This window comes from Equus caballus, chromosome 17 (assembly GCF_041296265.1).
Source record: "Equus caballus isolate H_3958 breed thoroughbred chromosome 17, TB-T2T, whole genome shotgun sequence".
In the NCBI taxonomy this organism is placed as follows: domain Eukaryota; kingdom Metazoa; phylum Chordata; class Mammalia; order Perissodactyla; family Equidae; genus Equus; species Equus caballus.
This window is the reverse complement of record NC_091700.1, coordinates 58,632,823-58,704,911: the sequence shown is the minus strand read 5'-3', so window position 1 is coordinate 58,704,911 and position 72,089 is coordinate 58,632,823.

The window sequence follows — 72,089 nt, the reverse complement described above, 5'->3', positions numbered from 1 at the left end:
GAGTCTACACAGCCTATCTCTCCCTCTGACTTCTTCTAAGTCTGGACAGAACAAAAAGCTACTCCCTGAGGGCTCTGACAACTAAAGAATAATAGGCAGATGGGAAGAGAAATCAAAATTGAATTTCTTTTTTTCCTTCTTCTCCCTCTGCCCCCACTTTATCTTCTGAGTTTCACAAGTGAATGGACCAAATCCTGGAATTGGCCAGTGAATGCAGATAGCACAAAATCAGAGAAAAACTACACTTCTCAGTTAGAAGAATCAGAAAAAGAGTCTATGCATGTAGGAGAGTGTGGAAGAGAAATCTTTCTCTCCCTTTTTCTCAGACTAGAGTCAAAGCCAGGCCTATGAGCAAAGCCACCATTATGTGGCATTAATTAAGACTCAGAGATGGTAAGGGTACAAACTTGCAACTGCCAAATAAATAAGTTTTGGAGATCTAAAGCGCAGCATAGTGACTATAGTCAACAGTACTGCATTATATACTTCAAAATTGCCAGCAAACTAGATCTTAAATGTTCTCACTTCAAGAAATGATAACTATGTGACATGATAGAGGTGTGAGCTGAAGCCGCAGTGGTCATCATGCTACAATATATAAGTGTATCAAATCAACACATTGCACACGTTAAATTTACACAATGCTAGGTGTCAATGATATCTCAATTAAGGAAAATAGACTAGGAGCCCATCTTTCTGGGCAAGAGGCCCCTATGGTCTAAAGAATGTGGGGGGAAATCCTTGTCATTTTTTCTCTCTGTTTCCTCATACCACCTCTCCACAGGTCTCCCCCAGTTACCTGGAACTGCAAAATAGCAGGAAAGGGTGGGGATGGTTAAAATTCTGACAGAATGCTAGCTCTCTAGCCAGGGGACCAGGACAAGGGCCCACGGGAGCCAAAGAGAAAGAGAGAATACCTAGAGTGGAGACATAAACTCAAGACAAAAAACACCCAGTGACATCATAACCAAACTGCCAAAACAGAGCACCAATTACTCAGAATTATATGAATAGCTATTATATTCATAAGAAATAAAGATGACATAAAGACCTTTTCAGATTAAGGAAAACTATGAGAATGTGTAGCCAGCTGACCTTCTCCAAAAGAAATGCAAAAGAAAGATTTTTCAGATTGAAGGCAAATTACACCAGATAAAAATTTGAACTTCAGGATAAAAGAAAAGCAGCAAATTGGAAAATATCTGGATAAATATAATAGACTAGATTAAGAAGCAAAAATTATATCATTGTCTGAAGAATTGTAATGTATGCAGATATAGTACATGAAGCAACAATAACATAAAGAGAGAAGGTAAAGGGTCCTGTGTGGTTGCAAGGCTTCTAAGTTTTAGTTGAACAGGTAAAATATTACCTCTAAATAGGCTGTGAAGAATTAGGCATGCAAGTTTTAATCTCTAAGTAAAACTAATAATAAAAATAGAGATATCCAAATAGCAAATAAATTTAAATTAGAATTTTAAAATAATCTAAATTGCCAAGCACACCAATTACAAAACAGAGGTTATGAGATCAGACAAAAATATAAGACGTAATTATATGCTGCCTACAGGAAACCAAATTTAATGGTAAAGGTGTCAATAGATTAAAAGTAAAAGATGGAAAAGTATATACCTTGCAAATACTAATCGAAACAAAGCTGGAGTGGATATGTTAATATCATATAAAATATACTTCGGAACTAAAAAGCTACCAGGGATGAAGAGTAACATTACATAAATATCAACAATTTGCTTAAAAAAGTTCAAAAGTATGGATGCTGTTTTAATGAGACATCCATATATGAAATACGAACCTCAATTTATGCATAATTCAACCTTGTACAAAAACTGAATCACAGCACTAAAAGTAACAGATAAAAATATAGAAAATTTAGGGATCAACTCCGTGGTCAAGTGGTTAAGTTCATGCGCTCCACTGCGGTGGCCCAGGGTTCGGATCCTGGGCACGGACATGGCACTGCTCATCAGGCCACGTTGAGGCGGCATCCCACATCCCACAACTAGAAGGACCTGCAACTAAGATATACAACTATGTACAGGCGGGGGAGGGGGGCATTGAGAAATAAAGCAGAAAAAAAAAGAAGATTGGCAACAGTTGTTAGCCCAGGTGCCAATCATTAAAAAAAAAAAAAGAAATTTTAGAAGAAAACATAGGGAAATACATTTGAGGATTTGACTTACTAATGAGTTCTTAGATATAACACCAAAATCAAGCTCCACAAAACGAAAAAAATTTGACACATTGCATTTCATCAACCATTAAACTTTTTGCTCTGAAAAATACAATGCTGAGAGAATAAAAAGACAAGCTAACAAATGGGATTAAATGTTTTCAAATGACCTAGTGACAAAGGATATATATCCAGACTATAAAAAGAAAACTCACAATGCAACAATAAGAAAACAACCAGCCAAATAAAAATGAAGAAAAAATTGAACAGACACTACATCAAAGAAGACATAAGAATAGCAAATATGTCCATGAAAAGATGTTCAGCATCATTAGTTATTCAGGAAGGCAGAGTAACACCACAATGAGACATCACTAGACAGCTATCAGAAAAGATAAAAAACTGATAATGTCAATTACTGGTGAGGATACAGAGTAATAGGAACACATATATTGCTAGTGGGAATACAAAATGGTATATCAAATTTGGAAAATGTTTTGTATAAACATTACCATATGACCCAGAAATTCCACTTCTAGATATTTTATTTTCAAGTGAAATAAAAGCCTATGTTCACAGACACACACATACACACACACAATTATTGAATTTTTATAGCTGCTTTATTCATAATTGCCTGAAACTGAAAACAACTGAAATGTCCATAAACAAGGGAATAGATAAATAAACTGTGGTATATCAATTCTTCTCAGTAATAAAAAGGAAGAAACTATTGACAAACACAACAATATGGATGAGCTTAAATGAATTTTGCTAAATGATAAAAGATTCATAAGTCTACAAACTGTATGACTCCAATTTTATCACATATCGGAAGACCCAAAACTCTAATGATGAATAAAAGATCAGTGGTTGCCAGTGGTTAAGAGTGGAAGAGATTTGGATTACAAAGGTGAAAGCATGAAGGAGTCATTGTTGTGGTGATTATTAGATTGTTCTCTATCTTGATAGTGATGATGGTTACGTTTATCAAAACTCATAGAATTGTAAACCGAGTGAATTTTACTATATGTAATTAAAAAATAAACAATTATATATATGTATTAGTTTATATATGCTGTACATATAATATATATTATTATACATGCATATATGAATATATATGATACCCCTAGAAAACTGCTATGAAAAAATACAAAGAGACATAGCCAAATAAGCTAACACCTAAATTGAAGTGGAACACTACAAATATTCAAATAATCCCAAATAAAGGCAGGAAAAGGGAAACAGAAGATCAAAAACAGAGAAGACAAATGCAAAACAACAACAAAAATAGTATACCTAAATCCCACCACATTCATAAATACATTAATGAAAATAAATTACACACAAGTTAAAAGACTGGGATTTTCAGTGGGGATTAAGAAAATATGACACAATTATATGATATTAAGAAATATTTTAAGAATGAAAATAATATTGATTAAATAAAAGAACTGAAAGTGATAGACTATACAAATATAATCAAAGAAAGCTAGAGTGGCTCCATTAATATTAACAATGTAGTCATTAGAATGAGAAAAATTACCATCAATAAAAATATTGAAAGTGATAAGAGTCAATTTACCAAGAAGATAAAACAATTTTAAACATCTATGGACCTAAAAACAGAGTTTCAAAAGATATGAAGCAAAAACTACTAGAACTTTGAAAGGAAAAACAGACAAATCCACCAGATAAGCATCTCTTAGTAAATAATAGAACAAGTAGGTGGAAAATCAAGAAGGATGTCTAAGACCTGAACAACTCCATCAAGCAACTTGATCTAATCGACATGTATAGAGCATTCCTGCCAGCAACAGCACTTTCTTTCCTTTATCCGTTGGAGGTTATAATAGAGTCCCCCATATGCGAGATATGAAAAAGAGGCTGAAGAAACCCCGATGCAATCTGGTCTTGAGGACTAATGGTTATAGCTCCGTTAGACAAGAGGACAAATTGTGCAGAGATGCACGTCATATCAATATCTGAAAGAAAGTCACTTTGTTTAATCCAAATTCTGAGGTCAGTGATTAGAGCTTTTCCTAGTCCTATTTGTAAATACACACTGTCGACCAGCTGTGGTCCTCTGCTGTACTGACGAGTTGACTAAGTGGTTAGCTTCTTAGAAAGAGAAGATGGTTAAAAGCAAAAGAATGAAAACAAATGAGGAAGAGACTTAACCCAATTGTGCATAATTTAAAAATGGCCTTTAGTGTATTTTAGAAGCTCTTTCTCTAATGGTAGAGCAAAACAAATTCAAAATTTTAAATAAAATGAGAAGGAATCAATATGAGATTCTAAGAATATATTTCAGGAACATTTCAAATAATGTTTTGGGGTACAATCAGCGGCAAAAACAAAGAGAGCTTTGCTTTTTATTTTATTTTTTAAATTGGACTCATACCTGAAACAGAGAACTTAGAAAAAATAAATTAGAATAGGACAAAACCAATTTAAAAATATTGTTTGTAGTTGAGTGTTTTTAAGAAGCCTTAGAAGATAAACAAGCTTGAAGTTAAGTACAAAACCAAAATATCCTCTGTGCTCTAAGAATAGGGACTTGAAGATAAGGACAGCTGTCTATATTACAAGTGCACCCCATTGCAAGAACTCATATTTGTTAAGGACAAAAAGAACAAATGTACAAAATGCATCCAATAATATTTCTTGAAGGAAATCATAGGACCAACATCGATGTATAGTTTATAAACACATTTGGACAATGATAGGGCTTTCTTGTTGACATAGACGCCACTACCACTACCATGAAAAACCATACCCTTTGGAATACAAAAACTACTCAACTAATGGGAATTTTTAACAGTCCTATGCTTTTGTCCATGTTACAACTGTTACTTTTGGTCATTTTTAAAGAAATCTTTTTTCTTCTGTGAGAGCATTGTCATTGGCAGGAATCTATACTGTAAAGGGAACTGCCGGATAAAATCTAATGCAAAACGAGTATTTTTGCAAGTGCTGGAAAATTTTCATTAGCATCACACCGGTGACACCATCCCCAGCCCTGTCTCTGAGCTTAAAACTCATTTCCATAAGAATTCTTTAGGTCTGTAATGAAGAGATTCAGCTACAAATTAATAATCCTTTTTTTTGACACTGCTCTGAGTTAATGACTCACTGCTGTTTCGGAGGTTTCTACTTATTTCTGAAAACACAAAACAAACAAACACAAAACTTACTTTGATTCCGTTGTTCTCTGCTTTGTCGTATTATTTCTCTTGATATAATGTCCAACATTCCTCCCTCATGCAGTTCATTATTACACTTGAAGACAACGTTACTTCCAAAATTAAAGTCTGACCTCTGAAACTTTATTACTGTAACTGGAATCCTGATTCTGGGTTCTTGCTTCCTTGGTCACATTAGGCTACTATCCCCATTGCTATATGCAACACATTGACTTTTTGATTGTTCTCGCTATGATTATTTCATATATTGTTTTATTATACGGTTTCAAGTTTGGTTCTGCCTTCTGCTTTCTGATTATGACTTCTTTTATATTAAGCAATTTGGCCCAGATTTACCTCAATTCCAAAATTCAAATTTTACATTCTTCCAATTTTTGTTACCTCAGCATAGTTATGTGCTGTATGCTATAAATTTGAAAAAATGTCTATAAGCATCCCAAAGCTTAAAAGGCTAATGTCATGTAGACGTCTTTAATTCTAGAAATACCACAACTAAGAAATGTATTTTAAAAATTTTAAACATGTTTAGAATTTAGAATAAAGACAGATACCTACAATTCCAAAGGCAAAATAAAATTTTAACATCTATTTCCAGGAAGAGTGAATATTTTTCTTCTTTAGGAGAGCTAACTTACAGAAGTCTGTAGATGTGTTAAATAAACAACATCGCCATGGTTCCCTACTTCTGGTGTTATTATTGTTGCATCTCTTATTTTGAGTGACTGTCACATATCATAAAGCTGTCTATGACATGTTTCAGTTTTAAGCGAGTAGAATTCTGAATATAAAGATCCTTCAGAATCCGCTTCAATGGATTAGAAAGATGAATAATGCATTATTTCTTTGTTATTCATTGAAAGTTTGGGTAGAATCATAGATATTCAGACTCACTAGCCAAACATTTAATAAAGAGAGGGACAAAATGGCAACACCTATGTCATGTTTTCTCTTTTTTCCTCATGTTAAAGGCAGCAAGGCAAGAAATGACTCATTACATTTAGATGTAGTTTAGATAATAAGCAAAAAAAGTATGTTTTCATTTTTTAACAATTCAAGAGATCTTCCTCTTATGCTACTACTTCTTGACTGAAGCATATACTTTCATGAGTTTCGAATAAAATTTAGATTAAATGCACTTTTGATATGTGAATTGTGAAATTGAAAGGGAGTTTATATCCTCTTATTTTAGGAGAGAAATTTATAAATTTGAGTTTAAGACCACCTGAGAAAGGATCTTGGAATCACCGTTACTCTTTTTGACTATTGCAATTTACTAAACCTTGACAAATTTCCATCTATTAGTCTGCAAGAAGTGACTATTAATAATATAATTCATCATATAATTGTTTTGAGGATTATATCAGCTAATAGAATTAAGTTGCTTAATAAAATGCATGGAACTACATATGAAACAATATGTATGTGTGTGTTTGTGTGTGTAGATATGCATCATATACTGTTTAAGATGCATCTGATTCAAAGTAAGAGAAAGCCTCATTCAAAATGTCTTTCATAATAATGAAGAAATTATTATCTTATATGACAGGTACACCCTAAATCTAATAACTCTTTAAGACTGCTACATTGCCAAAAAACACCAAATCTGTCCTGAAATAGCCTATGACTTTTCAACTTCATGGTTATCTCTAGGCCACTAGAGTCTCATAAAGAGAAAGTGGGATCCTAAAGACAGACAGCCCCTGATAAGGCTGCTTCCCAATGGGAAAATCCTGTATGGCTATGGGGAACTTTGGATAAGGAAACCTCAGGGACAACAGCCAGGGTTCACAGAGACAGAGGACAAACCTGGTCAACAGATTTAACCCTGGAGCAAAGAATGAAGTCACCTTCGTCTGAGTCACATTGAGTAGGGCAGGAGACCTGAAAGAGGTCCTACTAACAAGTCAGGAGAGGGAGAAATGTATGTTGAGCAGATGAATACTAGTGTTTTCTATATTAAATAAACAGTATTTTCCATGTATTTTTTTATTTGATCAAACTTCATTTCTAATTTGAATTGCAGAAATACATCTTGATTTCTAATTTAAGTTCTTATATCTGTACTTGTTTTACTATATTTTGTCTTAGTGGTGTGATCTACCCCAAATGTGCTTCTTCTTGTAGCTATATTAGTACAACAATTGTTTACCTTCCCCTAATGTTCAGATCTTTCATAGAATTAGTGCTCTAAAGTGGTAGATTAAGAAGAATTTCAGAGGGAAAAAAGGAAGAACATTATGTCCTTTAAGCTTCATAAATACAAGATAAATCTTCCCAGTTGTTCATGAGTTATGAAAAGTTGACGGTTATTCTTTGGTCAAAAGCCTGATGTTAACAAAGCCCCCATAGAAGGAATGAATAGAAACACTTAGAGCAAATGGAAAAGTAGAGATTGTTTGGCAAGTGGTAATTTGCATATATTTTTAGAAACAAATTTGATTTAAAGAATCTCTACATATTAATTAATAAAGAGCTATCAACACAATATAACATTTAATTTAGAAATATATTAACTTTTAAATGATAAATTGTGATAAATAAATGTTAACATTAATTTTCCTATACAGAGAACTCAGTTCTCCCAAGAAACAACTTAAGGAAAATAAATAAGAAATATCTGTGTAATTCTCAAATATGTTGCTTGACATGCTTTATAACTTTACATACAATTTTTCCAAATGAGTTAGAAATACATTACTAATTATTTGTGAATGTGAACTAATGTATGGTTTAAATTAAATGAAATCTAAACATTGTAATACGGATACCGTGATATGGAGACTAGTTAGTGGAAATCAAATAAAATTTAAGAAAAGTTTTATTATAAAAATTATCAAAAAAATCTTTTCATAGTCCGTTGCACCCCTATGTTCATTGCAGCATTATTTACAATAGCCAAGACGTGGAACCAGCCTACATGCCCAGAAACTAATGATTGGATAAAGAAGATGTGGTATATATACACAATGGAATACTACTCAGCCATAAAAAAAGACGAAATTGGCCCATTCACAACAATGTGGATGGACCTCGAGGGTATTATGTTAAGCGAAATAAGTCAGTCAGAGAAAGACGAACTCTATATGACTCCACTCATAGGTGGAAATTAGTATATTGAGAAGGAGATCTGATTGGTGGTTACCAGGGAAAAGGGGGGGTGGGGGGAGGGTACGGAGGGGGAAGTGGTGTACCCACAACATGACTAACAAAAATGTACAACTGAAATCTCACAAGGTTGTAATCTATCATAACATTAATAAAAAAAAAAAATAAAAAAAAAAAATAAAAAAAATAAAAAAAAAAATCTTTTCATACTACTCCCTCCCACACATTGGCTTTTGTTGTTCCCAGAATATTATAAAGCAAATTTCAAGCATTATGTCATTTCACTCATAAATTTTTCAGTGGAGAGCTCTATTTGATAAGGACTTCCTAAACTTCAATACCCTAATCACACCTGGTATTGTTCTTACTGAACTTTACATGCAAGTAATACCCCAGTTTATATACACATCTTCCTCATTTTCTCTAATATATCTTTTTACACCTTTTTTTTCTCTTTTTTCTAATCAGGGCCATGCTTTGGGTTTGGCATTCAGGTCACTTATTACTGTATTCTATACAGTCCTACCTCCTCAGTGCCACATCGGAGTAGTCATGCCATTGCTTGTTAAGAAAATGGATCCGCTCACTATAGAATAGCATGGCTGAATAATTATTCTGGGTGTCTTAAAAATTATTCCTCTATGCCCCACGTTTTGTGTAATTTGATAATGAAATACAGAGTTTGACTGAATTAGGGTTTAAGTATTAATGCAAAAATACTTCTCGGATTGCGCTGTGTATTTCTTAGCACACCATGTTAGGAGTTAATAACATCTCCCTTTAGCGATGATAAGATCTTAGTTGCTAGTGACATTAGCATAACTAATGTAAATACCTTTTCGCTTTAACTTATGTCTACAATAAATTAAAAATAAAAATACCAATATTACTATATTCATAATAAGGCCAAATCTAGTTTCATATTTCTTACTGTTTTTTTCTTAACAATGTGTTTTCTCTGCCCTCTATAAAAAATCATTTTTATCACGTTTTGGTCTTTCACTTCAGTGTTCATTTTTGAAACTATAAGCAGATACATTTATTGAATATAGCGATCACTCATATCATTATTAGTGTCTTTCCTCAGTCTTTTTTCACAGGTGCCGAGCCACATGGTAGGTGGAAGCCCTATTGTTAATTTAACCTGTCCTCTAAATATTTATGTCATCTGGGTCAGCCTTTACCCAATTCAAATAATACAACAAGTAATAACACTATTACTATTCATTGTTTATTTTCCCAGTGTATTTTTGAAATCTATTCCCAAGAATAGATCACATGTAAGTACATATGTAATTTTAATAGAAACTGAGTATGCTTTATTTTTCTTTGATCTAGCTCTTAATTTCTTTTGTTGAAAATCATAGTGAACATTGGATTTTTTCCCTCCTCAATTTGCTGAGTTTTTAGATACTAGGGAAATTAATCGTCTTTTATTATACAATGAGAAAATATTTATTTTAGAACGACATTTTTCTTTTAGAAATTTTGCAACACTCCAAAGTTGTAAAATAATTTACCCATGTTTTCTTTTAGAATTCACAGATACATACACATACACACGTGTGTATATGTATGTGTGTTTATATATATGTATGCATATGTATAATACCAATTTTGAATATATCCTCATATATGCATCATGATATAAAAAGATTTTTTCCAAGTGTCTATCTTGGAGTCTCATTTACTTTTATTAAAAATAACATTTTACATGTGAAACAAAGATGACAACTTTATCATATACTAATTTTCAAATTTATATTTTTTAATATTGGAGTCTTCTGTTCCAATTGTCTTTCTATTAGTGTAAAAATTATATTAATTATACTCTTTATAATATGTTTTAATATCTAGTAGCTCTAGACATCCCACAATTATTTCATTTTATAACAAGAAATTATAAAAAATTTTCATAAGCAGTCTGGCTTTGTGACTTTCAAGAGTGGTTTCTATTATTCCCTCTATGTATTTCTTGTTATGTTTACTGATTTGACAATTATAAATGAATTTTGCCTTCATTATATCTACACCTGGTTATTGTTTTTCCATATAAAGTCCTTTTTACTGTTTTTTAATGTTACAACTTGCTACTAAGTTCTCTTATTTTGTAGTAGCTATTTCTATTGATTCTTAACTATTTTCCATATATATGCTTATAACCCACAAAATAGGCAACATTTGACCTCTTCCATTCCATTACCTTTTCATTATGTCACTAATTTCTTTCTTTTGCCAAAGTTCTCAGGTAATATTGCCAATAAAAAATGGAATAGTGGTGGAAAAATTGGGCTTTTAACTTTTTTCCTGTATTTGAGGTAATACCTGCAGAAGGTAGTATCATATTAGAAAACTATACATTCCCAATTTATTGATTTTATTTTAAAGCATGAGTGGAACTTAAATTATTTTAGATAATATTTGACTACTGTAGAGATAACCATTTGATATCCTTCAATAGATCTCTTGTTATCATGAACTATATTAGTGGATTTCCTAATAGCAAGTAACTATTGTTTTCCTAGCATAAATCTCACTAAGTAAAAGTATATTTTTAAAATAATGTATTTTATACATTTTCAAATTTTATTAAATATTTTAGTATGACTAGTGATTTTAATTGGATTAATTCTAAAATCAGTTGCATGTTTAATAAGGAAAATTTTTAATAACTTTATATCCTTAATTTAACGCTTTAAGACTTCTAGCAACTTAAAGAGACAGTTCATTTCAAGTTCTTTAACTTTGACACTGTATGTGCTACAGGTACTGGTGTCTAAAATTTACTGATTACCTGGGAAGGTTTTTGTTTTTGTTTATGTATCGCTTTGTTTTGAGTATGTTTTCTTTATTTTAAGATTTTACCATTTTATTTATTTATTTAATTTATTTTTTATTTTTCCTTCTTCTCCCCAAAGCCGCCCAGTACATAGTTGTGTATTTTAGCTGTGACAAGTGTCAGGGAGGAGGACATTTCCTCTTCCCAAATTTGGGTTCATCTGGATGGAGAATGAATTAAATTCACATGAGACAGAATAGCAAGAGAAAATTAAACAAAGCTTTATGAGGAAACATGGCCCGGGGCCTCTCCTCCCGAAGGAAGAAACGGCAATGAAGAAGTGAGGTGCACAGAGTGGTTATATACCCCCAAACAGGGTGTTTCACATATGATTGAAAATGTCCCTTTTACAATAGGCACGAGGCTGCTCTGTCAGCACAGCTCTTGATGGAAACGGCAGATAGGTCTGCTGTCTCAGTGAACGCCGCGGGGTGGCAGGTGTGTTACCTCGGGCTGGGAGATCACAGATGAGCGCTGCTATCGGTTCCCAGCCTAAAGAAAGATGCTTAATCTTTAAGGAGATGCCAACATTGGAAGGGGGAGGGAAGTCAGTTACAGGAGGTTACCAGACAAGCACAATAAAATGCAGATTTAAGTCCTTGCCTTTGGTATTGATTAAGAGTTTCTAGAGAGAAGTTCATCTCCTTTCTTCTTCCTGGTACAGCGAGGGAGGCACCTTTACAGAAAGAGATTTACCTTACAAATGTAAATGTGTCCTAACAAAGGGCAAGTTCCATTCCTCAGAGCCTCCTTCCCTGTCCCAGTTTATCAAAAGCAACCAGCCTCAAATAATCCTGATGCCAAAGAGACATATCTTGGGGTGGCCAATTTCAGGTCCCTACACAAGTATCAAGGCATAGTCAGAGGACAAAATCAAGGCTACAAGAAAGAGAGCAAAAAAAGTGTTGTTCTAATATATAGAGTGAATCATTTGACTCTGGGCAGAAATCCTCTCTCCGAGGACACTTCATTCTTAACTTCAAAGAAAATATTATAAGATAACTTCGTCAGACTGTGTTTGGCTGTGGGTCTTTAATACAAAATTATTTTTTGTCAAAGTCTCCTAAAAAAATTATTTCTGGTCTTACTTTTGCTCTCCTGTGACTATAGATAAAAAGTGGAAATGAAATCAGTTCTATTGAATTAAAATATCTCCAGCGTCATGGTGTTCAGAATTTTGGGGAAAAGAAGTAGAAATTTTTGAGTCAGTAGATTATATTCCAGACCTTTTATCATTACATATTGTGGGGACCTGGATTTGGCCACCCCAAGATATGTCTCTTTGGCATGATGATTATTTGAGGCTAGTTACTTTGCAGACAGGAAAGCAACTGAAAAGTAGAATTTACTTACCCTTTGTAAGAGACATTTACATAGTAAAGGAAATCTCCATCTGTAAAGATATCTCCCACTCTACCAGGAAGAAGGGGAGATGACCTTATCTCTAGAAACTTAATCAATGGGGAAGGCAAGGACTTAAATCTGCATTTGTTTATTGTGCTTGTCTGGTAATCTCCTGTAACTGACTCCCCCCCCCCCACCCCCAACACCCTCCTTTGTCTTTAGCTGGATATGATATTTATTTAGATGGTGGTTTCAGCCATTTTGGTGAGTTGCTCAGCTTGCCTGAGCCTCTCCCATCTATACATTGACAAATAGAAATGGCAAGCAATAGGATATATTGGAGTACATGAGGAAGCCATTTGGTGTAAACCTAATTCGGCCTGACTTTGCTTTTTTCCAAAAGGGCCTGACTGTGGCCATTGAGCACACATTGTACATCTGCTTTAAAACATTTAGTATGGCAAGAACAAAGGCCCTTGAGATAAAGGTGCAACTTCCCTCCCCCTCCCAACATGGGCATTCCCTTAAGGATTAAGCATCTTTCCTTAGGCTAGGAACTGATTGCTGAGCTCACCTGTGACCACCCAACTCGAGACACTAGACTTGCCTCCTGCGACGCCCTCCAATATAGCAGACCCACTATCTGCTGTGTCCATCAAGTGCTGTGCTGACAGGGCAATCTTGTGACTATTGTGGGAGGGACATTTCAATCATATGTGAAACATCCTGTATACAACCACTCTGTTCACTCTATTTCTTCGGTGCCCTTTCTTCCTTTGGGAAGAAAGGCCCCAGGCCATGGTCCTCATAAAGCTTTTGTAGGGGAGGAAGACATTTCCTCTTCCCAAATGTGGGTTCGTCTGGATGGAGAACGAATTAAATTCACATGAGACAGAATAGCAAGAGAAAATTAAACAAAGCTTTATGAGGAAACATGGCCTGGGACCTTTCTTCCTGAAGGAAGAAAGGACACCTAAGAAGTGGGGTGTACAGAGTGGTTATATACCGCCAAACAGGGTGTTTCACATGTAATTGAAATGTCCCTCCAACAATAGTCACAAGATTGCCCTGTCAGCACAGTGCTTGATGGACACAGCAGGTAGTGGTCTGCTGTCTCAGAGGGCGTAGCTGGAGGCAAGTCTATTGTCTCAAGCTGGGTGGTCACAGGTGAGCTCAGCAATCAGTTCCTAGCCTAAGGCAAGATGCTTAATCCTTAAAGAAATGCCAAAATTGGGAGGGGGAGGGAAGTCAGCTACAGGAGGTTACCAGAAAAAGCACAATAAAATGCAGATTTAAGTCCTTGCCTTTGGTATTGATTAAGAGTTTCTAGAGAGAAGGTCATCTCCTTTCTTCTTCCTGGTACAGAGAGGGAGGCACCTTTTACAGATAGAGATTTACCTTACAAATGTAAATGTGTCCTAACAAAGGGCAAGTTCCATTCCTCAGAGCCTCCTTCCCTGTCCCAGGTTATCAAAAGCAATCAGCCTCAAATAATCCTGATGCCAAAGAGACATATCTTGGGGTGGCCAATTTCAGGTCCCTACACTTTGTTTAATTTTCTCTTGCTATTCTGTCTCATGTGAATTTAATTCGTTCTCCGGCCAGACGAACCCAGAGAAGATACAGGAAATGTTTTCCTCCCCTACAATATCATTTTATAAATATCATTTATCATTAAATATCATTTTACAATAGTATGGCTCTAACATTTTTCTGTCCTTAGAAATTATATTTAAAGTATCTTTTTAAATTCATGACATAATTTAACATGTGTGTTACAATAAGCTAAGGCTGTTATTTTTTTAAAATTAAATAGAAAGAAACCCAGCTATAAGAATTTTGTTTCAGGGGCTGGCCCGGTGGCACAATGGTTATTCGCCCACGTTCCTCTTTGGCAGCCCAGGGGTTCGCCAGTTTGGATCCCAAGTGTGGACATGGCACTGTTTGGCAAGCCATGCTGTGGTAGGCATCCCACGTATAAAGTAGAGGAAGATGGGCATGATGTTAGCTCAGAGCCAGTCTTCCTCAGAAAAAAGAGGATTGGCAGCAGTTAGCTCAGGGCTAATCTTCCTCAAAAAAGAAAAAGACAATTCTGTTTCTACAGAAGAATGTAGAAGTTTTTATTCAGAAATCCCATTCTTGGGCAATTAAGCTCCTTCTTATACTCAATTCATTTTATCATATAATTTTAGTCCGTTTGACAACTCCAGTAAATTCTTTCAATTGCATTTTAAAAGAATATGAAGCCTCAGAGTTAATGATGAACAATGAGAACAGAAACAAAGTGATATCCTTATGTCTTATGCTTTGCTTTGTTAGATAAGTAATATATATTTAAATTAAATTAAATTTATCTAAATTTGATTTAAACTTATCTATATTTAAATTAAATTTAAATCTATATTTTCTTTAATTCAAATTTACCTAAATTTAAAATTAAAATTTTATTTTATTGCAAATTGATCCATCAGACTCTTAGATAATGTATTTCTTTAAATGTAAGATCTATATTATTTATTTACTTTTTGCTAAGTAAGAGTCCCCTGAGCTAACAATTATTGCCTCTCTTCCTCTTTTTTTGCTTGAGAAAGATTAGTCCTGAGCTGACATCTGTGCCAATCTTCATCTATTTTGTATATGGGACACCTCCACAGCATGGCTGCCAACAAGTGGTATACATCTGCTCCTGGGAACCAAACCCAGGCCGCAGAAGCAGTGCGTGCAGAACTTAACCACTAGACCACAGGGCAGGCCCAAGATCCATATTTTTATAACACATTTTTATTTTATATGCCACAAAGAAATTTATTTTAAAGCTAACAAGTCATCTATATCTGATGCAACACTGAAATGGCATTTACTTTGAACTTCAGGATTTCAGACATTTTAAAATTTGAGAATTTTTTTGTCTCAGAATTGGTGAACTACTATATGTAACCCCTGATAAGTCATTTATATGCCTAAATGTACAAAATCTAAATACCACTGTTTGCAAATAAAAGATAAGTAATTGCTTTAACACATGGCATCATACATTTGGATTTCCATTAAGGAGAGAAATTAGTATGGATGAAAGTCTAAAGTCACAATCTCAGAATGTCTCACTGACTTTGTAGCATGAATACAACTTTACGACTTGTATAAATATTGAACTTTTAAGATTTACTGGCATTTATTATGCGTTTGTCTACATGTTGAGGTACATGTTATATGTACTGAAAATTAGATATTCATTCCATTAAAGAAATTCCCTCTGTACCCAGAAAATATGCATTATGCTATTTTATGTAATTTTAAGTGTAGTAACCAAGTAGGCATTAGTTCACAAAATTTCATATGTTTCTGATATAAATTTTAGGTATTTCTGACATAATCAATGCCTCTTTGTGTTTCCAAAATTGGTATTTCCTTTGTAATATGGTAATACAAACATGTACATAAAATTACGGCAAGATTTGAAAAACATTTAAAACATATTATTTGATTATAGTCTATATACAATAGAATGTATTAAAAGTTATTACTTTTAAACCTCAACCCTTTCACTTTGTTATTTATCATAGATTGCAAACACAGAGTGACTATAAGAGACACATCTAAGCCCTATTAGTTCTTGTAACATTTGTAAACACAGCTTACAAGAATGTTGCAAATCTCTTTGCAAGTCGCTGTTTTCAGTAATTATCCTCTTTATGCTTGTGCTGCATTTTCTGCAAGATTTTTTGAGTTATATATCTTTTCTCCTCTCTTTGTGATGCCTTCTTATTCATTTACGTTTACTTTCTTTGATAATGCCTCTTCTTTACACTTTTTATTTTGAGGATAACGCATTCTCCATGCACTTCGTTGTTTGCATGCTATTCTGCTGGATGTTTTTCTATCCTAACTACCTTGTTATGCTGATTCTTGTTTTTTATTTACATTTCAGATGAAAGGTTACTTATTGACGCTTGGTAAACTTGTTTTATAGATTAAGAGATTTAAAAAGGATTTTTTTCAGATTACAAACTACTCGGAATACCAGTCCCCGATGCAAAAAGATTTCCCTCTTCATGTGGTGCTTCCTATTTCTTCACTTCAGTCCTCTGCATCCCACCTTTAAACAGTCTTCCAAGACTGTCAGGGGTGAGGCAAAGGCTACTTCAGCATGTTCACTTTCTAAACCTGTATTACTATTAAAGGTAAGTTACACGATGTTAAACATAATTTAACAGCCTCCACATTTGGCGTATTTAAATATTAGTAAACCACAGTCAATATGAGAATCTAATAAATATTGGAGATAGATGTGGTTTATGTTCCCACGTACACGCATTTTCAAACGTTATGTTTTGTCTGGGTTGGCAAGTCTGTAATGTATAAAAATGGATGAGTCCAGCAAATCTATTTTCAGAGGTTATTTTTCCTACTATTAGAACTAATTTCTGCTGATGTGAAAGTATTATTTGCTTGACCTAGCAAGTGTGTTTAATGGACTTAGCTAAGCTAAGGCTGCGAACTGGTTATCTGAGTCCAAAACCTCAGAGCTTAGCTAATGCACTGATGGATTTAGCCAACTCATTTTACCATTTTAAACCCAAAGTACGTTATTAATAAATTGGAACTAATGACACTGGTGCTGTGTAATAGTCTAGGAAGAAATAACTAATCAATAGATGTTTCTTGATATTATACAATGCCATAAATTAGCACCCAAATTGCCCCATTCAGAGTCATAAAATTCAGTTAGTTATTTATTTCAGCATTCTAAATGTTGCAAAAAATGTGGAGGATTATTTGTTAAAAAGGAATCTTGCAGGAAGTGAAACAGGTGCTATGGTTAATGGTGCTTCACTACCGCAGGTTCCTGTCAGTTCCATCTCAATATATCAGCAGGACATTGAATTTCTGATTTGGAGAGTCCAATATAAAGCAAGGATTTCATACTAAGCTTTGGTATAAAGGCGACCCCATCTTCTCACAAACTATTTGGAGAGATGCTATTTTCAATCTCTTAAGCAAATAACAAGGCATGTTGCTTTCAATTTTAGTTGCGAATATAACATGTAAAATAATGTTTTTATAGGATTGGCAAGATTGACAAATTTCCCCTGTAAATAATTTCTAATACAAAGTAAAATGGAATTTAAAATTATACCCCAAAATTTTATAGTGTTAATATATTGCATGCAATGAATTTTAATCTAAAATTGCTTTAAAATTTAACTATTTAGAAAATGTCACAGACGTATGATATAGTATTTTTAAATTTAAAAAAATTAATTCTAAAAAAATACCCAAGGTAGTTTTACTTAAAATTAAAAAAAAGCAAAGTCTGTCTTTTTAAAACATTTACTTCCTTGAAATCATATAATTCCAAGAATAATTAATATCTGATGATTCTTTGTTAATGTTCCTTTTAACTGCAAAACAAATAGAAACACTAGTGAACATCTATCATAAATTTTCTACTGGAAGGGTATTGACTTACTGTAGTGAATAAATGAAGAGACATCTTACTGTTAATCCATCTAACATTTACACATACACACACACACAGAAATTCTTTTTTTTTGAGGAAGATTAGCCCTGAGCTAACTACTGCCAATCCTGCTCTTTTTGCTGAGGAAGACTGGCCCTGAGCTAACATCCATGCCCATCTTCCTCTACTTTATATGTGGGACACCTGCCACAGCATGGATTTGCTAAGCAGTGCCATGTCCGCTCCCAGGATCCAAAACGCAAACCCTGGACTGTTGAGAAGCGGAACATGTGAACTTAACCACTGTGCAACTGGGCCGGCCCCTCAGAAATTCTTTACTGCATCCTTTGTTACAGTTTTGCTGTTGAAGTGCCGAAATAATTCTTTTATAATGAAACTTGTACATAAAGAAGTCATATAGCAAATCCATAAAAGTGGGTACTCTAGGTGAATCTTATTTACCATAGCAATAAAAAATAAATTTACTATTAAAAAATAACCTTTTATCCTAACAAAATTGTTTCATTGTTTTATTCACTCTTTAACACGCTGTGCCGAACTTTTCACATATTTTGGAGATCATCTTATACAAATACTGAAATAAAAATATTAGAAATAAATAAAATTATATATTAGAAATAAACAAACAAAAATAAAAATATTGCCAAATTAAAAATTTGGATGCAAAACACATCTTTATATTATTATATCCCAAATTAACCTATTCTCTACATATAGTCCCACAGGTAATTTCTAATCTGCTAAGTACAGTGCTGCAATGAATATACTTGTTCACACATAATTTTTTATATTTCTGAGTGCATCTATAGGGATAAAATAATTGGAATTGGTATAGTTGGATCAAAATTGATGTGCATGAACATATGCCTTCATTATTTTATAGGTAAATCCCTGGGAGTGAAATAGTTGGATCACATATAGGTATATATTTAACTTTTTAAGAAATTGCCAAATCTTTTTCAAAATGTTCTTACCATTATACATTTCCATCTGACGTGTATACAAAGACCTATACATGAGCATTCATGGTAGTTTTGCAATAATTTGTAATAATAAAAAACGAGAAACAATCCAAATATTCTTCAAAAGATAAATGGATAAAGAACTTCTAATAACACATAAAATGGGACAGTATTCAGCCATAGAAGGAGACAAATATTCGACATACCCTAACAGAATTGTTGTACTGAATGTAATTACGCTGAGTGAAAGAAAGCAGATAAAAAATAAAGAAGTATACATACTGTATACTTTCACTTATACAAATTTCTCAGAAATGCAAGCTATTCAGAAAGCAGATTAATTGTTGGCTGGGGATGCAAGAGTGGGCGGGAAGTATAAGAAAGAAGCATTAAGAAAATTTGAGGGGTGATGGATATGTTCATAAGTTTGATTGTGATGGTGGTTTCACAAGTGTGAATGCATGTCAAATTTTATCAAATTGCATGCTATAAATTTGTGTAGCTTTTTATATATCAACTATATTTGAAAAAAGCTGGTAAAATGTATAAAAATATATTCCAGCACAAAGCAGAATGAAATAAGTTCTCTAGAGCACTGTTATTCAGAGTAGCAGGTCGGGGTACTCTTTGCTGTAGGTCTGCAATAAATTAAGGAGCATGCACTAGAATGCAGTGCAATGTCCTGTTCCCTACTTTGAGGAAGTCTTTCTACAAAAAAATACATGAGCAGAACTAAACAGTCAGTCAGACTGTCATGAGTTAGTCGCATGCTACATATCCTGTTAAAAACCTATATGAAAAAGTTCACAGCTCTATCTCTATGATTTTACTTCACAACTTAATTTTATTCTGTTGATTTGTCCTTCTCTTCGTGTTCCATCACTATACTTATCGCAAATATTGAAACAAATTTTACCATCAATCAAGGTTTGTGGCTCTTTATTATTATCTTTAAAAAAAAATTCACTAGCCATTCTTGTTGATTATTCTTTCAAATTAATACTAGAATGAGCATCTGTAATTCCAAATATAAAACATCCTCATAGTTTTATTGGAAACATATACAATATTACTTTAGAGAAAATTGATGGATTTTTTGATGTTGAAATTTCAGAACAGATTACTTTTATAAATTGATTTATTTTTTGCTCTCACAATAAGACTATTTTAAGTTTCCTTCATATGTATCTTTCATACATATCAGTAATACTTTTAGGTATTTAATTATATTCTTGGCATTAAAAGAGGCATCACCCATTATATATTTTCTGATATGTTGTGTATTAATTAATTATTTTATCAAAAAAATGTCTTTTGGATGGCTATTATGTTCTTGGGCCCATTCCAGGCATTGAGGATAAACCAGGGAACAAAGCAGATAAATATTTATTCACTCAGCCAACACTTGATCCAGCAGGGCAACAGACAATAAACAAAAGAAACATGTTTAGGGGTGCAGTTTTATATAGGGTGGCCTGAAAATGCTTGACTGAGAAGGGGAGTTCTGCAAAAACTGATTAAATGTGCAAGGTAGCCATTTAGTCATCAAGGGAATAAAGGAAGAATAAAGAGCGTGGGCCACAGCATCACTGGAAAGTCTTAGGAACATTAAGAAAACTCATGTGGCTGGAACCGAGGGAGCCAGAGGGTAATGTTGTGTTCTAAGAAGTAACAGGGGGTGGGAATCATGCAATGCCTTCCATCCAAGTAAAATCGGAAGCCAGTAGAGTGCTTTGAGCAGAGGAGTAGCAAGATCTAATTTATGTCTTAAGAATACCACAGGGCGTCTGCAAAGAGTGACAGTTTCACTTCTTTTCCATTGTGGATCCCTTTTATTTCTTTTCCTTGCCTGATTGCTCTGGCTAGGACTTCCAATACTATGTTAAATAAGAGTGGTGACAGTGGGCACCCTTGTCTGGTTCCTATTCTTAGAGGGATAGCTTTCAGTTTTTCTCCATTGAGAATGATATTTGCTGTGGGTTTGTCATATATGGCATTTATTATGTTAAGGTATTTTCCTTCTATACCCATTTTATTTAGAGTTTTTATCATAAATAGATGCTGTATCTTGTCAAATGCTTTCTCTGCATCTGTTGAGATGATCATGTGATTTTTATTCTTCACTTTGTTAATGTGGTGTATCACGCTGATAGATTTGCAGATGTTGAACCATCCCTGCATCCCCGGAATGAAACCCACTTGATCACGATGTATGATCTTTTTAATGTATTGTTGTATTCGATTTGCTAGTATTTTGTTGAGGATTTTCGCATTGATGTTCATCAGTGATATTGGCCTGTAATTTTCTTTTTTTGTGTTGTCCTTGTCTGGTTTTGGTATCAGGATAATGTTTGCTTTGTAGAAGGGGTTAGGAAGCCTCCTCTCCTCTTCAATTTTTTGGAAGAGTTTGAGAAGGATAGGTATTAAGTCTTCTTTGAATGTTTGGTAGAATTCACCAGGGAAGCCATCTGGTCCTGGACTTTTATTTTTTGGGAGGTTTTTAATTGAAAACCCTAAAAAGTCCACTAAAAAACTTTTAGAAATAATAAAGGAATACAGTCAAGTTGCGGGATACAAAATCAATGCACAAAAATCAGTTGAGTTTCTATACACTAACAACGAAGTAGCAGAAAGAGAAATTAAGACTACAATCCCATTTAGAATTGCAACAAAAAGAATAAAATACCTAGGAATAAATTTAACGAAAGAGGTGAAAGATCTGTACACCGAAAACTATAAAACATTGTTGAAAGAAATCGAAGAAGACACAAAGAAATGGAAAGATATTCCATGCTCTTGGATTGAAAGAATTAATGTCCATACTTCCTAAAGCAATCTATAGATTCAATGCAATCCTTATCAAAGTTCCAACAACACTTTTTACAGAAATAGAACAAAGAATCCTAAAATTTATATGGAACAACAAAAGACCCCGAATAGCCAAAGGATTCCTGAGAAAAAAAGAACAAAGCTGGAGGTATCACACTCCCCAATTTCAAATAATACTACAAAGCCATAGTAACCAAAACAGCATGGTACTGGCACAAAAACAGACACACAGATCAATGAAACAAAATTGAGAGCCCAGAAGTAAACCCACACGTTTATGGACAGCTAATATTTGACAAGGGAGCCAAGAGCATACGATGGAGAAAGGAGAGTCTCTTCAATAAATGGTATTGGGAAAACTGGACAGCCACATGCAAAAGAATGAAAGTAGACCATTCCCTTACACCATGCACAAAAATCAACTCAAAATGGATTAAAGACTTGAATGTAAGACCCAAAACCATGAGACTTCTAGAAGAAAACATAAGCAGTACACTCTATGACATTGGTCTGAGCAGCATATTTTCAAGTCCCATGTCTGACCGGGCAAGGGAAACAAAAGAAAAAATCAACAAATGGGACTACATCAGACTAAAAAGTTTCTGCACAGCAAAGGAAACCATCAACAAAACGAAAAGACAGCCTAACAATTGGGAGAAGATGTTTGCAAACCACATATCAGATAAGGGGTTAATATCCAAAATATACAAAACTCATACAGCTCAGCAACAAAAAAAACAACAATCCAATTAGAAAATGGGCAAAAGATCTGAACAGAGATTTCTCCAAAGAAGATATACGGATGGCCAACAGGCATATGAAAAGATGCTCAACATCATTAGCTATCAGGGAAATGCAAATCAAAGCTACAATGAGGTATCACCTGACTCCAGTCAGAATGGCTATAATTAACAAGACAGGAAACAACAAATGTTGGAGAGGGTGTGGAGAGAAGGGAACCCTTGTTCACTGCTGGTGGCAGTGCAAACTGGTGCAGTCACTATGGAAAGCAGTTTGGAGTATCCTCAGAAAATTAAGGATAGATCTCCCATATGATCTAGCTATTCCACTGCTGGGTATTTATCCAAAGAACTTGAAAACACAAATGCATAAAGATACCTGCACCCCTATGTTCACTGCAGCATTATACACAATAGACAAGACTTGGAAGCAACCTAGGTGCCCATCAAGGGACGAATGGATAAAGAAAATGTGGTATTTATACACGATGGACTACTACTCAGCCATAAGAAATGACGAAATCCAGCCATTTGTGACAAGATGGATGGACCTTGAGGGTATTATGCTGAGTGAAATAAGTCAGAGGGAGAAAGTCAAATACCATATGATCTCACTCATAAGTAGAAGATAAAAACAACAACAACAAAAAAACACATAGCATTGGAGATTGGACTGGTGGTTACCATTGGGGAAGGGGGGAGGGGGAAGGGCAAAAGGGGTGATTAGGGTCACACGTGAGGGGATGCACTATAATTAGTGTTCAGGTGGTGAACATGATGTAATGTATACAGAATTCGAAATATGATGTACATCCGAAAAAAAATAAAATTAAAAAAAAAGAATATCACATGGCTGTTACGTTGAGAAGAGATTTAAGACAGAGTAGAAACAAAGAGAACAGTCATAGGGGATTAAAATAGTCTTTATGGGGCCAGTCCCATGATCTAGTGGTTAAGTTCGTGCTCTTGGCTTTGGCCGTCCAGGGTTCCCAGACCTAGATGCTGGGCGTAGACCTAGCACTGCTTCTCAAGCCACACTGTGGCAGCATCCCACATGAAATAGAGGAAGGGTGGCACAGAAGATAGCTCAGTGACAATCTTCCTAATGCAAAAAGTAGAAGATTGGCAACAGCTGTTAGCTCAGGGCCAATCTTCCTCAGAAAAAAAATAATAATAAAATAAAGTAAAATAGTCTTTATAGGAGAAGGTGGTGGTTTAAGTAAGGGTAATAGCACGGCAGTTGGTAAGAATTGGCCATGTCCTAGATATGTTTTAAAGATGACTACTACAGGATTTGCTGACAGACCAGATGTACAGAATGAAGAAAAGAGAAAAATTAAGGGTAAAACCCAGGTGTAGGTATGTCCAATTAGAAGAATGGTGCCACCGTCAGCTGTGATGATCGAAGACTGCAGGAGTAAGGTTGGAAAGACATCATAGAAGCTCAGACTTGGTAATGCTATGTTTGAGGTTCCTACTGGGACATCCAAAGAGAAATGACAATACAATGAATTTGAAGTGCAGAAGAGTTCAGAGGGTTGGAGTCGTCAACACATCAATGGTGTTTAAAGTGAGGAGACTGTGTAAGATAAGCTAAAAGCAGTGTGGATAGGAATATGATCAAGTGGCTCATAGCCAGTGTGATGCAAACATTTGCAATTGGGAAAAAAATGAAGTCATAAATGTAGGTAGAAAATGAGCTGCCCAGGAAGTCAAGGAAATATATTATTCACGAAGGGAAGATAATTGGCTACTCCAAATGCTTATAGATAGTTCAAGAAGGATAACGGCAGAGCAATTACCATTCCTTTTAGCAAAGTGGAGGTAATTGGTGACCTTGATCAGAGCGATTTAGATAGAATGTTGAGGATGAAATATATTTTAATGAGTTGAAGATTAGTTTAGACAAATCTTTCAAGTAGGAATGACAGAAAGAAGTGGGTAGTTTGAAGGGGAGGCAGAGACAAAAGAGATTTCTATCATCGTGCACTACTGGGGATAATTCATTCTAGAAAGAGAAAATATATATACTTGAGAGATAGGGGAGAAATTCTGAGGGAGAAAGCAAGAGGAGTTGGAACCTAGTAAACAATTGCAGGAGTTGGTCCTGTCTAGAATCTCACAGCTGTAATCAACAATAGCAAAACGGAAGGGCAGACGAGTTTGTAACTCCAGATGTAGATAGACGCCTCTGATATATTAACTTTTCTGTAAATTAGGAATCAAAGTTGTCAGCTGGAATTGAAAATCAGGGGAGGGATTTTAGAGTTTGAAGAAAGAAGGGACAATATTTAAATAATAAGAGAGTTAATGGACTAAGAAAACAGAGTAAGAGAATTGAGCAGGATTAAAGATCCAGTTAAGATCATTGAACACAAATTTGAAGTGAAAACTGTCTACACAATGGTGTGTATGTGTGGTCTTTTTTTTTTTTTTTTTTTTTTGCTGGCCATGTACATCTGTGTTAGGATAGGCAAAGGTTTGGGAGAGAGCTGAATTTAACCAGGGTTTTGTTCTATCTAGTGAGTACAATTATAGGTAATATTTTTTTCTGTAAATGAGTTTTGAATCTGGCTGTTATGGACTAAATTTCGTCATCCCCCTGCCCCTGCAAATTCATCTGTTGAAGCGCTAACACTTAGCATTTCTGTAGTTGGAGATAGGGAGAAATTTTAAGGAGAAATTAAGGTTAAATGGAGTCATAGTGTGGGCCCCTAATCCCTAATCCAATGAGACTGGTGTATTTATAAGAAGTGGAAGAGACACCAGAGAGCTCTCTCTCTCTCTCTCCTATTGCACACAGAGGAAAGGCTACGTGAGGTTACAAGAAGGTGGTTATCTGTAACCCAGGCAGAGAGGCCTCACCTGAAACTAAAACTGATGACACTTTGATCTTGAACTTCTGGCTCCAGAACTGTGAGAAAATTACTTTCTGTTGTTTAAGCCACTCAGTCTGTGGTATTTTGTTATGGCAGCTCCAGCTGACTAATATTCTGGATGCCTTTATTATCTTGTGTTCACATTTAGAGAGGCTCAGCTCCAGTGAACAAAAATTTGCATGTACTTTCAGGTTCAAGTGGCTGTGCACTGGAGCTTTACAAATGAACATCTGGTTTTCATCAATTCAAAGCTCCGTATCATTATTGCTGACACACTGATTTTAACCTTGAGGAACTTTGACTCATCAGCCACAGCAATAATGTCTTTATTTCGTGGCCTCAGCTCATTGTCATGATAGCATGCTTTCCTCCTTCCTCCCAAAGGAGAGTGAACAACAGCCAACCAGGATACTGGTTTCAATTCTACTTCTCCCTGCCTTGCCTCTAAACATTCATTAATAGATAGCACAGTAGAACATGCTCCCCTGACCTTCTCTCTCCCTACATTTAACAAATAATATTCACTTTCTGATTCTGCAGAGTCTTCTCATATCTATCCTCTCATCCTTTCTCTTCTAGGAAGCTCATCCTTGTCACCCAAACTGTCAAGAACTGTGCAGGGTCTGAGATTTTATTCTTCTTAAGAGCCAACAAGCTTACATATTACTGTTTTGTGGATGCTGAAAGAAGACACGAGACTCCTGGATTAGAGACAAACACTTTTATTACTCATAGCAAAAGCAGTAGCCAGAGTTCATGTTGACTAGCATCAGTTCCCCATGCTCCTCAAAGTATCATGGAAAAATCCCATTGTGAATGCCTGCACACACAGTAGATTGTATGACAGGAGAGGAGCATGGAGCTGGTGGAATGGCCACTTCTACAGTAAGTTGAAGTAAGCCTGCTCTCTATCTGGGCTTAGACACTACCTCATTACTCAAGACAGGACTTTGCATTTTTGACTTTCCCACTAAGATGGATAAGAACACTCAGGGATCCTAGAAATTTGCCTCTCCCAACAAAGGGATGGGTTAAATAAAGTTACAACATAGCACCAAAGGGAATCTAATTGGTCAGTGTTGAGTAATTAACTCTAGGAAAAGAAGAATAATGCTAAATACATATAACTTGCCTAGAAGTCTGGAGACCTTATTTTGATACCTAGCACAATAAGCACTCATCTGCAGATTTTACAGAAGAGCTGTTGAGTCCAGAACCATTGATATGGTGAAAATAAACATATATATGGGATTGGCAAACGATGGCCCACAGGCCAGTTGTCTGGGTTTTTTTGTTTTTGATTCTTCTCCCCAAAGACCCCTAGTGCATAGTTGTATATTCTAGTGGTAGGTCCTTTTTGGTTGTGGCACGTGGGATGCCGCCTCAACATGGCCTGACAAGCTGTGCCATGTCCGTGCCCAGGATCCGAACCAGGGAAACCCTGGGCTGCTGAAGGGGAGCTCACGAACTTCACCAGTTGGCCCCTGGGCCAGGCCCAGTTGTCTATTTTTGTAAAACATTCTAAGGGAACACAGCTATGCACACTCATGTGCTTATTGTTATGGCTCCTTTTTCTTTTTTTAAATAAGGATGGAGTTATGTAGTTGCCACAGAGACTGGATAGCCTGAAGATTTAAACCATGCACTAGTTGGCCTTTTAAGTAAAAGTTTTGCTGATCTCTGATGTATAGTCACACGTATATCATGGAGAATGAGAGATAAAAAACTGATAGAATTTTTTATACTTCTCTAAATGACTTTTTAATATATAAAACCAGAAGAGAAAATAACAGATCCGTGTTCTTTTTTTTCCCCCAGGTCTATTGAGGTATAATTGACAAATAAAAATTGTATATATTTGAGGTACATGATCTAATATACATAAATATATATATAGTGAAATAATTACCACAATCAAGTTAATTAACACATCCATCACCTCACCAAGTTACCATTTTCTGTGTGTGTGATGAGAACACTTAAGATCCACTATCTTAGCAAATTTCAAGTATTCTATAAAGTATTGTTGACTATAGTCATCATGCTGTATATTAGATATGCAGAACTTATTCGTCTTATAACTGAAAGTTTGTACTCTTTGACCAGGGTCTCCCCCATTTCCCCCATCCCGGAGCCGCTGTCAACAGGAGATATATATATATATATATATATATATATATATATATATATATGACACATTTTCTTTCTCCATTCGTCTGTTGGCAGACACTTAGGTTTTTTACCTTATCTTGGCTACTGTGAATAATGCTGCAGTGAACATGGGGGTTGCAGATTCCTCTTCAAGATCCTGATTTCATTTCCTTTAGACATATACTCAGAATTTGGGTTGCTAAATTATATGGTAGCTCCATTTTTAATTTTTTTAGGAGCCTCCAGACTCTTTTCCATAATGGCTATACTAATTTACATTCCCACCAACAGTGTACAAGGGTTTCCTTTTCTCCATACCCTCGTCAACACTTGTTATGTCTTGAGTTTTTGATAATAGTCATCCCAACAGATGTGAGGTGGTATCTCATTCTGGTTTTGATTTGCATGTCTGTGATGATAAGCCATGTTAAGCACCTTTTCATATAGCTGTTGAACAGCCCATTGTTCTTAACAGAATTCATGAACTCATCTGTCTTCAGATAATTAACCTCTACAGCCTTTAAGATGAATCACCAATGCTGTTATCAGTACAGGATTAGACAGGAGTTAAAGCTGATCAACACAGGCAGTTTGGCCAATTTTGTATTTCAATACTGCAGAAAACAGCATCTCTGAAAACAAAGACATGCAATGTTGAACTGATTTGTGTATGCATAGTCTGTTAATGCAAGCAGCCTGAAAGATGCCTGAGGCTAGCCTAAGGTCAAAGCCACTAATGTGAACTAAAATCATCTATAAATGAGATTTTTATGGTATTTTAATTAAGCTCACTCTGTCACAATATGAATTGTAAATGTGACCTTTGGAATCAAACCAACTTATGTGTATTTGGCATTTCATTCATGTAAATTTTAAAGTAAAATTTAAAATTATATTCTTCACGCTATTTCAAAAGTAAGGTCTTAATTTAGATTGACAGTTTTGATTTTTATGTAATTTTTTATAATAAATGAAACTGGAATACACACTGGATTCCTATTCTGGAACATATGTGGTATGACTTAGAATATGTCCACTATTAGAAATTAAGCCAGTAATGAAAATATTTTCTATTTAGTGTTTTAAGTCTTACATCCTTTAAAGGAAAAATGAAGTAACTAGAGAATACTTCTGTAGATACTTGATTCTATTTCATATATATATATAAAGCCATAGAAATAATGGTAATTATATAATACCATAATATATAATAATATGGTAATATATATATTACCAAAGAAATATCATAGAAGCTTCTTCAGTGTTCTAAGAAGTTTTCTTTTTTTCTACCCTCCAAACCATTCTCTAAAAAATTAAGAAAGAACAATTATTTGAAATTCTTACCAGGGGAAAATTTTGTATGTTTTTTAATGACTAAGAAGTCCCAAAGGATTATATTTTCTGACCTACCATATATTTTCTTGATGAGGCATGTAAATCTTGTTGCAGAGTAAATCTAAACTTCCTCTGTAGGGACATCCCCATCTGTTGCTGTATCCCTAACATGATGTTGCAGCCAGTTTTTAAATTAATAATCACATTTGATGATACTATTAAAACCTGCTAATTCTTCAAATGTTTGCTTTCCCACTTACTATGTTATACAAAATGTAACAATACAATTTAAAGGAAATTTCATATTTATTATACTGATATTTTAAGCAAGATCAATGAACTGATTCAATCCAAATGATGAGCCTGCTTATGAGATTGAACAGTCCCTGTTCCTCGCTAGACATTCCATTTATTTAGTCATGGTCTTGTCCATATCCTAGGTAGTCTATGGGAAAATGAGCCCAGGGCATGATTTAACAAAGAGATTCCTAGAATTCTACCATCGTTAATTTTTATTTATTTTTACTATACCCAAGAACATCTCTTCCTTTTTTTTTTAAAGATTGGCACCTGAGATAACATCTGTTGCCAATCTTCTTTCTCTTTTCTTCTTCTTCTCCCCGAAGTCCCCCAGTACATAGTTGCATACTTTACTTGTGGGTCCTTCTGGTTGGGACATGTGGGACGTGGTCTCAGCATGGCCTGATGAGGGGTGCCATGTCCGCGCCCAGGATCTGAACCGAGGAAACCCTGGGCCACCGAAGTGGGGAGCAAAATTAACCACGGGGCCGGGCCCAAGAACATCTCTTCTTAATAAGGTTCTCAAACAATGAAGATAACATTATTTCTCTTTTACTTCTCTTTTTAGTGCTCCTCCTCTAATGTGGATGTTTACAGAATTTATAATTATCAAGCTAATTAATGGAGGCTGAAGAGACAATCTATAGCATGTGATGATAATTTACTTGTTTCTTGGAACAATTCTACAGCATCCAGGTAAAATATGTTTCTATTTTCTATATAGTTCGGGCACGATCATGAAAACATAGCTGAATCCTGTTCTTTCCTTCAGTTTTCCGCAACAGACAATTGGGACTAAATTTGTGATGCCTCACAAAAAATGTTATTTTGGTACCAGTCAATATGAAACTTTTCATTGTTCAACTTCTGCCCTCATAATCTTTTGTAATTGTCCTTTCTTTATTGAAATTTGCACTTGTTTCCACCATAACCCTTCCCTGTACTTTTCAGAGGGCCACTCCACATTGAGAAAATTATTTTCTAATACCAACTCCTTTGAAAATATTGCCTTCATTACATCTCATTGGAAATCTTGCTGTCTGTCAGTACTCCACCCCAAGACCTTGGCTTTCATTAGAAGTCTCTCCAGTGGAGGATATTTTTATTTTTATTAATGTGACTCCAAATTGCTTAGTGTGATACGTTTCTCCTTCTTATTGGCTTGATTCTCCAAAATTTTAATCCATTTTAGGCTCAGACCATCAGGCTGTAACCAGTTTCTTTTCTTCGGCAACTGGTTTAAAACTTTCTTTTGAATTCAGTTTTGTCCATCCACCTAGGTGACTATATCATCTAAATAAATAACCATCCTGCATACAACACTCACAGTTTTTGATCTCCCATGTGACCTCCATTACCTTCTAATTTATTTTAACAATCCACTGCTAGAATGACAGAAATTTGCTGTAATTCAAAAATCTACTAATTCAAAATCCTACTACTCTGGTAATGCCCTCCACTCTTTCTAACTTGTTTGCTCACACGTTTTTTTGACTTCATTGGCATCTGCTTTTCATTCTTATACATTCTCCTTATCTATTATAACCATTTGCTATTCATTTTACATTAACTCGACAGTAATTTACCTAATGACTGCTATAATTTGTGCTGCGATTTGGTGATAAAATAGAAATGATTACTCTTCCTATGGCAATTACAATATAGTAGGGATATGAGCACTTCAAATTAAGCTAGTAACAGAAAATATCAAGTTTCAGCTGTTATAAAGAACATGATCATCCACAAATTAAAAAATAATAATTTCCTCAAAATAGAAGGTTTTAAGATAAGAAAAATTTCAGTATATCAAATATACAAAAGAACACATGCTGTAAGATTACATTTATAAATAGTTAAAGAAAAAAGTCCACAATATTTTATGTATTAGAAATGGCATAATGTTTAACTTTGGGGAGAAGAAGAAGGTAGCAATTGAAAATAATGAAGGACAGAGTCAGAATTTTGCTGGTGTTCACCTTGATTCCTTTTTATAGTCAAATAAAAATCTGTTGTATAGATATGCCACATTTGTTTATCCCTTCATCTATTTTGGTATTTGGATTGTCTGCATCTTTTGTCTATTATGAATAATGCTGCAATAAACAGTCATGTGCCAGTTTTTGTACGGACATCTGTCTTCATGTCTCTTTTGTATATACCTAGAGTAGAATTGTGAGCTATATTTAATCATTTAAGGAACTCACAGACTGTCAAATCCGCTGCACCATTTAACATTCCCACAAGCAGTGTATGAAGGTTCTAATTTTTTCATATTCTAGCCATTATTGTTGTTATCTGACTTTTTGATGAGAGCCATTCTTTAGTGCGTAAGTGGTATCTCATTGTGGTTTTAATTTACATTTCCCTGATAACTAAAGATGTTCAAAATCTTTTCAGGTGCTTATTGGTCATTCGTATATCTTCCTTGGAGAAATGTCAACTCATGTTCTTTGCCCGTTATTTAAATTGGCTTATTTGTCTTCTATATCATTGTATTGTAAGGGCTCTTTCTATGTTCTAGATACAAGTTCCTTATCGGTTATATGACTCGGAAATCTCTTCTCCCATTCTGTGCATTGTCTTTTCACTTTCTTGATGGTGTCTTTTGGTACATAAACGTTTTTGATTTTGATGAAATCCAATTTATCTTTTTTTTTTTTTAATTTTGTGCCTCATGTATTTGGTATCATATCTAAGAAACTATTGCTAAATTCAAGGTCATTAGGATGTAACTCTTGTTTTCTTCTAAGAATTTTATAATTTTAGCTCTTGCATTTGGGTCATTAATCAAATTTGAGTTGATTTTTGTATATAGTGTGAGGTAAGGGTCCATCTTCATTCTTTTGCGTGTGACTATCCAGTTATCCTAGCACCATTTGTTGAGAGAACTATTTTTTCCCCTTCAAATGGTCTTGGCACCCTTGTAGAAAATCAGTTGATCATAGATTTATGTGCTTATTTCTGTGCTTTCCATTCTATTCTGTTTATCTACTTATCTGCCCTTGTGTGAGTAACCCAATGTCTTGATAATTAGGGTTTTGAATAAGTTTTGAAGTTGGAACATGTGAGTCATCTTATTTTGTTCTTATTTTTCAAGCTCATTTTCAATTCCTTGCAATTCCACATTAATTTTAGAGTCAGCTTGTCAATTTCTACAAAGAAGTTAGCTGGGATTATGATAAGTATTGCACTGAATACGTATATCAGTGTGGAGAGTATTGGACTCTTATTAATGTTAAGTCTTCTGATCTATGAACATGGAGTGTCTTTCCTTTTACTTAAGTCTTTTTAAATTTCTTTCCACAGTATTTTGCAGTTTTCAGAGTGAATCTTTGCACTACATTTGTTAAATTTATCGCTAAGTATTTGATTTTTTTAGATGTTATTTTAAATAAAATTTTCTTGATTTCATTCTGGATTGTTTATTGCTGGTATATAGACACACAAGTGATTTCTTATATTGATTGTTTATCCTTTACATTTTCTGCAACAATTTATTAATTCTAATTTTTTTAGAAGATTCCCTAAGGTTTCCTATATACGAGATCATGTGATCTGTGAATACAGATTGTTCCACTTCTTCCTTTGCAATATAGATGCCTTTTATTTACTTTTCTTGCCTAACTGCCCTGGTTAGAACTTGCATACAATATTGAGTAGAGTTGGTGAAAGAAGATATCCTTGTCTTTTTCCTGACCTCTATCAGACTGAGGACATTCTTTCCTATTTTTAGTTTACTGAGTTGGTTTTCTTTTTTTACATCAGGAAAGGGTCTTGGATTTTGCCAAATGCTTTTCTGCATCTATCAAAGTGGTCAAGCTATTTTTGTCTTTAGTTCTATTGATGTGATGTATCACATTAATTGATTTTCTTATATTAAGTCAATCTCACATTCCTTGGATAAACTCCACTTTGTCATGGTGTATAATTCTTTTTATATCTGCTAGATTTGACTTGATAGAATTTTGCCAAGGATGTTTGCATCCACATTCATAAAAGATATTGGTTTGTAGTTTTCGTTCTTTGGAGTCTGGTTTTGTATCAGGGCAATGCTTGCCTCATAAAGTGATTTGGGAAGCTTTGTTTCTATGTTTTTGGAAAAGTTTGTGAGGGATTTGAATTAATTCTTCTTTGAATGCGTGGTAGAATTTAAAGCCATCAGGCCTGGGCTTTTTGTTCTGGGTAGGTTTTGATTCCTAATTCAATCTTCATTTGTTATAGATCTAGTCAGCTCTAGTCTATTGGTCAGTCTGTGTCTTTTTGGGAATTTGTCCATTTTACCTAAGCTATATAATTTGTCATAGTACAATTCTTTCTGTCATTTCTTCATGTTCATTTTACTTCTCTGGAGTTGGTAGTAATGTCCCCTCTTTCAATTCTTATTCTATTTTTTCTTGGTTAATCAAATGTTTCTGATTATAAGTTAGCTGTTAATCACATTGACTTACCTTATAAGTGAGGAGTTATTTTTCCCTTGCTATTGTCAGGAATTTCTCTTTTTCTTTCACTTTTGCCAGTTTTCCTGTACAGCCTTTTGTAGATCAATTTGCATTTACCCTACTTAGTATTCATCGAGCTTCCTAAAGTGTCGGTTATTGCTTTTCAATAAATTTGGGAAGTTTGTTTGCCATGATTTCTTCAAATATTTTTTTCTGTTTCTTTCTCTCTCTCCTCTCCTTCTGGTTACACATTATGTGTATATTGGTACTCTTGATGGTTTCTCTGTGGCTCTCTTAATTTCTCTTCATTCTTTTAAAGCCTGTTCCTCTGATTGCATAACCTGTATTGATCAATCTTAAAGTTTGCTATTTTTTTCTTTTGACAGTTCAAATCTACTGTTAAGCCCCTCTGGTGAATTTGTTTTTAATTAACGAACTTTATCGTTTGTTACCAGTTTTAGGTTTACAGAAAAAATTGTGTGGAAAATACAGAGTGCCTATAACCCTTCTCACACCCTCCCTTCAGTGTACCCTATTATTAACATTTTTTATTAGTGTGGCACATTTATTGCAGCAGGCCAGGCAATATTTATACATTATTTTTAGCTAAACCCCATACTTTTCATTAGAGTTCACTCTTTGGATTGTACATTCCATGGCTTTTGCCAAATATATAACATCTATCTGCCTTTAAAGTATCATACACAATAATTTCACTGCGCGTAAAATTCCCTGTGATCCACCTATTCATCCCCCTCCTCCCTCCTACCAAACTTACGGCAAAAATCGTTGATGTTTTTGCTGTCTTCACAGTTTTGCCTGCCTCAGAATGTTCTGTAGTTGGAATCATACAGTGCCTAGCCTTTTCATATTGGCTTCTTTTACTTAGCAACATGCATTTAAGACTCCTTCATGTCTTTTCATGGCTAGATAAATTTTTTCTGTTTTTTTGTTTGTTGTCACTGAATAACAATTTACTTTATGCATGTACTACAGTTTGTTTATCCATTCATCTGTTGAAGGACAAACTTGGCTTCCAAGTTTGGGCAGTTATGAAAAAAACTGCCATAAAAACTGTTGTGCAAATTTTTGTGCAGACATAAGTTTTAAATGCACTTGAGTAAACATAAAGGAGCCTGATTGCTGGATCATATGATAAGAGTGTGATTAGTTTTGTTAGAAACTGAGAAACTATTCTGCAAAGCTGTTGTGGCTTTCTGCATTTCCTCCAGCAATGAATAAGAGTTCCTGTTGCTCCACATCCTTGCTAGCATTTTGTGTTACCCGTATTTTGGATTTTAGTAAATCCAATAGGTTTATTGCAGTTTCTGTTTGCTCTTTTAATTTGCAGTTCCTTAGGACATATGATGTTGAGCATCTTTTTATATGCTTATTTGTTAACTGTATATTATCTTTGGTGAGGTCTGTTCAGATCTTTATATATTTTTCACCCTTATTTAACTAAATTCTTTTTAACTTAAGGTTGGGAAAAATAATATTTCTCTCTGAGAAAGTTACTCAAAACAATTACATTTAATTGTGACACGAGGAGCCAAAAAAGAAAAGATGTGAAATAGTGTTATTTTGCATAACTATTTTAGCCTTAATTTCTTTGTAACATATTTACTTTTATCATTTGGTCCCACTGTATCACTTCCTTCCGTTGTCTCTGATTTATTTAAAACTCAGTGTGTTGGTGATTGTAATTTGGTCTCAAACTATTTTTAATGATACAATCTATTTTATTTTAGCATGTTCGAATAAAACGTGACCCACTTAAGTAGAAACAAGCCTTGATAACCATTGTTTTATCAAAGGGTGATCTTTCCTTTTGAAATGTTCTATCTTACATATTTGAAATAGTTATGTATTCTTTACTAATATGTTTACTCTTTTACAGTGTCTTTACTAATACTTTTCTCTTTACATATCTGAAATTGTTATGTCATGGATATTAACTACATTGATATTAATAAAAACACAAAACCAACAGCCACAATAGTCAAATGCATAATGACTAAATACATGGGTTCTGGTGCCACACTGTCTAGATTTGAGTTCTGGCCGTATTGCTTAATATGTTTGCAACTATGTGGAAATGGGTTTAAGTCTCTGCACCACAGTTTTCCTACATATAAATATAGGGATGAGCAATAATATTAAATAAGTTTAGTGTAGAGGCACTGTGACTTAAAATTGAAACTCTAAGTGATATCGGAAGTTCCATAATCTGCTGACTGAAGATAACCCTGTAAGTCAGGTACAGTATGATTTGTACCTGAAGAAATTCCACAGTATTCTTAATTTTGAGATTGAACAGTTTAAGAAGGAGCATCGCCAAAAAGCAGCATTCCTAATGTGAAAACTATCTTAGGGCTATGTGTGCTCCAAAATAAAAGGAGATGCTGCTGAAAATTCAAACTTTGACTGCATAGCCTATGAGAAAATAATTATATTCCTGGCACTGAGAGAAGAGTTGATTTAAGTATTTTGAGGATTAAAGTTATTGCTGACTGTGGTCTCCCCCCATGTAGTAATAATGGCTTATCAAATAGAAAACATGGGTTCTTACTCCAAACTCAACTGACTCTATTAAGCATTAGTGCTTTCTGTTGTTACTTCACGGGTATCTAAGACTGGAGTCAGAAATACAGAAAAGGCTCTGTAGCAGCAGTGGCCAATTCCACTTTTTAAAATTGCTCAACAGTTCTCTCATCACGGTCTTAGGAAAACCAAATATGCAGAACAAATAACCCATCCAATTAGAATTCATTATTAAAGAATCTCAAGCAGCACTTCTGCTGAGATGGCACCGAGCCACCTGCCCTAGTGTCTCATCATGATTTTGGAGAGTTTCTCACTAGCTGTGATGTGGGCCTGTGAAAAGAGGAAGGAATAGCGTACCCTGCAGTGCTATTTCATAAAGATTGCCTCCTATAATGAAGTTTGGAGAAAATCATAGTCTACTGTTTTATTGTGCTAACTATACCATGAAACACTGAAAAATATAAGAGCTAAGACCTCGGGAATATCTCAAATACTTCATCCTCAAACTGACTGTGAGTGACTGGGAGCAGGTGAAGTCAGATTAAGGTTATCTATCCGACACCTGTGAAATTGCAATGTATACTGACAGAGTCAATGTACAAAATCTATTTCAGCCAGCAATTTTCTTTAAAGTACTAAAATGTCACTATTGCTTTTACTTTCCTAGTCTTAAGGAGTTCACCCTCTTTTTTCTAACACAGAGTTGTGTGAAGTTCCCTCTTTTTATGTGTCACATTTGGGAAAAAAAGTTTTCTTCAAGAGGGTTTATTATAATCAAAACCTTTCAGATGTACTGTTACAAGGTCCATTATGATGTACTACCTGACTTTCATTTAGGTCTAAATTTGGTCAGAATCATAGGTTCTTTTTATGTTTTTAAAGCTTAAGGTAGAAAGTATTTTAGAATACATTCCCAGATCTTTTACCATTCAAGTGGTATTTTTATATAATCCCACTCACCCATTTATATTCCCCAATAGGTCTCATATCAAGATATTTATCCAATTTGTAGGAAAGATACATTCATAACGTGGAATTTCTGTGCTCATATATTTGTCTTCTCATCACAATTTGGCAGTAGGGTTATGTAGCCCGCAGAGTAGACTAGTTATTGCTTTCCTTTGTGGTACTTTAAAAGGGACCATTTTTTGCAGCTGCTACAATCTTTTATACGCAATTCTGGATTAAAAAAACAAAAGCAAAAACAAAACACATGGGACTCAGAATATATATCTTACTGGAATCAGCAGAAAAAACAAGGGATGGATCTTTTTCTTGCTTTGGGACACATGCTGCCAGACACAGCACACGGCAGGAATTACAGAGGGTAACATTTCTCATATGGGGAATACATTCTTATTCCAACAATTATTTATTTTTGATCAGATATTAAAATTATTTTTGCATCTGAATTTTTCTATTTTTTTCTATACTATTCTGATATCTGAATTTTCCAACTTCAATGGTAACTTGTGTGGGGACTGGAATTGGCCATCCCAAGATATGTCTCTGGCATGAGGATTATTTGAGGCTGGTTCCTTTGCAGACAGGAAAGCAACTGAAAAGTAGAACTTGCTTACCCTTTGTAAGAGACATTTATATTGTAAAGGAACTCTCCATCTGTAAAGATATCTCTAGAAACTCTTAATCAATGGGGAAGGCAAGGACTTAAATCTGCATTTGTTTATTGTGCTTGTCTGGTAACCTCCTGTAACTGACTTCCCTCCCCCTCCCAATGTTGGCATTTCTTTAAGTATTAAGCATCTTTCCTTAGGCTAGGAACTGATTGCTGAGCTCACCTGTGACCACCCAGCTCGAGACAATAGAATTGCTTCTTGCTACACCCACCCAGATAGCAGACCCAGTATCTGCTGTGTCCATCAAGCACTGTGCTGACAGGGCAATCTTGTGACTATTGTGGGAGGGACATTTCAATCATATGTGAAACACCCTGTTTGGGGGTATATAACCACTCTGTGCACCCCACTTCTTCGGTGACCTTACTTCCCTTGGGAAGAAAGGCCCCGGTCCATGGTCCTCATAAAGCTTTGTTTAATTTTCTCCTGCTATTCTGTCTCATGTGAATTTAATTCATTCTCTGGCCAGACGAACTCACATTAGGTAGAGGAAAAGTCTTCCTCCCCTACACTTGCATCGCAGTACAATAAAAATTCTTAGAAGAAACTAGGATTTAGATTAAGGATGAAGTGATTCTTTAGAGATTATTGAGACCCTTCATACTGAGGATATTTAATTATGTCATTTCTTACACAGGAAGAATGGATTAATTGTAAAAGATGTTTATCAAAAACATAATAAACTTGAAATGTCTACCCATTTTCTATCTTCTCTGAATAGTAAGATGGATATTTAAATATCTGAAAGCAGTTCTACAAAATACATTCATGATGAACAAGATTAAATAAAAAAATAAGTGTTACTATGACTTTTTTATCATTAAGTCCTAGTTATGTACAGTTATCTATTTTTCTTAACAAAGTGAAATTATATTGCAAAAACAGATTATTAAAACTTTTTTATTGTAATACATAACATATTGAGAGAAGCGTATGAAAAGTATGAGATTAATTTCACAAACACTTATAAAACAACCACCTGGGTAAGTAGAGCCCAGTTGAAGAAACAGAAGGACGACAACCCTCAGGAAATCTTCTGCCCCTCTCCTGCTGAAGGCCCCTTCATGATTAGCACCCTCTTCGTCCCTCGCAGACATAACCACTATCCTGATTTTCCATTGATTTATCAATTATTTATTGATCTATTTCAAATTTTATTTCACTGAAATCATACTAGATGCATTATTCTGTGCCTAATTATGTGTGTATAACATTATGTTTGTTAATTATATATACTTATTGTATATAGCTGCAGTTTATTCCTTTTTGAAGCTTTTAATATTCCACTGTGTTAATATAATTTATCTAATCTGTGGTTGGAAGTATGAGCTGTTTCTGGTCTGAGGCTATAAGAAACCTTGCTGCAAAGTATATTCTTCCACTTATTCAACTATTTCATGGGTAGAATTGGTACATCATCAGGAATGAATGTTTTCAACTTTCCTTAATAATCCAAAGTGTTTTCCAAAGTGTTATAGCATTTTAGAGTTTTATCATACAGGAATAATGATTGATTGAAAATATGATCAATAAAAGTTGTATAGAAGATTCTCCAGAGAAACAGAAACAATAGAGTAAATATGTGTGTGCATTTCTCTCTATAGGTAGATAGCAATAGACACATAGATGTATATATCAATATATATGTTGTGTATATCTCTTTATGTATATGTATATAGAAATATAGATCTATATGTCTATGTATATAGTAGAGAGAAAGAGAAATACACACATATAAACATATATATAGATAGATCTATATATCTATATATCTCTATCTCTAAATGCACAGAATTGAAAACTAAACAGGTTTAATTTTTTTAATGACAAAGAGTAGACCGTTATACCACCCTGATCTCAAACTCTACCTTGCTCCCTGGACAAGATTAAGATATAACATTTTGACAAATTTTTATTTACATCAATTTTCTACATAATAAGGTTATATAGGTAGTTTCTCTTTTAGTCACTGAGAACTGGTTCTGTTACACTATACCGTACCTACTTTCTACAACCCCTAAGTCCAAATATCGCATTTTTTCTTACGTTGTTACAGTGTTTACATCATTATGGATTATGTAAATATCGCTTGTTACTATGATTACTTTATTATGCAATATTTTGCTTTTCATAGTTAATTATTTTTTATTTGCTTAGATTTTATATAGCTAAAACTATTTTATTCCAGTTGTTCCAAAGAAAAAAATCTCAACTTTTTTGAAAAAAATAATTCTCAGTATGTGGTCCCTAATGAGCAGCATTAGCATAACCTTAGGTTATTTAACAAAATAAAAATATGATTGTGACATATATAGGACAAATTACCATATTACAGAAATGAACGTTTTCTCATGGAAAGACATCCAACATGGTATGATGCTTAATTGACATTGATTTTTTTTAATGTCTCTTCCAAAGTCATTGTTTTTATTTTTTTAAATTTTTTTTTTAAGATTTTATTTTTACTTTTTCTCCCCAAAGCCCCCCGGTACATAGTTGTATATTCTTCGTTGTGGGTCCTTCTAGTTGTGGCATGTGGGATGCCACCTCAGCATGCTCTGATGAGCAGTGCCATGTCCGCGCCCAGGATTCAAACCAATGAAACACTGGGCCGCCTGCAGCAGAGCGCACGAACTTAACCACTCGGCCACGGGGCCAGCCCCCAAAGTCATTGTTTTGATTTAAGTTATATACACATATTTAGACATAGATACATATATATGCAGCTATATGTATCACACAATTATATTTTCTTTATTTTATTAATTAACCTAATAAGAAAAATCTAAAAGACGTAATAAAAGAGAAAAAGGTAACATTTGATACACTGGATGTGAAAGTAAAAAGTTCCTATTATTACTCAGGGCACATATTTTCCCAGTAAATTCACTCTTTAACATGTCTTCAAGTATGTAAATGAGAAGAAGAAAAAAGTATCAGCACAGTTTCTGAACCTGAGCACAACCAGAATAAAAGGAAGTTTAAAGAACAAAATTAGAGAGCAAAGAATCAACAATATGACTCCATTTCTAATGAAATTTTTAATCCCTTTAAAGCTTCTATGCCTAATTATGTATTCTTTAACTGCTTTTGTTGAAATTTTCCTTCTTCTAATATTACAAGCTTGCTTAAGTTTTCCCCTATGGTATTTGGTGTTCAGTTTATCACACCATCCTATGTATGTATGTATCTATATCTATCTCTCTATAGCTTTATAAGGACTGTATAAAGTATCTATCACCGTTTTACAAACCACCCCCAAACTAGTGACTTAAAATGATAAAGATTAATTATTTCCCATAATTTTGTGGGTTGACTGCATGATGCTCCGATGATCGTGCCGAGCTCATTCCTCTGGCTGTAGTCAAGTTGCTGCTTGGCTGAGCTAGATGTCTAAGATGGTTTCCCTCATGTGCTCCAGTGTTTGGAGCCTCAGCTAGGATGACTGAGCTGCTTTCTCCACATGATCCTTCATTCCGGACTTCATCACAGCCTAACAGTCTCAGACTTCCCAAAGAACACGAGGAGAAGCTAAAAGTTTTCTTGGCACTGAGGCTCAGAAATCACCCAATATCATTTCACGGCATTAATCAGAGGGACGCCGGACATCCAAGCGAAAGAAAATGGATTCTACTGATTGATGGAAGAATCAGCAAAGAATTTGTGGCCATTTTTAATCCACTTCAATGTCTAATTTTTATTACTTATGCCTTTTAAAATAAATGTATAATCAAAGTAACTATAATCCAAGTTTATTTTTTGTTTTTATATAACATTTCCATAGTAATGCTAACTCAATGTTATGCCAAAAAACCATGTCAGGAATTGATTTTTATCATATATAGGCTTTACATAAACTATACTCATTTACGATTATCCTGTTCAATATGAGTTTAATTGATTTTGGAGGAGAAACACTGGCTATACTTAAATCATATGCTGTTTCCTGAACCCGTAAAACTTATATAGGCAGCGATATTGGGTTTCCATTTAATCAGGGTTAGCTATACACACAGAGTCATAATGAATAAGTATCTAATTTGAATGTGGCTAAAAAAGGTACCGTATATGCACCCTGAAATCTACGTGTAATCAAGAGCAAGATCTAATATTGAAAAAGATAATTAAAATATAAATTATTAAAAAGTAATAGCTTGTTTTATTCCATTGACTGTCTTCTTTCACCTATCGTACATGGTGTCTGCTTGGTTAGTAAAGACAAAATTAGCACAAATTTAAATATATATATTAAAAATATATGGGATGATAAGATGATGCCTGAAATATAGAGAATGACCTTTGTAAGAGACGTTAGTAAAATTAACTCATTCAAAATTAGATACTATTTGAATCAACTTTAATTTTTCATGCCCAATTATTTGAAAACAATCTATGATAACAAATGCAGATTTTAAAAAATGGTGGTTTTTTTTAAATGGTGGATTAATTAATAACAAAATACAGGTCTCTATTGTGTGGATAACAATAAGGATCACTTCTAAAATGGAAATAAAATGAATACTGTTTCCTATTGATACATCACTTTTATTATTAGATTACCTTGTAGAGGGTTGGCATTAAAAAAATTAGATTGGATGAAACAAGTGCCAAGTTAATTTGATCATTGAAGGAATTCAAGTAAACATTTAAAGTGAATAGTCATTTCATTTATGCATCATAGATACTTCTTAGTGGTATCCTTTTGTGTTTTCATTTGGAAATATATTGATTTCTGATATCACATAAGAATGTATGAGAAAGGCGGGTTTTAATAAAGAAGCTCCTAAAATAAATCATTATATTAATATTTCTTGAGTGCCTAAAATGTACTCAGCGTCGTTCTGAGCATTAAGGATAGGAAGGAGAGAGAGAGAGAAATGGCGAGAGAGAGGTGTTTGTATAGTTGAACATTAAATTTATGATGCGTTCATCTTTCCTTTGTAGCTATATAGATTTAACCCAATTTTACTGGCCAAGGAATACAATATAAGGCTACTTTAATAAAGGTGGCATTAATCTTATCATCATCATTCACTTCCTGGAGATCACTATACAATTCACAGTGATGAAACAGCATTAAATGTTCATGGAGAGGAGAGTAAAGTGGAAAGAAATTAAATGTTAAAGCAGAAGACTAAGACACAAATTTTATCCCTAGGTTTCAAAATTTGTCTCAATTCTTGCCATTAGCCTGGAGTTTGGATCTAGTCCCACCAAAGACTAGTTGCAGACATTTTAATGGCGACATTTAAGAGACTCATATTCCATACGCTTATTCAGCAGATAGGTAGAGTGCCTACTATGTTCAAGACACGGTGTTAGGAGTTGGAGATACAGAGATGACCAAAGCTCTGTCCATAACCTCTAAGATCTAATAGCACAGCGGGGGACAGATACAGATATCATACCTACATACATGGACCTTAGTGCATGGACTTTAGAATGAGAAAAAATTGGGATCAAATCTCAGGCCTACCAACAAATAACTGCACTTGTTTGCCTTCCTCCCTAGTCTTATGCCTGCCCCTTCCATTATCTGCTTTGAATGAATCCTTTCCCACACCTCAGTCAGAGTGCAGAGCTTTCTGAAACGCAAAAGAGTGATGGCACATTTAAAGTTTCTAATCTTTTAAAAGAAATAGTCTCTCTTCTACCTCTTGGCATTAACAACTCCTAAATATCCATCATATATAAGCTAAATTATTATTTCCTCGAGACAGCTAAGCCTGCTTCTCCAACTTACTCAAATAGCACTCACCAAGAAAATCTTGAACTTGCTGATGATTGCAAGTTGTGTGATTATTGATTAACATCTTTCTTCTCTTGTATAACACTTACTGTTGAAGGGTGAGAGCTTGAACATAGTACTTTAAAAATAACAGACACCTGTGAAATGCTTTTGAATGAAGATTCTTCATATCAAGGCGTATTAGTCTTCGTATCACACACAAAGTAAATAAATGAAGGGACACAAGGAAACTCTGAGAGGTGTTGGATGTAACTATTACCTTGATTGTGGCAATGGTATCGTGTGTTTTCATATGTCCAAACTCATCAAATTGTACACTTTAAATATGTGCAGTTCTTTCTGTATCAATCATACCTTAACAAAGCTGTTAGAAATGGATATATACATACCATACCTTAAATGAATGAGTATTAAATTCATTCACATATGTTGAGTATCTCCTACATGTCCAGTGCTTTGTAGGTTTTTTGGCCCTTGGAATAGAGTATTTAATAAAATTGACAAAGAACTTGAGCTCAGAGTATACTGCCTAGTAAGGAAGATACACATCAAGTAAGTGATCAATACTGTGAAGTGGTTATAATTGTTTTGAATTCAAACAGTTCAGCACGACAAGCTAGTTATGGGAGGCTGATTTTAGAAAGGCTTTGTCTGTTGAAGGGATATTTGGACAGCACCTAGACTAAACTGAAGAACATAGCCATATTAATATCCAAGGGATCTGAATTTCAGGGAGAGCAAACAAGAAAGGCAATGGTCATGAGAGGAAAGTGCTTGGAGTATTTGAGAAATTATATAGAAACAGTGTGGATGAGGCAAGAGGAGTGAAAGTAAAATGAAGGGAGATGAGATGTAAGCAGAAATCAGGAGCCATGGAATACAAGGACTTCCAAGTCAGGGCATGGATGTTGGATTTTATTTAGAGTTATGAGAAAATTATTTGAGTTCAGATTTATATTTTGAAAGAATTATTCTGCCTTAAAAAATGGATGCTATAGGAGCAAGAGAGGAAGCAGAATGATCAAGTGGGGTTTGATTTTTATGTTTTAGGTGAAGAATGATGATAGATTAGATCAGGGTTTTAGAAGTGAATATGGAGAAGAATGGTCATTTTCAATAATATATTTTATTGATACTGTCAACAGGATTTCCAGGAATATTAGATGTGAAGTGTTGAGAGAGTTGAGGATCCAAGCATTTGGTTCTGACTTTCAAGGTTAATTGAGTTATTTATTAAAACAAGGAATCCTTTTGGGGGCAGAAGTTTCTCTAGGGTAATAAAGAGTTCAGATCTGATCACAAGAACTTAATAATTACATCAGGATGATAAGCATAAAATAAGACTGTCCTGGACAAACACATGTATATAGGCCACACTACCTATGAAAATTCCACCTAGAGTTTAGAGGACACAAATGGACAGGAAACATAAATGTGCATGTCATTATCATATACTTCAAATTTTACCCACAAAAGATTGGATTGTATCACTCTGAAGCAGAGTAATAGATAAAGAAGAGTAGTGGATAGAGAAGAAGAAAGAAATCCATCTCAAGACTGTGCCATTAGAAGGTTAGCAAAATGAGGAGGATTTAGTCTGAAATAAAACAGAAGACTCTAAGCAGATGGCCAAACAAGACACTGAAGCCAAATGAAATAGGACTAAAGATGCATACATATTTATCCATGATAGATACTGAGAGTTTTCCAAAGGTGTTATCAATTTGCAAGCCAACCAGCAGTGTATAGGTGTTACAGTTAGTTTAAATATCTTTATATTCTTGATATGTTTTATCCCATTTAAGTGCCCTCTATTTCAAGTTGAGAAAATTATTTTCCCCCATTTGTTCCTCTAAATGTTTATTGTTTCACCATTCACACTTAAATCTCCAATCCATTCAAATTAATTTTTGTGCATATTTTCAGTAACATGAATATTTTATTTCTCCATATCTCTCCATAGCCTATTGACCAACACCAATTTTTGAAATGACATCTTTTCACTGTTGTACTGCCAAGTTGCCTTTATGTGAGGTTGTCTTTTAAATTCCAGGGTGCCAAATTTTAAGCCATAAATCATTCTGTTATTTTTATTTGGACACGTGCTGCAATTTCCCCCACCCCACCCTCCCTGCTCTGTGCATAGACATGTGGCGATTTTACATAAGAGTTTCCCCAGACTTAAGCAATTTGCTTAGAATTAACAAATGCTGGCAGGCCTCTTCAATCAAAACAATTTCAGCATGGGCCTCAGCAATTGAAAGTGATGAGAGAGAGAGGGAGACAGGGAAGGGGGAGGGAAAGAAAAAGATAAATTAAAAGAACTTCATTCCCTGTTTGAACTGTTGCTGACGAAGTGTCTTTTGGACATATACATAGATTTACCTACCAGGCAGTCAGGTCAAGGGCTAAGACATCAAAATTACCAGGTGGTAACAAAGAAGTGCCCCCAAAATATGATGTAGAGATGTGCAAAATGTACAAAGGTAATAAAGGAAGTAGTGGCTGTAAAAGAGTTCACAAGGGAGCTTCAACACCGTTGAAGAGAGATGGAGGTACTGTGGACAATCAGACAGGAGTAGCTCCCAGACAGATGTGCCTCAGCATGTCTGCTGCAGGCAGCGCACGCCCCAACCATGTTTGTAAACACCTTATGTAACCTGCATAGTGTAAACATAGTTTGCTGGCTGTCACTTTTGTCTAGTAGTCATATAAAAGCGGCCACAAGGGGAGCTGTGTGGGCAGCCCCCACCCCTGCGGCTGTCTGTCACCAGAGTGAATAAAGAGTATGTTGGTTTTGCCGTCTGCCACTTGTGCCTTCTTCCAGTTCCCTGAGCCCCATGGTCTGGTCCTTGGCTGTTTCTCTCCTGCTTACAACCATTCAGAGAGCTGTATAGAAAGTCATAAGAATATTTAAAAAACAATAACTGATTTAACTTGTAAATTAATATTTCATTCAATATATACCCTAAGAATTTAAAAATATAAATCTTTATTCACTAAGAAACTAAACTATACATTTATGTGTGTGTTATATACAATATCATCTTTAAATTGCTCACAGAACAGTATAAAATTGTGTATAAATTCTGTATGATGTCATCTAATAATATTCAAATCATTTGTTAATTTTTAGAAATTTTTGATTTGAATTTTTTGTTTGATGTTGCTGTCACTAGCTAAAGAGTGTCCCTATCTGAGATAGGATTTGCTATAAAAGGAACTGCATGAAATCCTTTCAACAATTAAACTAATAGTCATAGTTCTGTAGAGGCTGCAGGTGGCAGCAAATGTTGTCTATATACTCACCTTGAGGTTAGCCCTTTCTGTGTCACCTGGATGCAGAAAGTGTCTACCTCGACCTGAGCAACAATACTATCACTGTCCCTGTGCCCTGCCCCACTGTCGCCATCAATGCAGGACAGCTTAGGAACAGTGAGTATGAGCTGCACATGGCCCCCCCTACCTGGCCCTGCATCCAGGCCACTTCACCTGACAGTCAGCCTCCACTCGGCAGCATCATTAGGTGATTTCTGTCCCTCATAAAGATTTAAAATAAAAACCAAGCATGTCGTTGGGCTGACTCTTCTCTTGCCTTTTGTTGAACTTATAGCAAATGCGTAACCCTTATGACACTAGCTGAAATTTTTATATATTCACTTTCTCTATTATCAACTAAATCATGCTACAATAGGGACTGATTTATCACTGATTGACATGCAATCCTATGAAAATTAGCCAGAACTAACAATTTTGTTTTAGAATTTAAATTATTAATAAATATATGACAGTATCACATTGCATCATGTAGTATATCAGATATTATTGGATTATTTACCAAGAAAGGAGATGTTTCAGTATTTTAGCAATTTTTATGTCCACACTGGTGCTTACAGATTGAAAACTAGCTATCAGGAGATCCAAATAATGGTGGTGTCACAAATATCAAAATGTTTTAAATAAGAATGAGAAGTCCACAAGGCCATGCGCAATAGTAAAATCAAACATATTCTATGTATTTTTAAAAAATAAAAATGTTTGTTAATAGTAATAATGATGATGACTGCCTTTTATTGGGTGCTTGATACATTTAGGCACTGTGCTGAGCACTTTTTTATGCATTACCTCAGTTAATTATCATAACTCAATGAAGCATAATTTAAAATCAAGCTTATTTTGTCCTGGAGGAAACTGAAATGCAGAGGTGAAGTAGTGAGTCTTACAGGGTAAGCCCTGGCAATTGGCTTTTCTTTTGTAATGCAAGTGCCTGACTTAAGCTTTGATTGCCAAGGCATCTACTTCGAAGATGGCTATCTGGAATAAACACATAGCCAGCCACATGACTAACTAAAAAGCCAGCTACCCACTCACTCAGCCTCCTTTGTTTTAGAGATCTTTGATGATTTCAATAACTGAGCGTTTGCGCTGATTGTTTTTTCTTTTCTAGCACTTAAATTCCCACTCATACTTTAAATCCACCAACAAAGAATGAGCCCTCAAAACCCCACCTTCTCTTCTCTCTCTCTCTCTTTCTCTGCACAGCCTCACTGTGTGGCCCCAAGTGTGCCATGTAATTTCCAGGACCTGTAAGTGATAAACCTTTTTTTTTTTCTCATATTTCTAATGGTTATTGCTGATGGTGTCTTGCAATCATGACAAGAACCACAAGAGCCAGTCCAGTCATAACATTGGTGATTGATAGAGTGAGACCAGCACAAAACAAATCTCACGGCTAATAAGTGCTGAAGACAGAATTAAAAGACATTTTAACTCCAGAGCAACTGTTCTTATCCACTATGCAATACTTACTATTTCTATTTTAATATTGTAATTTATAATGAACAAGAAAATGGTATCTATATTAAAAAGCCTATAAAATATTCATTCTGTTAATAGGGTGAAGAGTGTATCTTAGTTAGAAAGTTAACTTTCCTTTTTCAGATATTATCCACGGATGTAACGATATTTCAAAGACTAAGTATGTCTATGTATCTATGTATCTATCTATCTATCTATCTACCTATCTATGTGTGTGTGTATAAATACATAGATATAGATAGATAAATAAAGATATAGACATAGTAGTAATGGCTTAACTTTGATAAAGAAGCAAATTTCATTATTTTGTGAATATTTTAGGATTTTCTTCCTTCCTTCATCCTTTTTTTCATCTTTCTTCATCCTTTCAAATTATTTTATTAGTGAAAGTAGTTCTATTAACAGAGATGGAAGATACTCTGTTTGAATAAATATCTCAAAATTGTTATTGCATTATTAGTACCCGATCAAAGAAAGAATGAAAAGTTTTTACTGCCCAACTTGCAGGTGATTTAAATAACCGTAAGTCTGGTGTACTTCCTAGAATGCTTCATAGAAAACGAGGCTTATGGAGTACCTGAAATGAGTGGTAACTGCAGAGAATAGCAAACTAATTAGCTTAACTGGAGTGACTTTTTAGGCATCTGTGGCGGACACTAAAGAGAAATAAAGAGAAGATTGTAGATTTAAAATATCAGCAAGTTTGATCACGGAATGCTTAGCTGAAGGCTACACTTGTGGACTGTACCCTTAGCCTTTTGAGCAGAATTTCATGACAGTCGTGTAGTCATAATTGGGACAGTAATAAGTAGAAAGGAGCAAAACCAGCTGTCAACTACGGGGATGAGAGACTATACACGTACAGGTTTAGTTTCCAAAAATGAATTTCAAATTCAGTAAGTACAGTGTTTGAGTCCTGGAATAATGACTAATTATCTCTGAGGTATTTAGATGATTTTGTTAAAATATCTGAGCCTCAATGTCTTCAGGTGTAAAAAGTCACAATTAAAGCTAAAGTATATAAGGTTCAAATAATGAAATGATGTGATGTGTAAGGGCAGTGCATACAGGGAATGTTAGATATTAATACTATTAGCTATAGAAATCTTATCCAGAATATTCTCAACATGGGTAGTGATTGGTTGGTTTACAGAAATAAGGAGTGTACTAGTTTCAGAAGCAAGAACTTCAGTTTAAAAATCTTATGTAATTATAACTCTAATGATAGAAATAGGAATACAACTCGGCCTTAGTAAAATCAATAACTAAGTGGAAGTCAGAATCCCCTTGATTTCTTTGTGAACTCACTTACTTCTAGAAAATTCATTTTTCTGTCTTTCTTTGACATCAGTTCTCTCTGGGTTTTCTAGTCCTAGGAAACCATGAGCCCAACTGGGATTACCCATGAGCCACAGGTACAACATGTGAGGCTGCCATAGCCAACCAGGAATCACTTCTGGAAAGTCATCATAAATATATAGAAACATTACATGTTACAGTCTATAGGATTTTTTCAACACTGTTGATTGGATTCAATTTTTTTTCATTTTAATTTAAATTCATGTTGTTACAAACACATCGACTGGAAAACAGAGCATCCCTTTCTCTTTCCATGTCAGTGGGACAATCTATAAATTGTGGGCCAAGAAACAATAGAAAAATCAGAAGGCCAGCTGAGAGATGATTTGGATAGGATACATTGTTTACACTCCACTTCTCTCACAACTCTCCTTGTTTACACTCCACTCCTGAAATAAACAATGAATAGTCTTTCTATGGGTGGTAGTGGATCTTTAATTAGAGCAAGGCTATGGCTGTAGGCTCTAAGCAACATTATAAATTTGGCTTAATCTTCCTTTCATCGAGAAGTATGAGTTTCATGAAAATTACTTATCATGGAAAAGAGTAAGAATGCATCCAAATGCATTTAAAAAAAAACACTGTTCTCCCTTTCTTAAAATAAATGATTTTATAAGGCAATTCTAGTGTCAACTATTTTAACAGAGTTCAAAAGAGAAAATCACTTCAGAAGTTTGCAATGAATCATTCCTAGTAAAAGAACAACTAATTTCATTTTTCACAGTTCTTTCTAGCTGTGCCACTAAAATTGGCTTGTGTAAATTAGTATGAGATTTTTGTTGGGAGAAGCACAGCTTGAGGTTGTAGAAAACTTCTAACACTTATGTCTTATCAGCAATATGCTTTTCTGTTTTGTGATCACAAGTTTTCCCTCTGTCTCCTTTTTACTGAAAAGTCCTGCTGTTTCCTCCCTACACATAGCAAGTGTAATGTCCCCCTGGGCTACAATACTGAGCATACTGACACACACTAGTTTCTGTTCCCTTGATGGGGATTTAGACTGAAGGGAGTTTATTGGATTTTTTTTTTCCTAAGCCTTCCCAGCATAATGTGTTGAGCTTTTTAACATAACAGTATAATTAACATCTATTTAAAAAATACTGAGTAATGTGAGAAATAAAATGATTTGTTAAAATTTTATATCACATAATTTGTTAAAATCAAATGAGAATGCAACATCATTTTATTTTAAGTAACTGCTATTTTGTGATAATTGAAATAAAATATTGGTCTTTTCTCAAGATAGATACTCAAATATCTTATTTATAACTTTACAGGATTTTCCAATTAAATGTAATATCTGTGTTGCTATTAAAATAAAAATATTTTCATGGAGTCTTCTTAGAAAGTAACTTAGAAATTTATCCTTGGCTTACTAAAAACCTTTATATAAAGCAAATTGTTCTTGTTTCTAGCAAAGGAAACATTCCACCATATGCTAATATGTAGCTTATAATATTAACATACAATATTTAGTAAATTTCAAAAAAGAAATCTATCTTCACTAAAATATTTCTTTAACAACGAATATTTTCATTTTGTTATCAGGAGTAAGAGTTCAATGGATCTAATAAGGAGATGGTAGGGTGTAATGGTTAAGATGATGGAGTCAGGTGACAGATTGACCAATTCAGCTTCATCGCTGATTAGATGTGTGCCCCTGGAAATTTTGCTTAACTTTTTTACCTATATAATATACCTGCCTCAGAAAGATTTTATAAGATTTACAGGAGTCCTTAAGACAGGTAGAATGTGCTATGCAAATGTTAACTATTCTAACTATTATTAAGTAGGAAATATTCCTTTTAGACCAAGATAATATTTTTGGTTTGTTGTTTTGTTTAGTATATCTTGCTTTTTTAACAGGTTTGAAATTTGAGGTACTTGCGTAGGCCCAGCAAATTATATCATGGGCCAAATTAGGCTCACCATCTGTGTTTTTTTTTTCCCTCTCCAAAGCCCCAGTGCATGGTTGTATATCCTGGTTGTGAGTCCTTCTAGTTCTTCTGTTTGAGCCACCGCCACAGCACAGCAACTGACAGCCAGATGGTGCGGTTCTGTGAAGGGGAAAAAAATCTGGGCCGCCAAAGTGGTGAGAGTGCTGAACTTTAACCACTAGACCATCAGGGCTGTCTCTCACCATTGTTTTTTAAATAAAATTTTATTGGAAAGAAGCCCATGCTCATTCATTTATGTATTATTTATGACTGCTTTTGCACTATAATAGAAGAACTGAGAATTTGCACAGGAGCTTATATAGCCCAAAAAACCTAAAATATTTACTATGTAGCTCTTTAGAGAAAAAGTTTGCCAAATTCTACATGGATCCCAAGAGCTACAATGTCAACAACTTGTATTTATCATTTTATAGGAAATTTTAATCTCCTTTTTCTTTATCTTTTGAAAAATGTGATGCTTATATTGCATGTTTATAATATCTTGTTTTATTTCATTGGATGACAGGTACTCAGGTGGAAATGGCTTAGACTCTAGAATCTGCTATATCCCTTTGTAGATGTATGATTTGGAAAATCATCGGTCCTCTAAATGTCATTTCCTAATCTGTAAAACAATCTAATAAGGTGCTTAGAATATAGTGAGGTTTATTAATGTTACTTCCATCCCACATTTATTCTCACAACAAATTTATTTGTTAGACAAGGCAGAAGGTGTTAAGTATTAGTTTTACAGATATAGAACTAATGGGTGAATATCATGTTAAACTACTTGCTAGTTTAGGAAGGAAAAAGAAAGAGAACTAAAATTTAGAGTCTAATGCTTAGAACACATGTTTTGGGTCCTGATCCACAGGATCATCTTCTGTCTCTATCACTCATTAACTGTGTGACCTTAACCTTAATCTATCTGTGCCTCGATTTCCTTTATTTATAAAATTTTGAGTAAATGCTTCCTACTTCATAAACTGGTTATGGGAAAACAAATTATATGTGTAAAGCACCTAGGAGATATGATGTCAAACATATGCAAAATGGTAGTTAATGTTTCCTATGCAATTTTGTTTAAAACTTACATCTTATTTTAGGCATCATAATCATATATGACATATATTTGGAAAATGGAGAAATAAAGTCGATTTTATTGGGATGTGAGGTTATTACTTCAAAGAAGTATAAAACAAGGCAATTGGGTAAAGTTTACCTTTGACCCCTACCCACGCTTCTTTTCCACCTCTATCTAATAACAGTAACCTTCTCTTCTTGCTCTTCCAAGTGACAATGGTCCTCATTTTCATATCCACAACAATCCTCTTAGGCATACTGTCACTCAGGGTCATATCGTGTAGAAGCATATTCCTAGACATGTCCTCCTTTGTATAGATGATCCAAAGCATAAAAGCATATGTGCAACACAGCTTAGAAAAAATCATTTTCAAACTATGTAGTAGAGCAAGTAGTATGATCTGAGATTTTTCTTGAGCTAAACCATGGAAATGACAATATTATTTTTCACTATATATTTCACCAAAATATACAGACAAATAAGATGCCTTCTTCCCAAAATTTTGCAGTGTTATCTCCACAGCCCGATGAAACTGCTTTTTTTCCCAGGTGGCCCCGTGACTGACATGCTGGAGCAGGCTTTGCCGGCTTGGCGGTTGTTATTGATTCTGATCCATTTTGACACCTCTCTTTGTGAGAAGTCTGCTTCTTCTGGAGGTGAATCAAATATATTGCTGCCCCAACTAGTTCCCTTCACTGTATGAAAACACCAAAGGAACCTGATATCTTGCAGACTTTACATAGCTCTTCAGCTTCCATGTCAAAACTGGAAAACCCATCTGCTGCTTCTTTCCACTTCCATATCTATTAAAGGAATGGGAGCAAGATAATTTGTCAGTGACATTTATTATGAAAAATGCCATAAATAAATAGGAAAAGACACAAATAAAAAACATTCTAAGAAGTTTCCAATTATTTCCTATACCTCTCCCCTTGAACTGTTGACTTCAATAAATAGTTGTTGAGAGCCTGTTCTGTACAAGGGAGAATGTTGGGCATCCTAGGGAAGAAGAAGATAGTTAAGGCACAGCATGCTTTGAAAAAAATTATCCAAATTTTCAGAAAAAAGTATTTAAAATCTTCTTTGTGGGGCACTTTGCCTTTGTCATCTTTCTCCACTGTGTGACTGGAAAAGGTATAAGCATGGGGAGAAAAAGTAATATAATCCACTGTAGGCCAAAAGAACATTTAACCATGGCCTTTGCATTATACATTATATGTTAACAAAGGGATAAAACATTGATAGTTGTTACTTATGTGGATGTTTATTGATGAGATATTTTAATATCATAATATTATATTAGCACCTCTCCATATTTTTAAAGGAGAGAATCTATAACATTTTCTCAGGATTCTTAAAGAATTTTATATTTGTAAGATATACACTGGATATATAAAAACATACCTTTGCACTGTTAAATGATACACATGAGCATTCTACTTGGCCCACAAATCAGTGTCCTTTTAGGGGGGTTCTCAAACCAACAAGTCATATAGGAAAATGTTTATCAAGCTATGGTTAATGTTTACTTTTGAGGCCCAACAATCCAAATGATACCTTTGACTTATGAGCTCTGGTGATTGACTTTTGCTAACTCAAGTATCTGGCAAAGGGAAAAACCTTCTACTTGGAATCACCCCTTAGAGTTTTGAGACTATTGCTTTCCTCATACTGCTGCCAGATTTACCCCTTTGGAGTTGGGTATTTCCCTTCTCTCATGTGGAAGACTAGAACTGACTGGAGTTGGGTATTTCCTTCCCCCCAGGTCCATTAGGCTCTGATAAAACCCCAGTACAGTAGACTCTGGTTAAGCAGTTTCCTTCAGTGGCAGATCTTGTTAAGAGTCTTCTGGCAAATTTAAAAATCGTTCCTTTTCCCCTTCTGCTGCTAGAAGCAAGATGGGTTTTTTCCCCCAGTTTTAGTGTGAGAACTTGGTTGAGCTCGAAGAGGTCAGTCACACAATATTGTTGGGCCTGCTCTTGTGACTGGGACCTCCTGAACCTTTTAACTCTCTGATTTGTCCACACTGAGCCTCCAGATATTCATCAATTACGGTTCAGATTTTCCTACCTGGAACTGGTTCCCACGGTGATTTCCACTCATGAGTCTCTGCTCAGGTCAACCATGATTCTCAGATATAGCATGTTTGTCTCTCCAATCTTGGGAGCAATGGTTTGCCCTGTGTCCTCCCCTTTCTTATGGATCCAAGAGAAGTTTTTAATTTTTCAGTCATTTAGCTTTTGACTTGTTAGAATGGAGTGGCAAATTCCAAGCTCCTTACATACAGAATTGGAAAGTGGAAATTTTGATATACCCCTGTGGCAAAGAAGCGATGACTTACACTAGATTTGTGTCCAAACTAGACATTTGATCCATAGATGTCATATGATTTGCCAATCTGATAGTCCTATTTTGGGGTAGGGTCAAGTCAACCTTAACGACTAAAAAGGTGGTAAGGGTCCATCAAGCTTCATCTGTCAAATGTAAATGTCAAATGTAAAAGAAAGCACCAACCTGGTCTCAGGGGTGTATTGGCTTTACAAGAAAAAGCAGGAAGATTTACTTTAGAATGAAGCGTGACCCTCTTCCCCGATTCAGATCTCTAAGCAAACGCACTAACTCGATGAGGCCATCCATTCACAGAGTTTTCTATAAGTAACTGGGATTTGTTCCATGATGGTTAAAACCCAGTGATGTGCAATGGAATTCTGCTCATTTTTAAAAATAGTGGCAGCTATGTACAACCGAAAGCAGACATAATCACTCCATTCCGTGAGCAGAAATCAAGTTCATTCTCTGAGCTTTCTTTAATACTTTTCTTGATGGATTTGTTATATTTTTACTCACCTTGGGCTATTTCCAATGACCTGTTTGGTCTGCCACTCGGAAAAGCACAGAACGATAGAGTAAAGACACCACCCTTTGGGGCCATAAACTGTGCAAACTAGGCAAGGATGCTGACTGAATTGTCTGGGTCACTCTTGTAGATCCATGGTAAAGGCTCATTCTCTGATGAGATCAAATGGAATCAAGTTGCTGATTGAGCCTACATTTCCCAGAATGCTGCCAATTGAGATATGGATCCATAATCATCCTGGACATAGCAAAAATCAACCATCTTAAACCAGACACAAAGTAAAGAGCTCTATGTTTCTGACACAGAAATTACAACTGTATGCCAGACTTGTAAATTTAGCCAAAAATTGACCCAGTTTTCCTAGTAATGGAGAGCATACTGCATGATGCATTGCTGCACTCACTCCTGGCAGATTGACTAAACCAGAACTTTGATCTTCCTCTCAGGGTTATTGGTGGTTTCTCACCACTCTTGGTATTGTTGCTGCTCAAGTTCAATCAGCCAATGCTGGCCAGTTGTGGCCCTGGAAACTAAACAATATTATGTGTTTGGCTTTCTGGGCCATACTCAGTCTGACGATGAAGTACCCTTCCTTACATATGTCATTTAACAATGAGATCACTGTCAAATCATTCATTGGATCTTCCATGCACACTGTCATTCATGGGCAACTGAACTTTTTGAGGATTGCAAGTACTTCCTCAAAAATCAATATCACTAATAATCAGGGAAATGCAAATCAAAACCACAGTGAGATATCTCCTCACACTTGTTAGAAAGGCTATTATCAAGAGACAAGAAATAAGTGTTGACAAGGATGTGGAGAAAAGGGAACCCTTAGTGCACTGTTGGTGGTAATGTAAATTGGTATGGTCACTTTGGAAAATGTTTGAAGTTTCCTCAAAAAGTTGAAAATAGAGCTACCATACGATCCAGCAATCCCATTTCTGGATATGTAACTAAAGGAAATGAAAGCACTATTTCAAAGAGATATCTTCACTCCCATATGCATTGCAGCATTATTCACAATAGCCAAGATATGGAAATCACCTAAGCATCCATTGATGGATAAATGGATAAAGAAAATGTGTTTCATGTATATACAATGGATATTATTCAGCTATAAAAAAAGATGGAATTTCTGCCGTTTGTGACATCTTGGATGGACCTTGAGAGCATTATGCTAAGTGAAATAAATCAGGAAGAGAACGACAAACACTGTCAGATCTCACTTATATGTCAAATCTAAAAAAAAGTCAAACTCATAGAAGCAGAGTGGAATGGTGGTTGCCAGAGGCTGTGGGGTAGGGGAAATGGGGAGATGGTCAAAGGATACAACTTTCTAGTTACAAGGTGAATAAGTCCTGGAGATCTAATATTCAGCATGGTAACTATAGTTAACAATGTTGTATTATATACTTTAAAGTTGCTAAGAGAGTAGATCTTAAATGTTCTCACCGCACACACACACACATCCACACACACACACACAGACAAATTGTAGTTAGGTGAGTTGTGGATTTTTAACTAATCTTATTGTGGTCATTATTTTGCCACATATATGTGTTTCAAATCATCACATGGCACATCTTAAACTTATACAATGTTATATGTCAATTATATTTCAGTAAAGCTGAAAAAAATCAGTTGAAAATTATTTTTTACTCTTCCTCTCTCAGTCCCTCAAATCTTTTTAAGGCACTTTGGTCACTGAATGCGTCTGTACCAGAAAGGGATGCTATCCTTGTCTATCAACTTATTAATCTCCCTACTTTGAGTTTATCTCATCAAATTTCATTAATAGGATATGTGCTGTATGATCTGTCACAAAGCTTTAGCCACTTCAAATCATGCATAAGTTGATAACTCTCTGGATCTCAAATTCTCATTGTGTCTATTTCCCCTTTTTGTTTATTCCAGTGAATGCTTAGACATTATGTTGTTATGTGCTGTGGGTCTGAAAGACTGTCTCCACCAGACTCACAAAATTTCAATCTTGTTCAGCACCACGGTTTACTAATTATTATCAAAGCACACAAGAAAGGTACAACCCCATGTGCCACATTGAGAAGACCTTAATCCATCAGACTTAGTTCCTCAAGTTTCATTTCTGTATTAGGATGAAGTGAGAGCAGAAGGAGTTGGCAAAGAGTTCTGAGATTTCTCAGTTTTATATATAAATATTATGTTGTTGATACATCCCACTACTCTACAAATTCCAATTTATTTACAATAAATAATCCAGACAGAGGAGGTAAATCCAGCTAAAACAGTTCTTAATTAAGTTTAAGTATATAGCAAACATTCCAGATAGTAAATTTTATCATAAATGTTTGCAAAATATTTTGATTAGAGTGAACACTGCCTCAGGCATTCACGGGGGAGGGGAGGGCAGGTGTTAAAGGTTATATGTGTAAACGTAAAACTTCATCAATTGATACACTTTAAATTTGGGTTCTATATAGAATTTATATTTATAGTATAATAGTTAGTATAGCATATAGGTATGTTGTGCTTAAATAAAAAGAAAGAAGACAAGTAATTAGGTAGGTAGTTAGGTAGGTAGGAAGAGAGGTAGATAGGTAGAGAGAGAGAGATTCCAACGGAAATGACAGCATGAGAGGCAAGGCAGAGAGAGAGAAGGAGAGAGAGAGAATGCAAGTGTAAAGCGTGGAGACAGAAATAGAAAATCAGACATAGGAAGATATTTCTAAGTGAAGCCTTACAGAAACGAGGAATTCCATGAGCCAAAAGGAATAACACCTCAATCAGCACCTCAATCCCTCTCTCTCTCCCCATTTTCTTTTCTCTCACCCTTTCTCTTCTTGCTTCAAAGGTTTTGTTTATAGAGCATAGAAACTTTCTGAGGATTTTTAGCTCCGACAATATTATATTTATGTTTTCCTTCAGATTTTAATTGTATTTTTACTAGAAATAAATTAAATTATTGTTAAAATACTTAAAAATATTATTTCATGAACAACTTGAGTGGAAGGAAAGAGCAAATATCCTAACTAGAAAGTCCCCCTTATTCCACTATATCTCTCTAGTTTACACTTCTTCTTCTCTGGGAAACAAATATGTTATTTCTCAAGAGTCTCTCAGAGCCTTACATTAGTTTCTAAGATTTTTCCACAACTCTTTACTTATAAGTTGTCTTCAATTTGTACTTCGTGGAAGGCAGTCAGTAATTCACATTGCTTTTTTGTGTCATAAAGTGGAAACATGTTACTTTATTAAAATATCTGAAATGTATATGGTAAAATGTTAACATTGTCTTAACTTAGGAGGAGATGTATAGGTATTTCATTTTATTTTTTAACATTTTGCTTATGTTCTAATTATTACACCATTTTAAATAAAGGTATAAAAATAACTTTGCCAATAAGAATGACAATGTGTACGAATACTTATATACAGAGATATGGCAGACAGCCAATTAACAGAATATCTTATTGGCTAGATATAGAGGTCAAGAATAAAGATACTTATATGTTATATTTAATTTATAAGAGAAACTCATAAGACTTCTGGCTGTACCATTAATCAAATTAGATAATAAAATATGAAGGAAAGTCTAAAAATGAGAAAGTGAACTTCAATTTTGACATATTTAATAAGCGATGCCTGTTGAATATTGAAAATATGACTTTTGATGGGCAATTAAAATGCTGAATGGAAGCTCTAAAATGGATAAATGTCAGAGATACAGATTTTTTGGATTTTCTTCCCCTAAGCTACAGTTAAATTTATCAAGGACAGGTTTTATAGCAAAAGACAAGTACAGAACTTCCCCATTAAAATTTGAAGTATTTGTGTGAATAATTTTTCTTGTATACTTTCTCTATTTTCAGTGGGTCCAGATTGGCCAGAGAGCCCTATCATGCCTGTCTTCTTATTTAGATATAATTTTATCTGGATGGGGTACCCAGCTCCTTCCTGAGAGTTTCTTCCTTCACTTTTTGTAGTTTGGGGGAAATTCTCTCTTGACAATGATTTCCTCAAAGTTTCTATATAACTCACTACAATTCTGCACTGAAGGTTAGGGGCAAATTTCCAGCTTGTATAAAAATAGCAATTCTATTTGTTTTGTTTTCTGTACATATATCTCTTTTAGGAATGTCACGAATAAATTTGATATAAAAAGAATATATATACTCAAAATAGCCTCTTAATATCACAATTCATTAAAGTTTACTAAATAGCAGTATGCTAATGCTATCCAAATGAATGAGAGCAAAGAGAATTAAATTTATTATTAGGCAATCTGGGAAAAATTGCATTAATGACTTTAATTTGCACTGAGCTGGTATTTTCAATTTTAAAAATAAAATGCATTTGTTATTTTTTAAAAAAGACAGTAATAAACAATTTTCTACAAGCCAGCTTTTATTTTTAATTAACCTACTTAGATCATTAAGGATATTTAACCATAGGTATAGAACTTTAATTTCCCATTTAATATTTTTTGGGCTCATGAAACAATCTACAACAGAAAGTCCTAGTATAGGGAGATTTCCTCATTGGGAAATATATTTAATGTCCAACCTATAACATCATGAAAGTTTAATGTACTATATATAACCACATCCATCTGATTCATCAATAAATTAAAACTTGGTATCAGCAACAGATAATTAACTGTTTGTTTTTATCATCTTACTATGATTTGAACAGCAAAAAGAGAGTGCAAAAATTCTTAGCATTTTACTTACCATTGAATGATTGCATGAAGTAGACAACTTTCATTCAAGTCCCCGTGAACAAGAGGCAGATGACTCACACCACGGATATTGATGCTTCGATCTGCTTGATATTGTTTGTTAGCTTTTTTCCTAGGAATTTTTATTTCCCTTGTTTCAATGTCTGAATTGCTGTCACTTATCACCCATTAACTCTATCTCTAATAAGGCCTCTATCGTTAATACTCTTACTTGAATCTCCAGTCCCTCCTTGGTATGGGTCCAAAATTTAACCTTAATTTGCATAAGTTTCTACCCACTATTTTTTAGTCACCACTCATCTTCCTTCAGTGTTAGTAACTTGCAATAACTCAATTGCTTTCTGGGCTAATTGGATTCAATGAACAGACAGCGTTTTAGATAGTCAAGAACACAACAGGCCAGGCAGCCAAAAGTTTAAGATCACCTATCATATCACTTCTAGGAAGAGAGCCTCTTTGCTCACTGAAACAATTCCTGGAGACATTATATAGCAAGTTGGTATTGCAATTTATCCTTCACAGATGTAGTTCTTGTTTAGCAACTATGAACTGGAGGGTGTACACTTGAAAGCTCCCTCAGTTCACTAAAACTACAAGGAAAACTGACATTTTAAGCTCAACTGCACTCTTTAAATCCACTTATTGATTTCTCTATTATAAATCTTGCAGCTTGGAACAAGTCTTATCTTGTTGAATGGTGCTAAAATTATACAATAGTATTCGACAACCCATTAACTTGCTTAAACCACTTTATTGATGTATGACTGACATACAAAAAGTACGTATTTAATGTATACAACTTGATGAATTTGGAGATAAGTATACATTCATGAAACCATCACCATAATCTGTGCCATAAACATATCAATCACCTCCAAAAATTTCCTCCTTCCCTCTTTATTATTTTTTAAGAATACAAAAGATCTACTCTCTTAGCAAATCTTAAGTACTCGATACAATATTATTAACTATGTGCACTAGACTGTGTAGTAGATCTCTAGGACTTATCCATCTTGTATAACTGAAACTTTGTATTCTGTGATTAAACTTTGATTTCCTCCTCCTCCTCCCAGCCTCTGGCAGCTACTATTCTACTGTCTGTTTCTTTTCTTCTCTTTTTTAAACTGCATATCTTTTACTTTTAAATTTTCTATATCTATTTCTTATGTACATCCAGTAAGTGGCATGTGCTAAGATTTTTATTATTTTATTTTTTCCAGTATTACTGAGATATAATTGACATATAATATTGTATAAGTTAAGGTGTACAACATGATTTGATATGTGTGTATATTGTGAAATAATTACAATATGTTTAGTTAACATCCATCACCTAACATAGTTATAATTTTTTTTCCTTGTGATAAGAACTTTCAAGATGTACTCTCTTAATAACTTTCAAATATATAATACAGTGTGCTAGCTATAGTCATCATGTTGTACATTAAATCCTCAGAACTTATGTTTTAACTGAAAGTTTGTAACTTTTGACCACCTTCACCTAATTCCCCTACTTCCTACCCCCAGCCCCTGGCAACCACTAATCTGATTTCTGTTTCTAAAGGAGTTTGGTGTTTTTAGATCCCACATATAAGCAAGATTATATTTCTATGAGTGAAGTAAGTCAGAAACAGAAGGCAAATGACACCACTTGCATGACACCACTTATGTAAGGAATCCAAAATAGTCAAACTCAAAACAGTATGTGCCTCATAGTGACGTTTCAGTCAACGATGAGCGGCGTATACAACCGAGTTCCCATAAGATTAGTACCGTATAGCCTAGGTGTGTAGTAGGCTATATCTTATAGGTTTGTGTAAGTACACTTTAGGATGTTCACACAATGACAAAATTGCCTAATATGCATTTCTTAGAGCATATACCCATCATTAAGAGATGCATGACTGTAGTGGTTTTTGCAGGTTTTTTGGCCTACATTTTTATCAGTGGTTGCCCCACAGCTATAGGTTTTGTAGTACAAAAACCTGTTGGTAACTACCTAAAATTTAGATAGGGATTTTACTTTTTGGAGTCTGATGCCTCCTACTTTTATGAAAGTCTCTAATATTGCCTCAGTTTCCTCTCTTGCAAAAGAGATTTTTATAGAACTTGATTTGAAAAAGTGAAAGAGTGGACAGTAATTTTAGATTAAAAACCTTAACAACTCATGCCATTTTCTGGATTGCTCTCTTCTATCCTCAAGTTTCTTTGTTTTCTATAAGAGAACAGAAAGTTGTGGTATATATCTTACACACTATAGTTAATATATTGACACAGAACCTAGGTGCATAGAACTGCTTCCTCAGTGAATTTTGTGAAATTTGTTTAAACCCTACAGAAAATATCTCACATATGCTTTATGTATTTTCAGTGTAGAAAAGCATTGAACATATACTGTCTTTTGATCTTCTACTCATCGATTCCAAATATTTTCTCTGTTGAAATATTTAGTAGTACTGATGACTGCTGAGTAGAAAACCAGACATGTGCAAAGAACATCTAGGGAATATAGATATTCAGGAAGAATTTTTACTACTTGTGGTCTGTGGGTCCTTTGACAATACTTTGGATATTGTGAATACCTCAGGCTATCCAGCAACTACTTCTACAGTCAAGATGGAACACTAAAATGTAACAATTTCTGTTCAACTTCAACTTATGACTGCAATTTCCCACAGCTATACAGTTAACTCTAGCTAATTTAGAAACTTCAGGAAGTAAGAGGCACTGTGGCAGCTATTGAAATTTGGTTTTCTTATTTTCTTATCAAATACATACTTTACTTAGAAGTTGTTGATGATATATTGATTGGATCTGTATATATTCAAAATGTCTAGCATGTTGTAAATTACTTTAAGAAGCATATATTCAATAAATACAATTTTGAAGTATAATTTTAAAGTTCTAAAATTAATACATGTTTGTTGTAGTTAATATAGCTAAATAAAAAAATCAGTATAGAAGAGAAATCAATATTGATGTTTCATAGAATAAATCAGTAGTGATAATATTTTGGTCTATTTGCTTCCAAGTTGTTTTTCTATGAAAGTTAACCATTCTATTATTAAAATATGACTACTTCATGCATATGTGTATCTTTAAGATTTTTTTTTTTCCTGAGGAAGATTAGCCCTGAGCTAATATCTGTGCAAATCTTCTTCCACCTTTTATCATAGTGTGGCTGATGAGCAGAGAAGGTCTGTGCCTGGGATCCAAACCTGTGAACCCAGGCCACCAAAGCAGAGCACACTGAACTCAATCACTATGCCATAGGACCAGCCCCTTAAAAACATTTTTATTGACGTATAATTGCCATACAACATTGTTTATGATTTAATATATGTATATATTGCAAAATGATTAACACAACTTCGGTCAATGTCCATTACCACACATAGTTACAAATTGTATATCTTATTTTTAATAACAAAGTTATATATTATAAACATGGCATTGATTATGATTTATGATAGTTCATTATATACCATCATGTAATTATAACAGCATATATATACATATCTTTAATGTTGATCATTTTAGTTATTGATTAAACATATCTAAATATACACTTAAAGAATTAAAATGTTACATATTTTGATCCAGTATGTTGGAGCTCTATGTTTTATTAGATTTCCACAACTTTTTTTTTTTCCTTTTTCAGTTAACAGTTTTGTCCACACTCTCTCGTCTTTATGGGATACACATTCTTCCCAAGGGAAATACCTTTATTATGGGTCAAAAACAGCACAGAAAATTCAGGTATATATGATGGAAAGAATTGAGATTTTAGAGGAAGAAAGTGATAACAACCACTATGTATGTATATTTTTAAAATTCCATTAATATATATGATAATTCCATGCGTAATTCCATATTTAATTGTTTCTTTCATTTCATAAGTCTTTCAACTATTTTTGAATTACCTTTTAAAAATTTCATCTTCCTTACGGCAGATATGTTGAGATGGTTTCTACCCTGCTCTTGCTTACGAACACATACACATATACTTAGAAAGTCAATGTAAAGTATGGCATAGTCTAGGAAGAATAAATAGTGCAAAGTTTGGTCTGTAGTGTCAGGCAAAAGGAGAACTTGGAACATTTAACCAATAAATGCCAACATATTTATTCCAGGCAATCATCTTTTTTGACAGCAATATTTGTGTCTCTCAAAGAAAACGAAACATAGAAAGTTCATTAATTTTTTAAAAATTAATAATAATGTAAATTCCATAAAAAGCAAGATGAAAGCGAAAATAATAAACTTTTACTGTGTGCCAAATTGAGATCTAAGTGTTTTTGTAAAACCACCTCTTTTTAAATAACCACGACAACAATATTGGATAAAACCTACAATTACGATAGCCTAAGCTTCATATGAGAAAATTTAAGCATAAAAGGATGAACTTACTTTCCCTATGTCACACAGCTGTAATTCTAACTCCACAAGAAAAGAGAGCAAGCAGAAAAAAATATAATGTAAGTATGCAAATAGCAATTGAGCATAACTTGAAAATAAAATATAAAAAATGAGTACAAATAGAGACTATGAATATTGTGCATACATGAAGAGCTGAGATTCATCTATTGGTATTTCTTGAAATAAAGATAAAAATTGGAGCTGAAACAATATTCGATATTGCAATCCAGGAAACAAAAGTCAAAAGCAATCTTCCTGAATGGTGAATGAAAATAATTTACCATGTGCTACATAATCTGATAACACCCGTAATTATTAATAATCCCAGCCACAACAAAATCTCATTTATTACGTATCCAAGAGATCTACGATGTTGTCTATAAATGGACAGAGACCTCTCTGTTGGTTGCAGATTTCCCTTCAGAAGTGGCAAGAATGAATCCTCGGAGTTTCACCAGGAGAAAAAAGTCTTATTCCAAATGAAATGTCACCCACACATTTAAAAAGCAATAAGTTATTTTTATATGCTCAGGGATTTAGAAAGTATACCACTCAACACACATTACTTGAATTATTCTTTTTTTTTAACTAACGAAATAAATCAAAATACAGTCCTCAAAAAAGTAGATTTGTAGTAATAAAGAAAACAGTTGAATGTATTTCAACTATTAAACATACAATTAAATCTAATTGACTTTCGTGTCTAATTTTCTAAAATCCCTCTCTTATTTTCACTGGACAGTTTCTTGACCTTTCTTCTTTTCCTGAGAAGCTTTTGCCTTTCATTTGTTATTTTTGGTTTTGTGATAAAATATGGGCAAAAAAAAAACAACAACAAAAAATGGTGCAATGTGTTCATGGATTGGAAGAATTAATATTATTTAAAATATCCATACTACTTAAGGGACTTTGGGTGATTATGGTGTGTTAATGTAGGTTCATCAATGTTAACATCACTCGAGTGAGTGATGTTGAGAATGGGGGATGCTATGCATGTCTGGGGACAGAAGAGTAAATGGAAAATCTCCATACCTTCCTCTCATTTTTGCTACAAACCCAAAACTGCTCTAAAACAGTCTTTAAAAAAAATTTACACGGAAGAACAAAAGACCCCAAATAGCCAAAGCAGTTTTGAGCAAGAACAAAGCTAGAGACATCACATTTCCGGATTTCAAAACATATTACATAGCTACAGTAATAACAGTATGATACTGGCATAAAAATAGACATAGTAACCAATGAAACAGAACAGAAAACCAAAGAATAAATCCAGGGATATGCTGTCAACTGACCTCCGACAAGGAAGCCAAGATGTATGATGGGGGTAGGATAGTTTCTTCAAGATACAGTGTTGGGAAAGCTGAATACCCAGACGCAAAAGAATGAAATGGGGCCCTTATTGTCTTATACTACGTGTAAAAATCAATTAAAAATGGATTAAATACTGAAATGTAAGACCTGAAACCATAAAAATCCTAGAATAAAACATAGTGAAAGGTTTCTTGACATTGGCCTTGGCAATGATTTATTGGATATAACAACTAAAGCACAGGCAACAAAAGCAAAATGGACAAATGGAATTATATCAAACTAAAAAACTTCTGCATAGCAAAGGAAATAACCAACAAAATGAAAACTCAAACTTCAGATAGGGAGGAAATATTTGAATACTTTCTATTTACTCATTTGTTTCAAGTGTGCTTTTAACTGTCCATGCAAGCATTTGTGTCATGGCTGATTTAAAATCCTTTTCAGCTAATTCTAACAACCCAGTTGTCTTGATCTAGACTGTCTTTTTTTGTTCTTTTGGAGATCTTCCCATCTCTTTGCATAACAAGTGATTTTCAGTTGAACCCTGTACATTTTCAGGTTATGTTATAAAAACTGACACATCTAAGTTTCCCACTTGGCTTCCATTGGTATACGAGTTGACCTAGGTTCCTCGTTACTGCTGGCTGAGCTTGAAAGTTTGGGTTTCCCATATGGTTTTTACTGACGCTCTGTTGGAGTTGATCTCATTACTGTGGAGAAATGATGCAAGTCCTGACTTCTAGTAGTCTCTTTTTTTTTTGAGGAAGATTAGCCCTGAGCTAACTACTGCCAGTCCTCCTCTTTTTGGCTCAGGAAGCCTGGCCCTGAGCTAACATCTGTGTGCATCTTCCTCTACTTTATATGTGGGACGCCTACCACAGCATAGCTTGACAAGCGGTGCATAGGTCCACACCCGGGGTCCAAACCGGCAAACCCTGGGCCACCAAAGTGGCACGTGCGAACTTAACAGCTGTGCCACTGGTCTGGTCCCTAAAGTCTGATGTTTTGAAGCACCTAACTTAATGGACATTTTCTATAAAAAATAAGTAAATAAATAGAGAGAGTAAAAGGATACATAAGCATTATGGTGAATGAATAAAGGAAAACAACTAAAGATAAGAGACTAAAAAAAAAAGAGGGAAATGCTATCTACATATTTATGCAAATAAGTTCCCAAATGAGATGTAATAGGAAAAGTCCCAGGAATGTGTAGCTTTCAAAAAGGACCAAAATGTTATTGAAAATATTTTTTCTATTGTAAGACTTGAAGTAATTATTAAATTATTAAATCATAGCTAATATGCTTTCTGAAGAATCACCAGCTCAAATTGTTTTACAGATGAATTCTGCCAAACATTCTGTATTTAAAGCACAGAACTCTAATCTTACTTAAAATTGTTTGGGGAATATAAAATGGAGGAATATTCCAAAATTGTTTATATGGGGCTAGTATTATCTGTGTTACCAAAACCCAACAAAAATAGAAAGAGAAGGAAAATTAAAATCCCACTTCGCTAATGAACGTAGATGAAGAATTTCTAAGTAAAATAGCAGCAAAGCTAACATAAAATTGTATTAAAGACAAAACACTTCATTGAAAAATTTGAGGTTGGTTCAGGAATACAAGGAAAATTTACTATTGGGAAATTCGAAAAGCTTATTCACTGTATTAAAACACAAAGAAGAAAAGCCATATGAGCATTTCAATAAATGCAGAAAAGTATATGATGACAAGCAATGCTTGTTCATGAATAAAACTCGTAATAAATGAGGAATCAAAGAAAATTCCTCATCGTGATAAAGGACATCTCTGAAAACCTACAGCAAACATTTTTCTAAGTGGGGAAAGATGATAAACATCCCCTTTAAATCAATAATAAAACAAGAATGCCTGCTATCATTACCTCTAATTAGCACCATTTTGAAGGTCTTCACTATGGTAGTAAGAAATACAAATGAATTAGTTGCAAGAAACGAAAGGAAATGCTACAACTATCATTGTATGGAGAAAAAAGTGACTACAGATGAAAACCAATAGTCTCCTCAAACAAATTATTACAGGTGATAAAAAGTTAAGCAAGGTGGCTAGACATGGATTACCGCGCAAAAGTCAGTCACTTCTGACCCAAAGCTCCCCCACCTCTGAATTCTTATAAAGCTCTTCCGGGAAGTTCCTCTATCATAGTTACACCCTAAAGAAATCGGGAATTCCAGTCTGTCATGTATAATGGACCATTAAAGTTTTGGGATCATTTCATGAAAAGTTGCATCATTTCACTGCCGGTCACAGTCAAAGCTGGAATTGCATATTTGTCATCCCCATCGCCGGAAGTCTTTTTTGGACGCCTTGATATTGATCACTGATTATTCACTGAGCATGTTACTCTCTCTAGAGGTTGACCTTTTCACTGTAATTCTTGTTTGCTTTTCAATTCCTTCCCATCCAGCTATCTCTCCTTTATCTACTTTCACATTTCTGTTCTGTCAAACGATGCCCTAGAATCACTTTTGTATATGCAAAATCATTGCTACCTGGGTGAATGTATGGACTGCTCTGGAAGTGAGGTTAATTTTTTCTTCCATTTAAAAATCATTTGTCTTCCTTAGAAGTCAATTCTGGCTTAAAACTATGACTTTGATTGGAGGCAACTCTATATTACAGTGTTGGGATGTTTAAATTTGTTCCTGAATAAAATGTTCCATAAGCAGACCTGGTGTAACTATGCAATTCATGGTAATTATTATTGTTTTTACAAACAAACGCATTTTCCCCACACTTCTATATGCTTTTACTCTCATTCAACTCTTTACCATCTTCAAAATTTTGTCAAAATGAAATGGTATTTTTTCTCAGATTTTATTGAGATTGTTATAATAGCTTATATTTTAAGACTTTTCAAGACTGTTTAATAATTATGTTAGCACCATTTAGCTAGAATTTCTGTAAATGTCATTGATAGTCTATGTTTATTCCACAAATCTTTTCTCCATTGCTGCGGATTCATATCTTGTGGTCTCTATTTTTTTCCTAAAGAGATTATAGAAATAACATACTTTCTGACTCCTTACATGTCAACAAACGCCCTTCTCTCGTCCTCCCATGTGAAAGACAGCCTGATGGGTTATGTCACAGAGGGCACGCAAGCTGTTTTTCACACAATGCTGATAATGAGCCCTTGTCTTTGACACTTAATGTTGCAGAACAGCCTAAAGTCAAGCTCATTATTTCTCCATTTCTGTCTGTTTGATTGGAGGGTTTCTTCTTCATTCTTGATTTTTTTAAAGCACCAATATCTATCTAATTACAAATTTACCTTAATCAATGTTACTTCTTATTGTTAACTCGTTTGATCTCTGCACTAAAATCTTTCTTCAGATAAAGGATTTTTCTTTCTTAAATTTATTTGCCCATCTTCTTTTGTTGACGCTGATTATTGCTTAGGTCGCTCTCCTAATGCCATGCCTACCTCTCCGCCTCTACCAGGTTTTTCGGTTGTTCCTCAGACACTGCAAACACATCCTTGCCCAAAGGTTCTACATTTATTGTTCCTTTTGTTTGGAACACTCTTCTGATAGCCGCATACATGCCCAGTCTTCTGTCAATCTTTGCTGCAATGCCGCTTCCATGGATACACAGACACTTTAGCAAAGCTGGCCAGTCAACATGGATTCCCACAGAAACCCACAGTCCCAATGCTCTTCATAACCTTGACTTTCTTAATTTCATAGCACTTCTCACTACCTGGCATGTTATATATTTTATTTTAATTTTCTTGTATATTTATCCTCAGATCATTCCTCCCATGGCATACTCAGTGTGAATTCATTAAGAGCAGATTCATTATTTTTTTGTCAAATTTATCACTCTATCTCCAACTCTGAGAGAGGTTTCTGGAATACATAAATATTGTTGGATAATGTATGAATGATTGATGGATGGGTGAGTGAATTACTTCCTCACTTTAAACCTGATGGAAGCCTATTATATGATTATAGGTCTCCTACCTTTATTCTTCATTCTTGTGCGTTTTACTGTAAGAAATGTATCTTTTCTTTTGTGTTTTAAGAAAATAACCCAGTTTGGTCTTTCTCATTAATTTTTATTCTCCAATTTGCTACTGATTTATGTTAATGCATTTTCATATTTGTGTGAATGTTTTTATTTATTGGAAGCCTTTCCATAAATCAAGTTATTGATTTTGTAGCCTTACACTTTTACTCTGTTAATACAATGTCTCCTTGAATAAGCTGAAACTATGAATTAAAGTGAGATTAAAAGTGAATTCAAGTGGTAAAGTGAGACTTGAATAAAATGGATCAATCATTGTTACAATTTTGGCCTTCGTTTATGTTCCATCTTTTACAGGCAACCACAGTTAATTTATTCAATAAACTTTTCCTTATCTCACAAGAATATTCTCATAAGGAGTCACCAATATCATGTTTAAAAGTCACAGAGATCACAAGAACGTTTCTAATTTTCATTAATTCCAACAGCAGGAGCTCTTTTAGAAACTTTTGATTCATCATTTCAACCAAATTTGACTGTTACCTGATAATTAGACTATTAAGAACTGTTCCATGGTACACACTAGTTTCCAACCTGTGAATTCGAAATTCAGTAATTTTGGTGAGATTCTACCACAGATCTAAAACAGACTTTTCCTTTTGATGTGGTACATCATTAGTTGGTTTGAAATTTACTCGCTTTGATCTTGTCAGTTTTGTCAAACTGGCAATATGGCCAGATTTAAAATAGAATGAAAATGTAAAACTTTTGCAGTTAGGAGAAAAAATTTAATGATTACTGCACGTCCAGAACATAATAGGTCAACTTTTAAAGTAGTGGCCATGGATAAAATAGTAATACTTTTAACAATTATAACAGCTAATATGTATTGGGCCTTAATTAAGTTATGAGCTTTATATATAAAATGAACTTGACATTTATTTTTTCATTAAATACTTATAATAATTCTGTGAAGTGTTTGTTTTTTCTTATTTACCTTATAGAAGATGATAGTCAGGATAACAAAATATAAGGAATGGGCACAAACTAACGTTGTGGTGTCTGGCAGCATCATACTGAGAATCCAGGTTTAAGTGCAGAACCCATGCTTGCATTGACATTTACTTACCTAATTTTATCTGCTACACTGTTCCACATAATCAGTCCTTTCTTTTGCCTAAGTAATAATTGTTTCAATACTGATGTCAAATCTTACTTTCAAATTTTTTTTTATTGAAGTAGAAATAACGTGGAGGGAAAAACATAGTTCCAAAAAAAGAAATTCAGGTTCTCAAATACTATGAAAGACTACTCAGGGAATGCCAACCTGGACAAGTTTCTTCATTGTCTTTCATATATAAATTATACTGATAATAGCAATAATAATAACAATTATTTCATTTATTGAGAATTCATCATGTGCCATATATTAACCAATTATTCTATATGCCTTATAGATTGTTCCGCTCAATATTTAGTATATTTTTACAAAGAATTTATTTTAATGCATTATACATTAGGAAACTTTACAGATTGTGCATGCATGTATATTTACATTTACACCTTCCCTTGTTCTGACTTAATGGACACACCAAGTTTTCTGCTTCTTAACCTCGATAATACAAATGAGTTTGCATGTGTATGTCAGCACTTTGGTGTACTATGAACAATTCAGCAGTTGGTGGACTAACAAATTTGGACTAATGTTTTCTGTTTGTTGTGGCTACAACTTAGAATCCATACTGATTGCGGCCAGCCGGTGGCATAGCAGTGAAGTTCATGTGCTCCGCTTCAGTGGTCCAGGGTTTGCTGGTTGAATCCAGGGTGTGGAGGT